Raw genomic sequence first — 71,098 nt, forward strand, 5'->3', positions numbered from 1 at the left:
AAGTGAGGGGCGAATGGCAGGAAATTAAGCCCAGGGAGTTTCGTGGCCGCACCACCATCACCTCCACACTCAGAGCATGACCAGACCCAGGTGTGGGCAGTCACCGTGGGATAACATCACAAGTTACCAGTGATACACAATGGCAGGTAAAAGCAAAACCATACCTGTGACTCATGAGATTAAAAGAGGGCTGGGAGGAAATAGAGATTATTGTGGTTCAGGTGGAAGTATGCTTTGTGGAACTTCAGAAAAGGGGGTCTTTCTGTATAAGGACTGCACTCTGCTCGTCTACTCATTCTCCAGACACATTAACCCATCTTCTTTCCTTATTTTCATTTGCATCTCAAGGCCAGAGCCAGCCTGTTCAAGTCCTCTGCTGCACCACTCACCATATAGCCAATAGGATAATTTTGCAGCCAGCCTTCTGACTGCTTCACAATCTCTAACAAGATTTAGACTGTTCCCTGCTTTACCTCTGTGATGACATGGCAGGCTCTGCCAAGAGGAAATCTTCAAAGGACTTTGCATAATGTCATTACAAAGTTGCAGCAACCAGCCAGATCTGGACTCGGGATCTCCCTTGGTGAGCTCCGCTGTGTGAGCAGCCCCTGGTTATTCCTTCCCTCTGCTGCTGTCCGGGGAAGACCTTGCACTCCTGATACTGTTTTTGCTACAGAAGAGTGCTTGAGAAAACAAGCTGTAGGGTGTCCCAGACCTCCCAGCTCCCAATCCCATGCTTCCACAAAAATCTGGAATTTCCAGATACATTGTGAAGCTGCTGCAACATCCTTTTGCAAGACGAGCGCACAAACTCAAATCTGAGGCAGATCAAGGAATCACCCTACACGGATGCCTCTTTCCAAATACCTAGTGCTATCGTCCAAGTCTTTTAACTGAGTCCAGCGTCCTCTTGGTGATTACCCAAGGCTTTGTTAGACATGCAAATGAGACACTCATCTAGGATCTTCTTAGATGAGGACTTCGTGATGCGCTGCCTGCCTTACAGTGACAATGAAAGATTTTTTTTGGTCATACTGGAGACTTGCTGAGTGTGCATAGGAGAGCAGGCACTCAGAAACCAAGGTTTTGAGGAGCTGACAGCATTCCCAACTGACAGCACACCAGTTCGCCTGTTCAGCGAAACCACCGTGAACAGTAGTGAGGAGTAGGCAGGCAGCCAACGGAGATTGCTGCCTCCTGTGCTCATCTTCACCTTCCTTTCATCCTGCAACCTCACTTACCCTTCTAACCAAAGCTGTAGGCTTCAGGCTGAGGCTGGCTACCTGTTTATACATTATTACTCTGGCCTCCTGAAAGTTTGGACACTGGTATAGCGCAGAGTAAGAAAGAAAGAAAGTGCAGTCATCATTTCAGAATCAGCATCTAACACACCCAGTAGTATCTGAAACACCGGATTATCCCAACACTCATGCTAAGAACTAGTTTTCCAGCTAACTAACTGCTGAGAAATGTTGACGTTTTGAAACATGTTCCCTGATGGATTACTGCAATCAAATTATGGGCATGGCACTATTTAGTAGCATTTATTAGGTGCTGCAATTTCAAATAGTTTAAACATTATCAGTGAATGAAGCAGGCAGTTATTAGGTAATAACCTGGACCCACTAAGTACTCACTCTCTCCCTGCATTATTCATTCCCCTGTACCAACATTTTTTGATTCTAAAACATTTTGTTAGGATGAAGGTATTCTGCAGCTGTAGGAATGGGAAAAGCAGGGATCAAGAGATGGGAGGGGGTTAGTAAGGGAGGAGCAGGAGCTCAGAGTAACTCATGGGCAACTGGCAGCTTGAAGGCTAAAACTGCCAGATCCATCCTGGAAGTGAACTTTTGCAAAACAGCTTCCTGGAATAGGGCCTTTGAAAGGTCAAACAGCACTGGAGAATCCACTGACCTGCCAGCAGCCAAGGAGATGCAGCTCTGGCCCAAGGTGATGAGAGAGCCTGAAATCCCAGTTGCGCTGCATGGGCAGCAAGAGCCACACACCCAGCATTACGCAGAGCAGCTTGTTTCAGCCCGAAAGTGGCACAGCCTGGCCAGCACGGTGCTATACCCGCACTAATAAACCTTGCTCGATGCAGCTATATTCTGCTCGTTCCAGAGACAACTTCAGCTTTCCACTGCACAGCATCAGCTTGCTCCAAAAGACCAAGACTTAAATGCCAATACTTATACTTTCAGAGTCCAGTATGGGCTCCCCCATACTGCATTTGAGCATTATTTCCACATACTGCTGCGTTTTGCTAAGCCATTCTGCTCATTTCCAGGAGGATCCCACGGGGTTAAGGAATTAGCCTGGGGCATGGGAAAGTTGAGCTTCATTCCTTGATCTGCCACAGAAACCCCAAGTGCCACTGGGCATATCACTCAGCGCCTGCACTTGGGTCTCCTAACTGTAAAATAGGGATAGGAACCCTGTGAGGGTGTTGGCAAGAAGATAAAAGGTATTACCATCAGGGAGGTGCTTCGATGCTGTGATAAGAGGGGCCATGCAAAAAACTTAGATAAACAGTTTCAAAACTCTCAGCTTTTTGGTGCTTTCTCTTCTACACTTGATGTACTCTGATTTCACACAGCCAGCTTCAGTCTTGTTTGCTCACAGCTTCCTAAGCTTTAGAGGTTTCCAGCCCAAATAACAGGTCTTCCCTCAAACTGCAGAAGGTCGTGATCTTTACAATGGCAGTTTGCACCCTACGTTTTAAAGGGAGTAAGCAGAAATCTCCATAACGCTTCAAGGCCAGCGGAGCTAAGGCTTTACACTTGAGCACGAGAACATCTGTGTCATTTCCCAATTCTATCCCATTGACCACAACATTCACCCTCAGACCACACCACCAAGTGAAGCCTTTTCCAGAAATGCTACATCTCTAATGATTGCAAGCTCAGTTTTGCCCGTTAGCACTTCAGCAGACGTTTTAGGAGCAAGAGGGAGAATTATAGATAAATCATTCCCCAAAAACCCTAGAAAAAGAAACCAAATCCTGCAAATACTTTCTAGGATCAGTGGTTTAAGCTTTCATAGACACTGAAGAACTACAAGAGGACATGAAGTCACTGCAGGAAGATGTAAACAACCCATGAAAAAAACATTGCATTTCAAAAGATGAGGTACTTCTAAGGCCATGGCATTCTAAACAGAATTATCTGATGCCAGCACTGTTTATTTGGTGTCTGAGGTCTCACATGCAGGGCAGCCACAGCTTATCAGAGAAGAGTTGTCACCCATTTAGAGAGAAGCTTTAAGCTAACAAATTCCTGCACTGTGGAGATACCAACCATATGGGAGAAGAGGGCTGATCGTACTCATTTTCCACTAGGGAAAGCAGTTGCCAGCACCACTACCTCCTTCCTCAGGATTAACGCCAATCAAACAGCATAAGGAACAAATAGGTGAGCCAAGTAGGAGTCCTAACATCAGTATTCCAGTTACCCAATGTGCATATATATACAGCTAAACACTTAATAGATTCAGTTACTTCAAAGCACCACATTACTTGGCTGAATTGACCCCCACTTCCACCCTATTAGAGGGTGCTTAAGAGAATAAGAAGCTTTCAGTCATGTTCAGCAATATGGTTGTCATGCACACTGGGGTAGACTGCACAGAAATCCAGCAAAAAAATGGTGTGAATTATTTTTTCAGTTTCTGAAATTACTTTGCTGATGGGCCAGTGTCATTCTGCAGGTTCATATAACATCAAATAACCTTCTGGTCCTTTGACAACCTGTGAATTACAGTTAAATAAGCCCTAGTAGCTTGTTCCTTGACGTTAACTATGGAATTATGTTGACATATGAAGAGTCGACTCATGTTGTGTTGCTCAGCATTTACCCTGTGCCAGCCAGGAGCATGCTTGGATAATTCTGCCTAAGTAGTTACAAAAACAGCAGAACTCAGGAGAAAAGGCTCCTGCAAAATTTGGCACCATTCCAGTTCGCCAGCTAAATGATTCCATCTGATATTCAAAACAGGCAGGTGGAAAATTATCCAGAGACACACCATCATGTTCTGCCTGAACAAATATAAGAGGGACTAAAATACCACTTTGGACAGTAAGTCAATTTAAATCTAAGTGCTTTCCCATCGATCCTCCAGTTTTTCTGGAAGATGCACAGGCTGTTTTGCTGTGGAAGAGAACTATGTGTCTGAGGGTTTGGAGGGGGGATGTTAATTTATGTTTTCCTCCTCACTGGGTAGGATTCAAAGGGAGTCCAGCTTGTTTCGCCATGCCAGCCTGTCGTTTTATTCCACCAGGCCTCCTATGCAAATAAAATCACCCAGTGGGTTTGTAAGGTCTGCTCACAACAGTGTTATAACTAATTACCTGCAAAAGCCACGATGATGCTAAGCAGAGCATGCTCGGAACTGCATCTCACCTGACATCCAAAAAATTAACACGCATTACAAACACTGATCCCCAAGGTCAACTCCTCTCATGACAAGATGGGTTTTGCTCTCACGTAACAGGAGACACATCAGATGTAGTTCTTACATGGTATGATCTCCACGCTCAACACACTACCAACCTCACAGGTTGCAAAGTCAGCAATCGTGTCAGTGCTTCTGACATTGCAATGTCCGCTAGAAAGACGTATTAGGCTTTATTATAAACAAACAGGCTTTGGTACAAGGAGCCATATTTCAACTACTTAAGCCCTAATGCCAAACTTGGTCTGTTTCAGAAGCAAGATAATACAGCACTCTCATAGTATATTATCCTTGCTTTTCAGTAGCCATAGATAAGTATCATTATGTCACTGTGAAAAAATGCACTCAATTATCCTACGTTGTTATTACTTAATCTGCGTTTCAAAAAAAGCTTTAGACTGAAAAGATGTTAGATAAAGGCTAAGTATTGAAGATAAAGGCATTGCTTCACTGAATATATGCTGTAAAAGCATGAGCTGTGGTTGCACACATTTAAATGAACCAGGCTCCTCTCAGCGCGTTCCCATATTGGCAGAATCACAGCCACAACAGGCTGCTTGCACAAGAAGGTTGTTGGAGCGCTAAAAGCAAAATGCAGAGGTAGGCTGGGGAAGGAGCCTGGTCCGTGTAGGAGGGAGGCTTTGCAAAGACTTCTGTAACGCTTAGCATGAATCTCCTGCCCGATGCACGGAGACTGGGTCCCTGCTAAGGTCTGTCCAGGCACCACACACATGGCCAAGCTGCGTATGGCACGACTGAAGGTGATGGTCCAGCCTGAGGCTTTCTCAAATGGGAAAAGGAGTTGTATTCAGAAGAGCACAGCTGCCAGTTTCTCATTCTCTACACACTCACCGGCGAGAAGTAGCAGGACTCTTACTTTGGATACCCATGTTTGGATTACAGCTGCAACCCCGTGTCAGTGCTATGTACTTTAATGGTCCCCGAAAATGGGTCTGGCAGTCGGAATTGACAGCAAATTGATTGAAACCAGATGTCGTGAAAAACGCCTTTTCCAAGTTCAATGGCACATGAATGGTCTTAGCATGCCCCCAGATAATCTGACTTCTGTGCCCCAGTCTGCTGCAATAAACTAATTAGGAGGATAATATTTTGTCTCTGCATTGTGAACTCCTTGGGGAAAGGAGCTTTTTGATTGCATACACAGCCCATGACCTGGTAGGGTCTAAATCTCACTGGATGATGTGCATAGTTATAGTGGGACCTCAGCTGAACACCCTGAGCTCATGTTACTGTCTGGATTAGCAAAACTTCAGACTATTAAATTGTCTGTGTTCTTCAGGCATTGCTGAAAGTTTGGTTTCCCCACTGAGCTAAGCTCTTTCTTGGCATAGTCAAAAGAAGACAAACAATACACCATAGGTACAAAACCACAGAAGTAAAAGCAGCATCGAGCTGTTGTTTGGCCAAGCCAGCAGATGCACTATGGCAATATTGGCTTTGTAGGAGAGCAGAGATGGCCAGAGCCTGCATGCTCAGGCCTCGTCACTTTGTAGACCTCATCATAACAGCTATATTCACACTGGCTCCACTAATTAACACACCCTGCCAGACCCAGCCTTGCGCTCTTCAGCCTGTACATGCAGAGCAAGACCCCAGTTTGGTCAGCTTGTACTCCCCAAGGCAGATAAAAATGACCTCGAAAGCCAAGCTTGATTCATGGACTGCCATTAGACGGTCCCTGGGAAGATGACTGATTGATCCTGTTTACCTTCAGCACTGCAAGGCGTTTAACACCAGGTTGGGAGAAGCACAGCTTTGTAGTTGTCATTCTAATGGGCTTCAAGACAGCTATTTGTTTAGGAGCATGGTAAGACTTTTCAGACTACTGGTTCCCAGGGCAAGGCTCTGAAAGTGTATCACAGCACATGCAAAGTCACAGCGCTAAAAACGCTCTGCAAAGTATTACCAAGAAAACCTGTCCCTGCTCTATTTCCCTGCCAAAATTACAAAAAACCCAACGAATCCTACAGCGTTCAGCTCACATCTTTTCCAAAAACTGGGGGAAGAAGCCTGCAGCTAAGGTACGGAAGAGAAAAGGTTGAGAGCAGACTCTCCTGGTGACTAATGCAGCCAAGATAAACATCTAGATGCTCGCTAAAACATACAGTATCACACGCAGATTAAAGGCTCCTTCCGAGATTTTGCAAGCAGCCAGTAACTCCTACCCAGCCATCTGCCCAGAAAGGGCCTCCGACTTGTCAACCAATCCATTTCCCGCCAGTGCCACAGGCTGGGTGATACTGATCTCTGCTGTGTTTTGTTATGAGAGCTTTGATGTAAGAGTCTCTGCCGAAGCGGCAGCCCCCTTTAGGGAACAAAGCCGCGGTCTAGGCAGGCTCTTCACCAGTTGTCCAAGTATTAGGTTCTTTTTCCCAGCTTCGGGCAACCCTATCGCTAACCTTTTCCTGTGACCTTTTGCAGGGAACCTTCTGCTCGTGGCCATCTGCGTCCTCCCCCTTTTCTTTTAAAGCATTCACCTGAGCGTTTGCAGCAAGCAATTACACACACACCGGTTTGCATCAGTCACAAAAGCTGTAAGCCTCCAATTAACCACCTCATGCCTTTTAATGATACAACGCTAAACAAGGAAGAGAATTAGAGGGAACATCCTCAGAAGTGCTTTGCAGCAGGACAGAGCAGTCTTTATTATTGTTTATATTAGGGTAGCACCTAGGAAACTCAGCTAGAGGCTGTGAAAACAAATAGAGAACTTGGGGAATTAATTTAATATGGAGAATTTATAGTCTATAGGACAAGACAGAGTAGGTGGATGAGGTGTAGTGTAATGAGGAGAATACAATGATTTTCTAAGGATCAGAATAACCTGCCAGCATCCTTCATTCGTCACTGCCAAGTTCCTGTATCCTCCCTCCTCGACACCACTTCAAGAGTGTGAATGCTGACAGAGGGCTCAATAGCAAAGATGAGTGCTTCTTTGACTCCCAGAAGACCCATGCTGCAAAGCGCAGGGGAACGCGTTGTCTCTGTCTTCAAAAGATAGCTGAAGATACTGCACCTGCTCAGAAGGTTTCAGGCAAAACAGCATTTCAGAGGAATTCACCAATTCAGCAAAATCTCAACAAGGTGAGTCAATTTTGCCCAGGTTCCCATGAAACTCGCACAGGGCTCCAAACATCAGAAACCTGCTGAGTTTCCTGCCTGGTCACCCATCTGGTTCCTCCACCGTTCAGGTTTCCAGGGCCCTGGGGCAGCCTGCTGCCAAATAGGCTGCTTCGCAAGAGGGGATTTTGCTGCTCCCACACTTCTCAGTTTGGGGTGTCCCAGGTATTAGACCATCTCAGGGAGGAAACACAAGAGCATCCGTAGATGGAGAGCCCATGAAACCCAGTAGAGAGGCTCAGCGCTCCAGAGATCGGCCCTTGAGACAGCCCACGGTGCAAGCTGGTGCACTATTCTCTTTTGCAGAATTTCTACTTGGTCGTGTTTTGTTCCACTTTGGAGGGAATTCAGCCTAATTTAATCAAAACTAAACTTCTTCCCAGAACAGTATCATGTTTTTAAACCCATTCCTTGCAGACACCCTCACAGGACAGCTGCAGCCACTTATGTACCTCTCAACAGCAGCCTTTGCACATCAGTCCTGTTTCAGCTGCTCTCGGGTCAGAGGCAGAGAACTGTGTATCGTGTACAGCCCACCAGGAACACTGCAGGGATATACAAATCAAGTCAAATCTAAATTGTCTGGTCTGGAAGGCAGATGATACAAACTATCTTACAGTCCTACGAGCTCCCCAGGGGAGGAGAATGAGGTAAAATCTCTGCAATTTATCCATGAGCTTCTAATGGAAATACTTGATCTGCCTGAGGACTACATGCCTGATACTGCAAGTGACTACAGCATAATGGGCTGACCCCAGGGCTCAGACCAGTTCATCAGACTCACAGACAAAGGAAATGAGGGAAAAGGAAGAGATTTACTTGGAAAAATCACTGCCTAAATGACATTTTTTTCCTATGATTTGCTAGAAAATAGGGGGAACAGATTTTGGAAACATTGAGATGAGGCAATACCAAAACAAAAGAGACTGAAGGATATTAAAGTATATGAGAGGGTTCTTGTTCTGCTTCATATAACACTGGACATTTCTCACTGCTCATGGACCAAGAGATAGCAGCAGCAGCTGCTGCGCACAGACACCTTTGCTCACCGTGTTCAGTCACCAACAGGCTCCACTGGGAGCCTAATTTTATCTATGCTATGAGAAACATGTTTCCAGAAGTCTGTGTTGTCCCCAAAGACATACCTGCAACGTGTCGAGCAAGCGCCGAGGCTCCTCCTTGGGATGCAGCCGGGCGTGCTGTGAAAGCTGAGAGCTCCTGAGCACGCTGTGGGGAAGTTCTCCTGGGGAACATCTGTGGGAGATACTGACACCAGCTGTAGGGTTATGTGGGGCTTGAGCAACAAACCATCTGTCAAGACCTGCTTATTAGGATGTTTACTCATAAAATTGGCCTTTTCATCAGTGCACCATAAGTGGTTTCTGGAAGTAGCCCTGACCACCAAGAAAACGGTCTCAGAATCAATCAACAGGAACAAGAGTGGATCCAGCAGCCAGAGGAATCAGTTTCTAGCACAAGAACCAGCAACATTTTGCCCAGCTTCACAGCTCCCATTTGTCCATTTTGCTACCCTTCCTAATTGTAGGTCAGTAAATTATTTGGGTTTTTAGATTAATATCAGTGAGGATCCTTTGGCAGGACAAAGAGCCTTTTGTTTCCTTCCTCCATGCAAAAGCATTGACTCTCTGCTATACAGTAGGAATGGTGATTTATTATTTTCACTTCTTTTGCTGTGTTTCCTGTCCATATCATGACGCTTGTGTTGAGAAGTTAATGAATGGGGGAAGCATGACAGAAAGAAAACCCACTCACCACTCACCTTTTTTTTCGAATATGAAATTCATTGCTTATTTCATATTTTTGTAATGGATTCACAAAGTTTACTTAGACCAAAGACGTAAGTGCTGTGCTCTGAAGTCATGAGGACCACCCCCACAGCTGGATGACTTCAGATGAGAGTCAAGAGGACAGAGGATGAAAGTTAAACAATCCCACTGTAGTGGCAAAGAAAAGGGAAGGGAGGAAGGCTCAGAGCACCCACATTACCATGTACATGAGGCCATGCAGCCTACCCAGGGTGACGGTGGGCATCTGCAATAGGCCCGGGGAAGACACATGCTCTGAATCAAAAGTCAATGGCTCAGCAATAAAAGCCTCTCTCAGGGCTAAGACCATCCTTCAAGGGCAGCAAGTCTTACCCTAGATCAACACAGGAAAAAGAAAGCAGCAGGGACCACAGCAGAGATCACTATCTCCATGGCAGGGAAAGGGAGGGGAAAGAAAGGGAACTTGTCATTTAACAGTAATAATAAACATTTCTGAGCATGCTTCCTCCTCGCCCTGCAGGAGCATCTTCACCCTCAGCGCTGATGGGCTTCAGGTGGGATGAGTCAGATCCAAACTGCCCAGTCACGATGTCCCTGTCAGAAAAATATCTTGTGGTAGCTGTGGATTGTGCAGATACAGGGTTGCTTCAGGGTGTCCTGCACAGTGTTGAAGAGAGCGGTGTGTTGTTCCATACAAGCCACTCGGAAGACACCTGTAAAAAATGGATATGTTGCAGATGAGAAGGGAATAGTTTCTCTACCTTCCAAGCAACTGAACATTAAGGAAAACACTATCATGAGGTGTTTGACGGGAGAAACAAGCCAGAACTTCAGTTTCTTTCAGCACTTGTGCTTTAATGCCAAGCCACAATTTATTTCATGAGGAAGAAGAAAAAAGCAGTAAAGGAAACACTTACCAGGATGAACATGCTTGCTGTGGCCTGGAGGCATGAAGGTGGCTTAAGCAATAGCAGAGATCAGGATATCCAAGTCAACGGCCAACACTGCCCTTGATCTCATCGGCCACCGCGTGAGATGGCTGCTCGCATGACGCAGTCAGGCGCTGCTCCTGTGGTTGGTACTATGGCCTTTGCAAGCTGCTCCAACAGGATTTACAGACTGTTCTCTTATCAAACCTGATGGATTTCCTCTCCCACTCCTTTCCCAGCCTTTGCCCTGCACTGGGAGATACAGAGCATGACGCAGCATTGAGGACTGGCCTTACGTCTAGAAAGAAAAGGCCATCAGCATGATTTTGCCTTCCAAGGCTCTGGATTTTTAGCAAACTCCTACTCTTTCCTGAGTTCACCTTCCCAAGAGAAGAACAACTTCAGGAAATCGTGTCAGTCAAGAGTCCAGGAAAGAAAACTGTAATGCGATATAGGTCTAACCTGCAGAAACGCTGTGAAAGTCTCCTTTTACAGTGGGCCCTTCCAAAAGGAAACTAACCCACTGTAAATAATGTGTCTAGGAAGAGAAGACAAACTTTTAACCCTTCCCTTGCCTCTACTGTTCGCTCAGTCAAACTGCAGCTTTCCTTGAAGCCAGGCAAAGTCACCCTCTCTATGCTTCCTAGCTCTGTTCTCCAGCTCTGGGTAGGCCAGAGATCCCACTGTTTTGCTAATCCCACTGCCTGAAACTGGGATTCAAGTAAGATTAGTCAGGCACATGAATGGGTGGTGCTCCAGACTCTACAGGTTTGGTGTTTGCACCTGGCCTTCCCTGCCTGCATCATTCCCCCAGCTCCACCTGGACATCCAAGGGAAGGGAGCAAATGTAGAAAGGGTCATTCTGTCTCTTCCAGAGTGCCATTCCCAGGGCTTACACAAAGTCCTGCTATTGATACAGAGCACAAGCACGTTCGCTGTTATGTATCTCAAAGTGTTTTTAGCTCAGTGTCCTCAAATACAACAAATAACAAATGCATCTCTTCCTTTATAAGCACTTCAATTACTGCTTAAAGCACGGACTTAAGATAGATACTGCTTCTCCCAAGTTCAGATTAACAGTTTGAATCAAATTTCACCATACGGGGTCTGGCTCTTAAGGGAGAGCAGGGAGTCCTTCCAACATTAACCAAGAGAAGTCACTGGGACAGCTTGTACAAACAGACATAGGACACTTGCAAACACAAGCTTAAAGACCTTGATCCACCAGCATTCCTGAGCATGTGCTTAATTCACTCCAGCCACGAAGTACCCAAAGCATGCGCCGAAATGCTTCACTGAGTAAGAATGGGCTTTAATCACATGCTTAAACACTTACTGCATGAGTACTTCAGAGATTAAGATTGATTAGGTCCTTCTCCTCCCTGTACCTCATGCTTCCTCCTCCTCCTCATGAAAATCTCGTTTCTGAAGACACGAGGCTCACAGAGTGCAAGGAGACACAGGGAACATATTTTTCAACAGGTTGCAAATTTTCCAGCTTCCTGTCCTTGACCACAGAAGACCTGAACCCTTTCTAGGAGAAAACACTTTATTTGCTTACAAAGCCATTACATCATGAGTCCAAATCATATAGATTTTCCTTCGGTATTGTCATGAAAATCTTAGTTCCCAGGACTTCCAACTCTTTTAAAAAGAACAAAAGACAGATTTTTCAGAGCTTGGCTCAGTGAAATCAAGTTATTAATGTTAATATACTTTATTGATCTTAAAGGAATACAGCATGGAAACAAAGGCCATTAACTGAGAGAAAGACTCTGTTTACATCAACAAGTCATTCAGCACAGAAGGAGCAGATCCAAACTAAGGTCCCCCCAAGTACAATATATGCAGTTCAAGTGTTTACTTCAGCCTAGATTTAGTCTGGTCCCCAAAGTCATTTGGACCAAACTTGTCCACATTTTTTGACTGGAAGCTATTCTAGGGAGCCATCACTGGTTCAGACCCCCATGTCCCTGTCCAGGTAGAAGCACATCTGCTGTGCCCCTGGAGTGGACCATCTGGATTAGCGTTCCAAAGGCGTCTAGTTAGCATGCACCAAAACTGCTCTGCTGTCCAAACCAATACACAGTAAGTGGAGACGACCACGGGATTCTCTTCCAGACTGCTCTGTTGCTCCGAACAAAAGCCTGAATGTAGCCACAGTCAGAGGGAGAGAAAAACTCTCCAAGGACAGCAAAGTCCCAAGGCAGGGTGCAGTAGATGCGCTCTGTCACTAGGATGGTTCGTTTGGTTTGGAGGTCATCTACTTTTCCTACAATTTAGAAGCAACTGTAGGATGTAAAATTGTTGCCCAACAGTGGCTTCCACGGTAGGCTAGTATATGGACTATGTCCATAACAGTGTTTGCAATACAGGGGGACGATGCTCACCATAACAGAGGAGTCTGGCACAGACTGCCCGTGTGAAAGGGTGGATGAAATTATTCTGCCATAGGACAAGAGTGACCAGAAACACATGTCCATAGTTTGAATAAATGCTTGCCACCATCAGCCAAGCATGCAAAGTGAAGTTCTTTGCAAAGCAATGCAAAACTTGTCTTCAGCAGCAGTTGGGAGGACAAAAGACTAATAAATAGTGAGGAAATCCAATTGCATAGACAATTCCCATCAGCTACACCAAGATCACAGGACTACAGGAAACGGTCTGCTGGGTCAGCAGGACGGTGCATCTCCTCCAGCTAATGGTGCTTCAGCAGTTGCAGGAAAAGACAATCTTTAGTGGGAGCACGCAAGCCTGGCCACTATTTGCAATCCATTCACCTCACACTCCTCCTAGCATCCACAGTCATTGACTGGGGAGGGTAGAGCACACATCCTTCCCTACCTTCTCTGACCCCTTTGAACTTGCTGATATTGTATCTGCCTCACTATTTCCTGTGGCAGCAAATTCCCTGCTATGTAAAAAAAGCACCTTCTATTATCCCTTTTAAATGGATCTCCCACTCATTTCCATATGTCTCCCCTCATTTCAGCATTGTGGACTTTTTTAAACCCCAGAGCAATTGTTTCTCACCACAGTGCTCCATCTATAATGTTTAGTTAGAGAAAGAAACATCATGCCATGCAAGAAGCCTCAACACAATTCCTTGGAGGTTCAGAGAAAAGCAAGTTTGAAACGTAGACCTGGAGCTCATGAATTGTCTCCATTGGTTTGCAGTCTCTGTATCCTCTCTGCACTGTGCACAGGACACTGCAAAGAATTGAGAATGGTTCAGTTTTTTGTACTAGCAGCTCAGTTGTATGTATTATTGTTGGCTACTCCAAAGGTACATACTAGATGCTGAAGTTAGCTATTAAAAATGTCTTTAGCTGTTTCTGCTTCCTCAAAATGTTCATGTCCTTGTTCTCTCCTGTGAGAAAAATCACAGGCTGAGGGAGAGCCCTGCCCGGCATGGTGAGTCATCTGCCGAGTGGTGACCATGGCTAATAAAAGCCTTTGCTGCCCTTTGTGGCAGAAAGGGATGGAGGTCCCTCAGGGATGGCTTTGCTGGTTGCCACCTGAGGAGCGCCTGACCTTTCTCTGAGCCAACAAACAGATTTGGGATTAGTGAAGGCACAGGAGAATCTGTTGTCAGTCCTTATCCAAGATGAACCCCATGCCAGAAGAAAACTAGAAAACTTTTAAGGGATGGACAGATTCCCTCTGAAGCCCCAGGACAGGGAAAGCTGCAAGGGGCTGGGACCTACAGGCTCTCTGCAAGCAGGAGTTGTGCTATGGAAGGTCAAAAACAGACCTGGGTGACTGGAGCTTATCACTTGTCCCAGTAAAGGGACAAGTCCCTCTTCCAGGACTTGGCCAGATGGTTAAAGCACCTTGGCAACCGGCAGTGCTGATAGTGGCCTTGATCATTTAAAGAGTACTGGAAGAAATGAGGCAGAGTCCCTTGGAGGACTCCGTTTAGCCCAGTCCAACTTACTGAGCTAGGCATTAGACTGGAACACCTCCTCTTTCAGCCTCTCCTGGAAATAGAGACGAAACAGGATCAGACCACTCCATTTATGGGACTCTCCATTCCCACCTTCCTTCAGACCCAGCTGTCCAAACCGGCACATCGCGTTTCTCACGACAAGCGTGAGGTCCACAACAGAGGCCCCCCATGCAGTTGGGAAGTCTAGGCACAACGCCAGGGCCTCTCTCCGACCCCGCACACACCAGACACAGCTTGCTTTGTGATCCGCTGACCCACAGCTGGTGGCTGGGGTTAGGAAGCAGAAGAGAGACCCAAAAAGCCTGCTGGAAGGCAGACAGCCCGGTGACGCTCTCATGACTTTCAGACGACAGCACTTCAGAGCGTGCATGACGCCGATTCCTGCACTGGAAGAGATGGTACCTGGGAGGTGTGCAGCGACACTATATAACCTGAATCGCAAGAAATCCAGCTAAAGGGGTCTGCTCTTGTTCTTTACGTTAAGCATATGCTTCTGTACTTCCCTGCACTCAGTTATATATGGAGCACAGGGGTAGCTAATCCCAAACCTCCCTGCCACAGCCTGCCCCCACCTTGAAATAGGCCCCAGTGTAATGAAGAGAAACGTTCCCGCTTCAAGCTTCCAAAGACTACCATAAACACTGGGGATAATTAAAATGTGAACATTATGAAAAATACACTGGCAAGGACTCAAGGCTGTGGAGCTGGAAAGCCAGGTAGCTTAAACAAGTGCCAGATATTTAACTGGTCTCCAAGATTAGCAGATGTTTTTCAACCTAACGTTGCAAAAACTTACTAACTTAGATGTGTTTCCTAAATCAGAACCAGAGAACAGGATGTGTGCTGTGTATTGGGACCATATCAAGTACTTTTCCAGCACTATAAGATCTTTCATTTAGAGAAAAAAGGGGGGGGGAGGGGGATAGAGAGAAAAAAACTAGTCCTGTTTAAAGGATTCTGAATGCTTACCTAAATCGTATATGAAAAGGAAAATTCATTCCCCAAACTGAGAAGACTCAGATGCAATTAAGATGGAGATAGCATCAGCCCATTTCCCCGTCTGGTATTGAGCTATTCAGCAAGAGTACTGCAGAATACAGTGGTTGCAGCTGATACAGTCTTAGCGATACTTAGGTGGTTATTTTCTTTTTTTTTTACTCAATTATCTAAAAAGAAACTATTCAGCAGCTCAGTTTTGAAAACCAGTCTCTCTCACCTGGTACGAGATGATCTGCTATGGCACTGCAATTAAAAACTCATCATCCCAAAGCCACTGGTTTGTCTTCTCACCAGCGGCTCCTTTACAGCCAGAGAGACATAGAGTGCACATCTGAAGATCCTCTCTCCTACTCTGCTACACCTTTGAGATTTGCAGGAATTTGCACAGGTTTTTCTCGCTCAAAGAGAGATTATGTGGCATGATTAAGAGGTACTCTAGGAAAGAAGCTACTAGCTTTGACAAGCTTCTTGACATTCCCTTTGTTTGATATAACACCCATCGGTTATTAATGGGAATGCATTAAGCTGCTGCTTAGCCTTAGTAATGCCATGTTTAATAACAAACATTACTTCTCTTCCCCTCTCTGCAGTGGCAGCCATTGTCCAGTAATTTCTGGATGAATTATTCTGTATCAATATATAAAATTTTTATACATACATACATATATATATATATATATATATACACACAAGCTGCTCTTCCATGTGTAAAGCAATGGGAGAGTTATGACCAGATAAGGTGAGTTACAGCTTTTCATGTATCATGAGAGATGGAAATGCAAAGACTTTCTGGGTCACTGAATCCAGAACCTTGTGACCATACTGCAAGACCCCTTACAGAAACTGACATTCCTCTATTAAAAAAAGGAAAAAAAAAATACAAGAGACATTTTATAGGTAGGGATTTACTACACTGCAGATTAAAAAATAAAATCTGCCGCTTAGAAAAAGCGTTACCACTGTCTCAGAAGCTGCTCCCGGAGGCATTTAATTCTGGGTGGATCTCTCCTTCCTACATTTGCAATGCAAGGAAACCTGAGAAAAAAACTGCTCTGCCTTTCAGGTAGGTGACAGCAGGAAGGACACAGAGCAACCACAAAGGAAGATGTCTGCTCAGCAGATCTTGCTATGGAACGGGCAGGCTGCACACACATCCCTGAAATTCATACCAGTCACAGCATCCACACCGCTTGTATGTCCACTGTTTCACGGATGCCAGAGCAGAAGATGAACCTGCAGAAACCAGCCCAACCCCTGGGCCTGCTCCATCAGACATGCCTGCCATAAACCTCCAGCCTTCCCACCAGGCAGCTTCAAAACTGTTGCTGCAAAGGGAAGCAGTGCTGTCTACGGTTAGCTCCTTTCTCCTTTGCTGGCAGACTCACCTCCAGTCCTATGGGAAGAAAGAAACTGAGACAGAGACCGGTGGGTGCCACAATTGTCACTTCTTTCCATAACCTTGTCAGGGTTGCGATACAGTCAGCCACCATACCTAAAGAGGGCACCAGGGACCACAAGCCTATCCTCTCCTCCACCCAGCCCAGCTCCCAGGGCGCACAGCTCTTGGGGATTCATTTACTGGACGTTTCAGAGGGACACCTGTTGCGTTACACAGATCTATTCGGTTACAGAAACCTACCATCTGCCCCTGTGTTGTACCAACCAAAGTCTGCAAGCTCCCTGACAGAGAGAAGGATTAATATCACATGTCCACCTGCTCCGCAACATGAGCTGCCCATAAGCAACAACCTGAAGATGTCTCTGAGCTCCTAAATCCCACCTTGCCCTTAAAAAATGCAAGTTACGGGAAGATCAAGAGGAGCCATGACCATCCAGTTCCCTCAAAGCACAAGTCACATCCACAGCAACATTTTAAACATTTTAGGCATGCTCCGTTTCCTGCATGGCTAAATGCAGAGTATGTTAACAGGTCACATCAGAGACATGGAAGTGGTGACACCAATATAAAACCATTGACTGGGTCTGCACCAATGTAACAAACTTTAAAAAAGTATTAAAACAGACTGTTTATTACAGCATATGATGTGTTATATTAATTTACACAATGATATATATATAAAAACAGCCATTGATGATGTACAGTAAATTGGACATCAACAGGAATATTAAAACTACTGATACTCATGCACGTGACATGCATATGTTTTTTTTTTTTTTTAAAAAGCAGTTTTACACAATATACTGAAGTTACTAAGCCTTGGTCAGCTGCTCCAACAGTTTACTCTCAACATCACCGCTATCCGCAGCGGGACTCCCAGGAGATCGGAGCAGAGTGCACTCCAGAGAAGGCGACTTAACCTCGGAGACAGATTGAACAGGAGCCCTTTCCTGGTGGGGGAAGGCTGGGGGAGGACAGGGGTGAGTTTCAAGAAGAGAATCAACAAGAAAAGAAAAAAAAACAGGCCAGACTACCAGGAGGAAGAAGTTCAAGATGTGGCAACAGGAGCAGCAGAAGGGGACAAGCAAAAACATGAAGACCACCCACACTCCCTCCCCCTTATCCCCTAAAAACTTATGACCTTAAGCTGTCGATATCCTCTATAAGACCCAGAACTGGAAAAACTAGGCAAGGAAGATCCATTCCCAGAAACATTAGCCTTTTTTCAAAGCCTTCTGACACCATGCACTAGAGGCTGTTCACCACTGAAATGGCAGTGTTATGGGTTTTTTTTTTTAAAAATGAGTATAATGGTCTTTTATTTCCACGTAAAAGGCACTAGTATCCACCCAAGTTCTGAAGACAAGTGACATAATTTACCTTAAGTTTTAAATATTTGTATAAAAAAAAAAAAAATCTGTGGAAATATGTACACAAAAGCACCTTGCTTCCGAAAGCAGAAGCAGATACATTCCACCGAGTCACCTCACTAGACGGTTGTCATGAGCTTCAGGGAGCCCGACCGAAAGCGGAGAATTTTCTTCTTGAGATTATGGGAGGCTTTGATTTTGACAAAGGCCTTTGCCGCATTTTCATGCAGCTCCGGCGCCGCGACCGTTTGGATGGGGAGCGTCTGGACAAACTGGGACCAAATAAGGCCCCCGCTCTCATCAGAGTCGCTGGTGGTTGTGCTCTCCCCTACGAACTCCACCTCGCTCAGGCTCGACTCGCTGTCTCCAAAGCAGTTCGTCGTGTAGTTGCTCTGCTCGTCCTCGCTCGTGTCCACCACGGTGGAGTGGAACAAGGACTCGCACTCCGCCGAGTACTCCGAGTCGCTGGCCACGTAGGCGTACGGGCTGACGTAGGGCAGGGGGACTTGCGAGTAGACCCCCACGCCTTCCCGCCGGTTCCTCCTCGCCCTCCGTAGGGCCTCCTCGTAGGAAATCTCCGCCGAGGACTTCCACCGGCGGTAGTCGGCCCGCTTGTGTTTAGGCTTGGCCACCACAACCTCTCGGCCATGCCCGTGGGATCGGATGGCGGATCTGTGGAGGCCAGCCTGCCGACTCTGGAGGCCCGACTCTGGCTGCAAGCCGCTGCCTCTCTTCCCCCGCGAGGAGGGTTTTTTCAGTTTCTTATTTGTATCCAACTCATCAGGAAAGCGGCACTTCTTGCCGACTGGCTTGGTTTTCTCCCGCAAGGTCTGCGAACCGTTTTCCAGCCCGTTGGCAAGGTGGGGCCTGTGTTTCAGCACGGAGCTTTTCAAAATCTTGACATTTCGGGTGCCTTTGTGAAGCTTCACGCTTTGCTGCTGGGCCGGTATGTACTGGGCGTTCACCAGCAACCCATCATCCAGGCTCTGGGAGGAGGAGCCCTCGCTTTTGAAATCCAGCGCGGGCCTCTCCTCGACGGCGGGCGACGAGGAGCGAGCCGGCTGCAAGCCGCTCTTCAGCAGGATTTTTTTGGGAGGCTGGCTGACCCTGTTCTCCGGCTGCAGCACCACGGGCTTCCCTGGGCTCTCTTTGGGAGACGCGGCAAAAAGCTGGCCGTTCTCCTTGGGGACGTCCCCTGCCGCGGCCACTGCATTGCGGTTGAGCTCCGGAGGTGCCGGTTTGACGCCCCGTTGCAGGTGCTTGCTCTGAAGTTCGCTTGAAGCGCCGGCCGGGAAAGCCGCCGGCAAAGGTGCCTTCCTACTCTCCAGCTGCTCACCAGCCGGCTCCCTCGGCCTCTGCTTTAACGGGGAGGGTGCTGTGTGGTCCAGAGCGGTGGTCCCACCAGAAGGCAAGGACGCTTGCTTGGAACTCTTCAGGTTCACGACATTACCGTGAGCCACCACCCCTGCAGGCTGCCTGACGCACATGCTTCCATGCCTCAAGATCCCTTTGGTGGGATCGGCGTTGAGACTCGTCCTGGGTTTGTTAGTCCTTACCGCGTGAGTCTTTTTCTGAACCAGGCTTAAGATGTAACCGTCTATCCTCTTGCTGGTGGAAGGGCACGGCGCCGGCCAGGAGCCTTGCGGCAGAAAGGCGTTGGCGGATTTTCCCGAGTCCGTTTCCGATCCGGCACAAACGTCGCTAATATCGCAAGCGAGCCTCTCCTCTTCTCGCTGGGGGTTTTCAGTCACGGGGAGAAGAAACATGGGACTCTGCACAGCTACCGCATGGAGTGGGCTGGGGTACCGGTAGACGTCATTCCCGTTTTTAGACACCAGATCGCACTGGTACTTTGGATGTACATCTGCAACGACATCGAGGGAATTTGAGTGCGGTGTGGACAAAGAGCGACAGACAGAGCCTGCGGTCTGGTCCTCATGCTGGCCTTCCTTATTATAGTCCATCCAGCCTATGAGATCTGAAAGGCATTTTACAAGAGTTTAGAGAGCCTGCCAGGGACAGTTCTGCTACGTTTTTCATGTGCCATCAAGGACTCCGGTCCCATCTACACATACGACGCAATGTTTATACTATAGCAGCACTGTTCAAACAGTAGAAACCTTGCAACCAGGGATGCCATTCAAGCGATACAAAAGCAGCACTATCCTTCTGTGGGTCTCTTTGTAACTGCATTTATGTAGGATTTCCCCCAATATGACTACACGGTTAGAAAAATAAAAATCACAGCCCTAATGAGAACATTTACATTGGTTTCAAACCTGTGCCTAGATTGCTAAGAGCTTCCTAATTTACATCCAAGCCACCCAGAAGTCTGTAAGGGTCTGTAACGTTTATATGTTACACAGTCACCTGTAAAACTCACTGCAGGCCTCAGCATGTATGAATTTTATATTTTGCTTTGCTAAATCCAAAGAGAAACATAAAAAATCTAGACGAGAGACCAATTAATTCTTTTAGCTTATTGACAAATTTCAATGACAGATTTTTTCAAGCCTATCTTGGGTCAGAAAAAATCCAGATTCAATTTTATTCTTGTTATTATTATTATAATTACTACTATTATTATCACCATAATTATTTTATAATAATGCTAATAATAATAACAGATGCTCCTTTTGAGCAATAAAGGGTTAAAGAATGGGACACGGGCTCATCTTTCCACACAAGTACAAGGAGTGCAGGTCAATCCAGCTGACATCCTAGCCTTGGCTCTGCAAAGAGAGTTCTGTAAGAGAAATCCAGTGCGTTTCAAGATGCATGAGTCAGATTTAATAGCTAAGGCACTTATTTAGGAGGTAAGCGACCTTAGGAGCAGGTCTTCAATCCAAGCACCTAAGATTACTATTATTTTCTTAAGCTTATGTTGCCCTTGTCTTCTTGAGTAGAGGTACAATCTAAATGATCCTTCCAGGTCACTGTCAGTCCAGTTTTCTACCCTTGGGCTAGAAACTTCAACCAGGGTACTCAAATTTGAGTGCTCAGTGCTCATCACTTATCTAAGGCTTATTTCAAAAGAGGTCTCACAGACTTTGATAAAATTCGCTGATAGAGATGATGTTCCTGTGTGGGCAGGAGAGGAAGCATTGGGAAGTTAGGGGCAGGAACTTCCTCCAGATCACCTCACAGTTTTCCCACATTTCCTAAATTCTCTGTCAGAGTCAGGAAATGTTGCCAAAGAGACTTCCTTGAAACATGCCAGTTTGTGAAATTTCACCTCTAAAAGTGAGACGGTATGATTAATGAGAGTTTTAGGGTTTTGTGATGTATACAGAAAAAACTAGCAATGCAATCTGCTGGAAATCCTTGTGTATACTTTTCTGTTTATGTATGGCCGATGAAGATCACATATACCTTACAGCAGGGAGCACTAAATTACCTCAAGCTGCTCGAAGGATAACTTAGTGGACTTCTCAGCATCTCAGAATGAATGTATCCCAGGCTGTCTTTTCCCACTTTAGAGTTAGAAGAACTTGAATTATTTTGTCCTCGATTCACAAAAAAATCACTGTAAATTAACCTTAAAGAGCAGAATGGAAACTGGAAATACTATGGTTAGAAGCATCCTCCACAACCCAGAATGAACTAAGGCTTCTGAATGAGTATATATTGAATGAGCAATAACACTTGATCACAAAAGTCCTACTGAAGTGTCCTTTCTGGACAACAAAGGAGGCCTTCCTATTTAACCATCCCACACGTTAAGGCTTGCATCTTCAGCCTAATGTCCAAGGAAAGTCAACAGCTCTCTGCCAAAGAGACAAAATACTTTCTCCCTGTTCATGATGTCTATTTGTCTATACTATATAAACGCAGGACACACCTCAGCATGGTCACCCGGGGGTTAAGGACCATCGGAACTGACAAAATGACTGGTACAAATAGACTCCTGTGCACCCTGACCTCCTAAAACCTGTAGCTAGCTCCTTGCTCTGTCACTTTAACAAGGACGTGGCTGCTGAGGTATCTTTCATTATTACTACTTACTAAAAATGCTTTTCTAAAGGAAAGCATGAGAAATTAGGCGACTAATGTGTTTTATGTGTATAGGTACCACTGCCCTCTACTGGGTAGAGCAGCTGTCATATTTTCACATGTTATTTTCATGTGTTTAGAGTGACAAATTCACATGTAAGGCTGGACTAGTGGAGGGCAAACGGTCCTGCCTCATGACCCATGTACGTGACAGGCACTGGAATCTTTTCAGAGCACAATACATCAAATGAAAGGAAGAAGGGTTAATCCAACCCAGATACTCCTGAGGCAGTATTTCCAAAGCCAAAGCCACCTCCTGGAGTATGATGTATTCGACCTGCTTTTACTATACCTGCAGATTTAGGGCGTCCATCTGAGATATTCAGTGTTGCCTCCAAAGGGCTGCAAAAGCAAGTGCTAGAATGGCAACTGGATAAACACTCACTGAAGACAGAGTTAGATGAATTGGAGAGCGATCCAGAAGCTCCATCACTCAGCTCATAAAACCCTATAAAAATAAGAGTTTGGATTTATATTAGTTATGTCTACACAAAGTTACCATTTGTGTCCCTAGAAAGGCAGTCAAGCTCATGTTTATGTTGGCTTACTCTATTGCAATTAGTTATGGGACTTCATTCAGTCACCCAAAAAACAGTGCACAATTTAGTAATATCCTCATTGCTATGAAGGATTCCGTTTAAAAGTAAAGCACTTAAAAGTAAAAAAGCAGAACTTTACTTAGCATATGGAAATTTGAACTTTTTTTTAACCTTTACAGGGGTTTCCACATTTTAGCGAGAAAGATCCAGGCTGTGTTTGACACCCCATTCACTTAATAGTGTGTTATACTTCCAAGACAAGCTCTCCAGCTACTACTGGACTACAAAATTTTTACCAAGTGCTGAGCCCAATGCTATCCATTATTTTCATCAAAGTTCTGCAGATAAACAGTGGATGACATGAAAGAAGGAAAATGGTAAATAACGTGCAGACACAGAAAATTTTATTTCTCGGTAAACTGGGTCTACTCAAGAAAAATATGACATACCATAATCAAGATTTAAATTTAGGAAAAAGGAATGCAGGGCATGTCTACAGAATGGGGATGTACCCTGGAAAACAATAATCCTGAAAAGGACTTAGTCAGCATGGAAAAGCAGCTCAATCAAGCTTAATGATATGGCAAAAAAAGCTAATGAGATTGTTGGATGTACAATGAGACTAATGAATAGCAGTAGGGAAATGACTTCAGCAGTCTATACAGCACTGGTGAGAAAGACCTTGGAACGGTAAGCCTAGTCCTCGACTCCAGCACGCTTAAAACAAAGCTAAAAAATTGGAAAGAGGCCACAAAGCTATTTAAGAGCTTGGAAAAATGCCTTAAAACAAATGACTTAATGAACTTGACCTGTTTAGCTCATCAAAAAGAGTCAGGAATTATACTCTATAGCACCTCCAAGAGGAGAGAAAGCTGGGTACTAGAAAAGACCTTAGTCTATGGGAGAAAAGCGTATAAAAAAATCAGTGATGGAACACGTCAAATTCAGATTAGAAATTAGCAATAGTTTTAACAATTGCAAGTTGGTGGATTCTTCACTTTTTAGTGTCTTCAGAACAAGTCAAGATGCCTCTAGGAAAGGTTCCCCATAGTTAAATACCACTTACTGGCTTCAACACAGTTAGAATGGGATGAAATTCAATATATGGGGGATCAAACTGTTTGATTCAGTGTTCCCTTCTGGCTCTAAGATCAATTTTGACATGTTCCTCCTGCTGGTAGTGCTTCCTTTCACCATTTTTCCTGCAGCCTCCTTCCTAATATGCAGCAGAATTAGAACTTTTTCAACTAATTGGTGGGTGGCCTTGGAAAAAAAATAAAATGCCCCAAACACTAAAAATCTAATTAAGCTTGAAATGCTTCTCTGAATATGTTGTCTATAAACAGCGACGTTTCCAGTGGTAGGTGAACTTTGCTAGTAGGCATCGAGTTTAATTCCAGGTACCAAGGGAGGCTCCATTTTGCTGAGTATTGGCCTTACCTGAACTTGGACGACTGTCTGTCTCAAGGTGTTCATCTGTCGTTTTTTCCACGTCCAGGCGGAGATCACTTATTTGCTTATCTAGCTCTTGTAACTGATTTAGTAGGCCGGCGTCCCTCCTCCTCAAGCAGTTCTGGAAAACAAGAAGACAAACATCAGCTCCTTCAGTGAGGCAGACATGAAGGGGCTCCAAAGACAATCAGTCTTCTCCATCTGAGCATCGTGGGAAGACCTTGTCGATACTCTTTTATAAAAAAACCAAAACAGAACGAAGCCCTGAAATACTAGATAGACGCTCTGGATAAATACTTAACTGAAGGATTATGCAGGCACTTCATTCCAGCCCCTTCCAGCCAGTTCTACATAAAAAGCACGCTCCACAATTTAGGAAGACCAACACGGTATGTTGGCAAAGTGCTCCTTTGCAGGACCAGAGCTGTAACAACAAAGCTGTACTGTATGATATGGTCAAACCAGACCTGTGCACATGAAACAGGCTACTTCAGTGAAAGCACAGCTTTGCCGGTGTAATAGGGGACATTCACCACCACAGTGACGTTAGTCAGAGACCAAATCTCTTCACACAATGGGAAGAAACAGCTCTGCCAACAAGTGCCTGCAGTATGGCAACCACCTTGTTCTGCTGCACGTTATGAGCTTATAGTCTACCACATAGACAGCAAGATTCCCAGGGCTGGGATCACAGCCCTTTTATTAGTTTTGCAGTGCAGCAGGAAGGAAGAGTAATTCTTCCTCTTCTCCCATTATAATTGTATAAAATTGCTGTGAGATGAATTTTAAGGCTATTTATGAAGGTAATTTGATGGCATAAAATAAGCAATAAGAAATGATTTTGTAAGGCACTCATTAACCCACGGTCAACGCAATCAGTTTCCCTGTGTGTATTATAATGTTGCTTATCCATCAACTGTTCAGCTGCACACCCTTTAATTGTTCTGGCTACGGGGAAGGCAGGGGGTGGGGGGGCAGGAGGAAGGTTTATCTCTTTTTTTTTTTTTTTAAGTGCACCATTTGATCCGTGCCCAGCAGTGCTCTGATACGCTTATCGCAAAGAGTTTTGATGCTCATAACTGGACTAGTTCTAAGCCCGTTAAATCCAGGACAACCTTTCCCCTGGGGTGGGCCAGCCCTCAGGCAAAGGGAAACCAAACGCTAACAGTATTAGCGAGGCTGTTTGAAGACGCTGGGCTGGCATTGAACACCATCCTTGGAGAAGCAAAGGGACGATCCCAGGTCTTCTCCTACGTTTCTGACGGGGAGCCGGGAGCTGGCTGGAAGGAAGGAAGCCCGGCTGGCAGAGGTGATGGGTTCCAGGGGTAACTCACTGCGCCACCTAATGCCACCAGCGTCCCCCTCCCCCAGCGAGCACCGCATCTGGCTCCAATCTGCAATGTCAAGTGCACAAATTAAAGTGCTACCACAAATCCCCCTGGTTTTGGGGTTGGGGTTTGGTTTTTTGGGTTTTTTTTTGAGTAATGATTCCCTGGTCCTTCACTACGGCTCTTTGGCAGCCAGCCCCTTCTCGGCAGAAAAATGATTTATTTCTATCTTTTAAAGGAGGAAATAAGCCTAAATGAACTAAGGCAAAAGGCTAACAAGAAAAAAAGGGGGGGAAAAAAGCGGGGGGTTGGGGAAAAGAAGAAATCAGGCAAATAAATCACGCAATCCAACTTCTCCCTGGGTGAAAGCAAATGCTGAGCCGTGCACAAAGACCGCCAGGCACAGCTGTACGCTATTTTCATTGAAAAATGATCTGCCGCTTCATGCCGCCCTCCGTCTCTTCCCACACCAGCGCCAAAGCGCGTCCTTCAACAAAAGCATCCCTTCTTTTAAGGGGCCCGATCCCGCCCGTTACCTCCTCTCGGGGTTGCGACCCGGGAGCTCGCTCCCAACTTCCATTCAAGGCAACGGCAGCGCCTCTCTTGCCTTGAATGGAAGTCGGCCGGCCGGCCCGGCTCTGGAAACCGAAGGGAAACTCTGCAGCCACCAGCTAAAACCCGGCCGTCACCGATTTGCCACCTCTTCGTGCTTTAAACCCCCGGAGGCTGCTCCCCGCCGCCTATCACCTGCACGCCCGGTCGGCTGGGACGCTGCGCCGGCGGTGACAGCGGCGCGGGCATGCCTCCCCTTCGGGGCACCGCCGTCGTCCCCAGCCCCTTCCTCGCCCCGTCCCGCGGGGACCGCCACGGGAGAGCATCTTCCCCCCCCCCCCCCCGCTGCCCCCCGCTCACCAGCTGCCTCCGCAGGAGGAGGATGTTCTCCTCCAGGAACTTCTCCTCCAGGCTGCGAGGCGACGGCCCCTCGCCCGGCGGCTCCCCGCGGCCGCCCTGCGCCCCGGGCACGGCCCCCGCCGGCCGCCTCAGCAGGAGGCTCTTCACCAGCAATTCCTGCCGCTGCCTCAGGTACTCCAGCTCGCCCAGCCCGGCTAACGTGGCCTCCAGCCGCTCCCGGGTACGCTGCCGCTCCGCCTCCGCTTCGCCCTTCTCCCGCCAGCGCGCATCGGGCTCCCGCGGCCCTCCCGCCTGCCCCGGCCCCGCCACGGCGGCGGCGGCGGCGGCTGCCGCGGGGCTCGCCTTCATCGCAGGGGAGGGGGCGGCCGCCGCTGACAGGCCCCTGCCCGCGGGGGGCCAAGCGCCGCCGAGCGCCGCGCTGCCGCCGCCGCCGCCGCCGCCGGTCGCGAATGGGCCGCGGGGCGCCCGGCTCCCTCCCCGGCTGCCGCCGCCCCGCGCCCGCCCACCGCCGCGCCTCCCCTCCCTCCTTCCCTCCCTCCCTCCCCGCCCGGCGGCGGCGGTTCCACGCCCGAGGTCGCCTTCTTCTTCCTCCTCCTCCTCCTCCTCCCGCCCCGCGCCTCCATCGTCCGTTCCCCCCCCCCCCCCAACCCCGCGGCGGGGTGTGGGAAGGTGGGGTACGCGCTGACTTCTCCAAAAAGTCCAGCGGTGACCTCCGGAGCCTTGCACGGTATAGTGACGGGCCATCGGCAGCGCTTTGGGGTGCCGTGGTGCTTATACGGCCCGACACGTCCGAGAGCAGGAGCGTAAATGGTGCATCTGGGGAAAAAAAAAAAAAAAAAAAAATAATCCTGGCCTGAAGAAGCGAGGGGGTAAGGAGAGGGTAGGGAAAAGTGGAAAGCAGGGGAGAACATGGCAGTCTTCGCTGGTCCGCGGCGTAGGTACGAGGACCAAAGCACCAGCGAGGTGTTGCTTCAAAGCCTGTTCGAGCCGACTAGCCAAAAAAAGCCATAATGAAGTGGACTTCCTAACAGCATCTAGACTAATTGCAGCAAGGGATCTGCAATTAGGTTTTCAATGGGCACGCGGTGGAATGGGGGGGGCGGGGGAAATGCAGATGCCGAAGAAAAAAAGAAAAATGTTAGTATCAAAATAGAGCAAAAACTGAGTTGCAGACATGTTCTGAGGGAGGAGAATGGAAGAGGAAGAAGAAAGCATTGAGGGAGCCCTTTACAATATGGGGTTTGTTTGGAAAGATGTGAGCCTGCCGTACAGCAGCTCTCACAGACGTTATGAGCATAATGAAATGTTCTTTCCTGCTCTCCCTCTGTTCCTCAGAAGATTATGATTGTTTGTGGTACTGAGAGGTCTCAGATGAAATTCCTCTCCCTACTCCCATGCTTTTTGCAGTAGACAATACATTGCAGTGTGCCATACACCTACTTGATCCGTTGTAGGTGTTGGTTCGTGTTCCAAGAGCCTGCAGCTGACACAGATCATTATTTCACCATCTTCTTAAACCAGTGTAAAGTGCTTTCTAAAAAGGATATCCATTTTCCTCCTGCAGCTTATAACCAGCCCCTCGGTCCCTCCCAAATGTTGGCCCAAATGTACGTGAGGCCACACGCATCAGCTCAGAGATGGTCGAAGCTAAAGCTAGCTCCATTTCTTTTTGCTTTTGATCTCTTCCCAGAGCTGGTTCACCACACAGCCGTGTCAGCAGAGTGCATCTATGTTAATGTTTTAGTGTCAGCAGAGTGCATCTATGTTAATGTTTTAGTTTGGATTACGAGTGCCTTTTTGAACCAAGTCTCTAGGTCGTTCCGGCTTACCATGCTGTGATTCATATCGCAGAGGGATTTTAGAACAAATGATCTGAGCTGATTTGGGGTAAGACAAAAGCAGAAGAAGGGAGCACACCTAAAGCACTCCAACCGCTAATGGTTGTCCATTAATGGACATTCGGTCTGCGGGACGAGAATACAACTAGCCCAAAGTAACACCCTTGAAATAATTACAGCGTGGATGGCAGGTCCTCAGTCCAGCCCTACTGCTCGGTAAATCCATGCCTGCTGTGCTGTCCTAGCTGCTGATGTAGACGTGGATGTATGTGCCAGCAAAAGGGGGGAAGTGAGGCGGCACGGGAATAAGCAGCCAGAGAAGGTAGGGCGAGACCTTTGGGGAGCAATGTCACTGCCAGATTCAAGAGACCATGAAACTGCAGCCACAGAGAGAACTGACAAACGCTGAAAGGACAAGGGATGCCCCAAGGGCAAAGGATTGACTGAGGTTGCTAAGCAAAACTGGAAATAAAACCCAAGTCCCATACTGGACCACAGCCTCTCTACTCATTTTATATATCTGGGCCCATAAAAGGCCCAGAATTAGGTTCAGCCCCTGCCCCACAACTTATAGGCCACTGCTGCTGACCTAAAAACCTGCTCCATGGCTTTCTCTCCTGCGTGCAGCTTGGCACACAGCACCCTCTGAGCATGTTTATGCTGAAAGCTGTGTTGCAATGCAGAGTTATTTTCCCAAGCGGGTACCAGAAGCTCTCCAGATATGGAAGCAGAGAGCTCCCACATTTTCCTTCACCCTTTTTAGCCAGATTTTGCATGTAGCTCGGTGCCTTCTATGCGTTTGTACACAAAAGCTTCATGCAATATTTACGCAAAGCTATTTCAACTATTTCTGTGCTGTTGTTCACTGTGCAATGTAGACGTTGCTTCAAAAACAAATTGCAGCGCTAAATGAAATCTGTCTTAATGTTCAGATTTATTTATCTTGCCACTTAGCATTTGGTAGATTTCGGTCCGATTCCTCCCTCCCAAGTCACCTCTTCCGCTCTGAGGAGTATAAGATACTGCTTGTCTCCTGTACTCCCTGCTGACATTTCTGTGTTCATCCTTCGCAGTGCATCGGTTCCAGGAAGGAAAAGAAACACAAGAACTGCCAAAACAGTCAACTGCCTACATCACACGGAGAGCAGAATGCAGCTTCGACTGAACCAGTCTCACTGTGCGGCTAGGATCAGCGAAGAGGAAGGGAAGGGGAATCTGAAGAAGAGGAACTCGGGTTTCTCCCCATAGATGAAGGAATAATAGGGTGCCAGAGAAGCAGTGGGAATTAGGAGGCTGGACAGCATGGGAGAAGGAGATGTGCAAGTGAGCAGCCAGCAAGACATGCCAAATTACGTGAATAATAGAAGGAAAACAAGATGTGACCAAAGACACCACGAGTGAGGGGAGGGCCACAGAAGACTATTCAAGAACTAGGATGCAGCTCAGCAGAGTGTAGGTCCTGGAGACAAGGGGAGGGAGAGCCCTGAAAGGCAGGGTTTGAGGGCAGCAGAAAGACTAAAGAGAATGAGCATAAAATACAGTCCTTTTAATTTAGTCAGGAAGGCACCGTTCAGAAAACAACAAAATAAAAGAGTCCATAAGCAGTAAGAGAAAAAATCTGGCAATAGGTGGTGGAATATAGATGAAAGACAGAACCAGAAAAGGACAGTAAGGTGAGAAGATGGAGAAAAGGGTGCCTTTGCTAGGTATCGTCCTCACGTAAAACAGATATTTTAAGCACAGAAGGAACAAGAGACTAAGACTGGTTTCTCCCCTCTCGGTTACACTGCAGTTGATCATCCCAGTGAAAAACTAGTCTGAGATAAGAGGGAGGCCCCAATCCCCAGATTAGCTCTGACTAGACAGCCCTTGGAGGCCTCTATCTCAGCAAACCAAACATCTCAAAACTCTTAGCAAGGGCTAAGTAATAGGACTCTCACATGAAAAAAAATCCCTGAGTCCAAAACTGTCTTCCATTCCTCTCCTGGCTTGTGGCAACAGCTGAAGGACTTGGTCTTACACTCCTTTGTAAAGTTGCTGTTCCTTCACTGGGGTAATCAGCTGAAATCCTCCAAAAACAAATAATCCCAGGTTCCTCATCCTAAACTCGAACATAGAAACTGCAAGGAGGGAGGCAGTGAGTTATCTGCAGGGAAGGAGAAGAGATGATGATTGAGGAGCTCTGTTGCTAGGATGTTATGAGAAGTGTAATTCTGTCTGGTACAGAGGCAGTTATGAAATGGCTCATCTTTTATGATTATCCTGGTTCATCTCTTATGATTATACTATTAGGGGAAGGAAATGCTGCGTTCCCTTTGCATTTCATATATAGGGAATAAAGAGATGGTCTCTGCTCCATGTTGCTTACAAGACAAGAAAAAGCAGGTGGCTGCCACCCGTAGTATAAAAGGAGCCCTGAGAAAGCAGTGGTTGGCACAATGGGCAGTGAATCCAAAACACAGAGCAAGGGGCAAGACTTTCTGATCCCCATCTCACCATTAATTTCCTTCCCACTGGGAGCGAACCCCTACATCCCAATGCATACATTTGTCTTTCCCTCTTCCACCCCTGCTGATCATTAAATTCAGTTTAGATTAAATGAGGCCAATTAACACTTGTTACTTTTCCTAGGTTCATTTCTGACCAGTCACACTAAAATGAGTGCAGGAAATTGCAGAAATTAAGAGGCACATTGCAATTCCCTGTTTGTAAAATGAAAGCAATTGCTTTCCTTGCTTATTGTAACACAGCCCGTCGGAGCCAGGGTGATACGTTATCCGGAAACATCCACGTGGGGACTATGCTTGAGACCCACAGCTGTCACGACGCCTCTGACACTTTATTTTAATCTATTCTAATGTTAATTTTCTAAGCATTTCTTAATTGCATTGGATAATATAATAGGGTATAAATCTTATCAGCAAATCAGACTGACATCAGTTTGTGTTATCATATTACCATGGTTACATTATTATTACAAGTGAACCTTGCACTCATTACTAACCACAAACAATTCTAGCAAATAACCTAAACTGAAGCAAAATATCTTGGCAGTGTTTCCATTTTTTTGTCAAACAAAACCAATTTCTCTGGGTGATGGGTAACTGCGGCATACCTATGATGCATTTTACTCTTCTCAGACTTCTGCAGCCTATATTTATTTCCTTGCATTTGTACAGCATCGAAACATTTCCATGCTGTCAACAAGACGCAGAGGCCAAATTCCTTAAACGCAGAACACGGAGTAGGATCTTTAACACAAACTCACGATATTCAGATGACAAGCACTACCCCAGCCTGTCAAAACATTACTACATTTAGTAGTTATGGCAAAACCTGCTAGTGACTGCTACATTAGGAACCATTGACAACTTGACTAGGTCCCTCAAGGGTCCAGTTTCCCCTCACTCTAATCTGATCTGACTGTGGTCTCCCACCAAAAGACACAGTCCCACCTTCCCTCACCCCCAGTGCCACTGCCCATGTGCCAGGTGAAGGGACAGACATGTCCCATGGGGTCACTGCGATGATCTGACTCCCCTGATCTGATGTACAGGAGGGGAACACGCGCTGGAACCGGGCAGAATGGCGATGCTGTTCCTTTCCCAGCTCCTGACTGTTAGTTTGGGCATTTCCTACATTTGGCTATTCCTCTGCTGCAGATCATCGTCCCACCAGCTGTGCAGGGACCGTGGCTGGAAAACAGATCGCTATCCTGATCTGAGTTAAAAAACCCTCTTCTTTCCTTTTCGTTAACCCAGATATTTCAACAATCCACTTTTAAGCATGAGCAGTTGTACTGGCACGACTGAGAAGGCAGAGTTGTACAGGAATGAAGAGACAAGAGCAGGAAACCCTCCAGCAAAAACCTCCATCCAGAGGGAATGTGGAAGGAAGGATGGACTGTATGCAAAACAAGAAGTCACCCAGGAGGCCATGGAAGAGGATGCAGACAACAGCTGCTTGTGGGAAAGTGACTTTAGAGCTTCTCCAGACATTCCTGTCAGACTATGAGCCATGCGAAGACATTCGTTTCTTTTTTGCAGGCAGCAGCCCATCTGTTGAGTCAGGAAGAGGACTGATTTTGAATCACCCATTGCTGCCTTCAAATGGTGTGGTGCTCTCTAAGGCCATGAAAGACCCACTTCTGCTTAGCAAAGGAGCCAGAGCAGTGCAGAACCTCTGGAGGGCTGGTGAGCCCCGAGGCCAGCGAGGGATCGCAGTGCGGCTCCAGCAATGCCTACTGCCCGCGTCAGGTGTCAAACTGACAAGGAAGATGGAAAACTTGCTTCTAGTCCCTAGATTAGGGAAGGCGTGGGAGAGAATTGGATGGAAAGGGTGGAAAGCCAGGCAAGATCAGCTCCATTTTTACCTCTGTTTTAAGGATAAGAGAGGGTCTGATAAGGACAACATGGGGAGGGGGAACATGGAGTTAAACAAACCAGTGTCACTCATGATGTTCACAGCTGACAAGAAGCAGAGCTTGAAGCTATCCCCCTCATTGTTCACTGTAAAGAAACTTTACCGGCATTTTAGCAAATCACCTAATACATCATGTCCTAATGCTAACTGATGGGGACTGCATTCCCTCCCCAGGCTCATGGACACGGTTCAAATGAAGTCAGAGCTGGACTGCTCCAAGTGACACTTTCTTTCTCACTTTTTTTTTTCTTTCTCCCTCATCACCAAGCAGATGATGTCAGTTGAGTTCTGCTGCAATTACTTTTGATTTATCCTTACAATATCATGTCTGATGTCCTTGTACTTTGACTCCTTTTCTTCTCTTGGCCTGGATTTCATCTTTACATTTAAAAAAGCCTAACCTTTGGTGACATGGACTTCTGCTTAGTTTAATGCCTTCTGGCACCCATGCTGCCAGTGTTCATCTCAGCACATCAGGCTGGGAAGAGCCCTCACCAGCATGGCCTTTGCAGAGGAATATCTATTTAACTGTGAATAATCAGCCACTGGGAGTGGAAGAATAGAAATGATGGGCTTAAATTACAGCTTGAGATTTAGACAGCCTGGGAAAAATTCCCAACAGAAGGAAGCAGAAGGAGAAAGGAGGAGGAGAAAGCTTCTCCATCGTAAGATGTCTTTGACAAAAGGTTAGGCATGAATATGTCAGGATCGATAAGGACTCTTCAAGGGACAACAAGACACTGAGCATGAGCTCATGCTCTTCAGGTCCCACATTAACGTAGGCTCCAAAGGCAGCCAGTCCAGTAAAGCAAGTCCATGCAAAGGCCAGACCCAGTCCTACCACTGGCTGCCTTCCCTTCTCCTCTCCCTCTGCCTTCAGTACTCAATCTTCCCTAGAGAACCACGCATCCTTGCTTACCGGGAAAGGGAGTCCCACCGTACCTGCGCTTGGCTACACAGAGATCCCTCCCTCTTGCCATCACCAATACCCCTGATCTAGCCTTCAGAGACCTACCCATGGCAGCCTGCACAGAGAACCACTCATGCTGCTGAGCCCTCCCTTGCTCCTTCACGTTGCTAAGACCCTCTGCTCCTCCAGCAAAACCCATCTGTGTTCCCCTCTCAGCTCCACATGCCCAGCAGCCCCACTCCGCTCCAGCTCTCTGCCGAGAGCAAGGAGGGCAGAACGGGTCTCACCTCCAGCCTTCCTTTTTCCCTGTGCTGCAGCAGAAGGACATCCACGTAGGGGTAGGGAGGAGGGAGGCAAAGCGCAGCAGGGCAAGAGAGGCAATGCTCTGGCAGGCTCTGCTTTGGGGACACTGCAAAACCACGGTAACATTGCTACTATAATTCAGTAAAGCAACAGCTCTCTTGTTATGCAGTGGTGTAGCACCGTTTCAGCCTGTGTGAACACTTACCCCATACAGGGCTAACCTAGCCAGCTAATGTACAGTCGGTAGTGAAGGTATAGCAATAGTGACACCTGCGTGGCCCAAATATTTTGTCCCAAACAGGCTTATATATTTCATGCTCTCCTTGCTAGCTAAATCATTGCGCCTACCTCACCACACATCCATAAACAGCTCAGCTTTCAACCCAGGACCAGAGAGGTTCATGCTCAAAGTAGTAAGTCCTTCCCAGAAGAAAGGACATAATTTGCAGCACAATTTGCATTCAAACTGCCTGCGACGAAGGCAGAGCTGGCTGCAGTTGTGCTCTTTGGATGGCCTTGGGACCCCTCAGCTGAAGCAAGCCACGTGATGGGAGGCTGGAGCTGGGCAGAAATGCTCACGGGGAGGCTTTCCGATCAAGCCTTCCTGCACGCTGTGGGAAGCTGGGCAAGATCAAACTGTGTGCACAACAGGTTTTAGTTCATACAAACCTGACAGTAACAGCAAGGACCTGTGGGGTTTTTTTTCCTCAGCAAATTCTAACCCTACAGCCTTTAAAGGAGTTCATTTAGTCTCAGCTGATGCTCCCTTGGACAAAGGCCCCTTTACATCAGCTCCACTGCCATTGAAAAATAGCCCTTGAATATGAATCAGAGGCAACCTGCATGTATCTTATTTGCACCAAACAGCACATTTTATGAAGTGGCTTTTAACTTCTTTTGGATACGGGCAAGCTGAGGTGGGCTAAATAACTCAACCAAGGTCACAAGACTTCAGTGGCAGAGGCAGAAGAGATTAGGTGTACCGTGCCCTGTCATTTGGGCTCTCCCTTTAAACCAGAAGTCGTCACACCTGTAAAGGAAGAAGGCTCAAAAGATCTTGTGGTAGTATCTGTCTGCTAGGCGGTCCTCAGTGCATCACTTCACTCATCGCTATCTCACCCTCACATTCTTTGCATCTAAGAACTTAATTTTGCAATTAAGAACTTAACCTAAAATTTTAAGCTTCATCTCCACCCATTGTCTCTCCCGGTTTTCTATACTCAGAGGGTTAACAGGAGTGAGTCTCATTTAGTGTATAACAACAAGTCAAGGAACCACTAAAAAAACCCCCGGCGTAAATCTCTTTGCCTGAAAGAATTCCCTTTCCACTGTGCTGCAGAGAACAAACACAGACCTCTTGCTGTTGCTTAAGGCACGTGCCTGGAGGAAGGCGAGTTGTCACTGGCTCCAGGCTTTGCATCAGTGAGTCCCATAAAACTTGGAAGGTCAGGTGTGCAGTCATGGAGCCTGTGACACATAAACAGCAGGATCTGAATCAGAACAGATAGGGCTCTGGAGAGACTTGCTGTCAGTCTCTAAGCCTTATCTTAAAACCTGAGCTGAGAAACTGCCGCACACAAAAGGCTGGCTTTGAATTCAGGTGCAAACTGACCTGCAATGGTACCTGAATCTCTGTTGTTCTCATTGTTCCACCATTTTTTGAGTATTGAGGCTCTTACCAATGTTGGCTTAAGAGGGAATATCACTTTTTAATCTTTTTTAATGAAGGCTTTGTCCTGGAAGAACACGTTTTCTATCAACCCAGGCATCTGCAAACCTGCAAGAGAAAAGAATGGCATTTCAATTTCCAGAAATTATTGGCCCAAAACTTTAATCTGAATCTCACAGCTGAGCTGTTGATTCAGGGCGTGCTGCATCTTTGCGTTACCATTTGCTGTATTAGCATCAGATGTGCAGACAGGAACACTTTCTTAGAAAAATAGCCTGCAACAGCAAGGCAGCACTGGGGAAGTTAGTTCGTTTCAAAAGATGTTGGCATTGCAAATCAAAGCCTTTCTCTCATATGGCACTGTTAGTCATGGGACAGCACTGCCAGCCCTGTCCCGGGACCGACTCAGCAGCCGGCCTGCCTGTCCCTCCAGACCTGGGAGAGGACACAGAGGAGGGAGGGCTGCATCTGGTTTGTCCGGAGAAAGCCGCTTCAGTCCTGCGATTTTAACTTTGTCTTTCCTTGAAAAGGAAACCTAGTTTCTGGTAACCATTTTGGTGCCTCTGCATTAGGCTGAAATTGTTGCCCAGAACTGTTCCCGCTTTTCAGATGATTACCTCCAAGTGGCTCTCAGATTCCAACTGTTCGTCGCATGCATAATGTATTTCATTTCAAGCCTTTCATCTGTGCATAAGCTTTCCATCTATTTCCATCCTGGTCTCAGACGCCCTTTTACCTGTAAAGCAGGAAAAGTTGCTATTTTCCCCCCTTCTTTCTGGAGTCTCATTTTTCTCAAACACTGCTTGCCAGTTCCAGCTCTTGTGCCACCCAAACGCTATTTCAGGGGATGAGGTTCATATCCATCCTCTTGTTGCAGACTTTTGAGGACACCTCCTTTCCAGCAGTATCTACACTGGCTGAAAAGCTCACTGCCTGTGTCTACTCTCTGTTCCCTGCTGTGGGTGACAGATCAGCCAGCTGTGTTCCTGTGATCACTCCCTAACCCACGGGAAGCCAGCTTAGCTCATCCTCACTCACTCCTTTTAACCAAACCGACTTCAGGGGCTCTCACAACAAGGAGAAGCTGGATACGAGGAGCAGCACAGCAGCCACCAAAAGAGGATATCAGAAGGCCTGCAGTGTGCCTCTCCACTTGGACCAGCAAACCAGCGTCACACTTCGACATCCCGGTATTGCCATGCTGCCTTGAGATCACTGATGGAAACTGCAGAACAGCTGAACTTCTCTAGGAGTTGTGCTGGGGCGTGTGTTAAATGTCCATAACTCCCCGTGCTCTCTTCATAATCACCTGGTGGCCAGGGACAAGTCATTTAGATGATTTGGAATAGCAATGAGAGCACATTTAGAGAAACAAGCCTTCAAAGCAGGAATGCAGAGCTCAGCAGTCAAACATCCAGGAGTATCTGGATGCCACTTCTTTTCCAAATCCTTTCAGATGCAGCCTAAGGGGTTAGTATTGACTTTAAAAGCCAGGGGCCCTGATTCAACAAAAACAGCTAAGCACTTAATAACATTAAGCACATGCTCAAGTCTCTTCCTATTCAACAAAGCACTTAAGCACATACTTCACCCCTCTTAGATGGCCCAGAACCAAAACACTGGGTTCTCAGAATTTCTTCAACCTTTATTTAATTTTGGAGGAGGGACAGGAATTTGAACCTTGATCCATGTTTTGCAAAGGGTCCCTATTTGCAAGTGAGTCAGACTCCAGCTCCAGACCTACACACCCAAATGCTGGCACATTCATGTTTTGGATTGGGATCTGAATTTTTCAGCCTGCGCCTTGCTCTGATCTATGCTTCATTCTATGTTCATTGAAGAGATTGAACTGCAGGCAGGGAGCTGTTAAACCACGTTTCTGTGCAAGGTTTAAACTGATGATACCTTCCCCAACTCCACCTAACTGACATGCAAAACTGAGTCACCACCTCAGTGTATAGCGCGCAGATGCTCAGCCTAGGAGTGTGCAGGATTTGCACAGCTCCTCCAATTTAGCTGCTCTTCCAAAAACTTAAACCCACCACAGCCCAGCTCCATAGCCCAACTCCCAGAGTCACGTGAAATCCGCAGCCTTTGGTTATTATTAAAATGTCATATAACGTTCACTTAGTGGTTGCAGAGGGAAAGTGCAAAGGGAGCGAGCCCGGCGTGCTGTGAGCCCGCCGGGGGATGCAGCCGAGGAAGGGGACTGACAGCCAAGAGGGAGAGCCTTGATCTGCCTCCGAGCTGTTGTTTCAAGCTGAGGCAAACGTCACCACATTGCTTTGCGCACATTTCCAAATGTCGCTGATTCCTCCAACACCTTCTCCCCGCCCCCCCCCTTTTTTTTTTTAAATTTTGATTTGTTTATAAAAAAAGCTGAGATCCTCCAGAGGGAAGCAGCAGGCATCAGGGAAAGTAGCAAACAAATAAAGAAATCAAAACAAAAACAGCTGGGCCACGTGGCTAAATCCGAGCCCACTTCACATCTCGCACCAGTGCCAGTCGCATCTCAGTGCGTGGAGCTCAACTCTTCTCCTCTCTTGCTTTGGCAAGGGAGCTCCAGGGCTGCTGGCAGGGCAGAATAAAGCTACAAAATAAAAAGCCAGGCTTGTTCCAGGGAGATTGAAAACAAATAGACTGCCAGTTGTCTGAGCGAGCAGGGCAAATGGTACTCAGACACCCAAGGCAGCAGGAGGAGGTGAGAGCCCTCCCATAAGCATTACCAGTTACCTGGAGGCGGAAGAAAATAAACCTGGTTAAAAAGAAAAGGCAGAATTCAAATAGCCGCATCATGGGCCTGCCGGGAAGAGCATCACTGGAGGGTTTGTTTATTAAATGGTTGCCAGAGGGACAAGAGCAGGAAGGAGCATCCAGCCAAGGGCTATAGGGCCCATAAGGAGGCTGTCACTTTGAAGCAACAAAAGGCCCAGGGAACCAGTTGGCCCTTCCTTGCTGGTCACGGCACTGAGAACACCAGGAAAGTCAGAGCAGCTGGAGGGACTGGTTCACTCAGGCTTCCCTCCATGGCTGCTGGGGACCGATAGACATCCAAACAGCTCTTGTCCTTCCCAGGCAGCTAGACTCAAGGGGAGACAGGCACAAAGACTAAACATGAGACCACTAATGAGGAGAGGTAGGCATGACAACTGCCTTGCGGGCAATAACTGCCTTAAACCTGCCCTGTTAATTGGCTTTCCACTATACCTGCTCTGAACAAAGGCACATGGGCTGGAGACACCGAGCGTCCTTCAGTTGGGCGGCAGATAAAGAGGCTGCAGTAAATGCCCCGTCTTACCGAGCGGGAAGCGGAGATGGGGAGATCTGCCTGAGCTAAGACACGGAGATGAGAACAGAGCTGGCACAGGCACACGAATCTTACTAGTCACCATCTGGCGCTACTGCCGCAAGATCAGGCTCCTTCACACCACTGGATGACACACTTGAACAGGGATTCCTCCAGGGGAAGATCAGACTTGGAAAACTTGAAGAAAAAAAAAAATAAGAAAATTAACAACTCCTTGCAGCCCAGCAGCACTTTGAGAACTTGTCATGCTCAGCTGGGCTCAGCCGTGTTGCTGGGAAGCGGTGCTGTCAGCCACCTCTCTGCATCGGCGGTGGCGATGCCGAGGTGCACTGGTTCGGCAGATCATTTCCCAGCCTTTGGAAATGGATGACATCCTGGTGCAACGAGCTCTCAGAATTACCCCCCTGCATTGCAAGAGACAAACACAGCACCTTGCATCGTTGTGATGAGGCAAGAATTTTATCTTTCATGGACATGAAGGCACTAACCACAGCATATTTGAGAGGGCCACGGTGTTGGGAAGGACTGGATGGCAAGTGTTGGTACAATAACAAGGGTTTGGCTCCTGGGTGTCACTCCCTGCTCTAGATGCCATTCCCTGTCCTCTCCCATCCTGCTCTGAAGCCAAAGCAAGATAAAAGGTGGGGAGAGGATGGACCCAGCCCAAGAACCACATCCAGTCTGTAGGGTGCTGGCTGGATTGTGCTAGTCTGCTCAGACCTTCCCCACCACTCCCCAGATCACAGGTCATTTCCGATTAGGGGCACCAACCCTAAATGTGGGTGCAACCCCGGGTTTACCACAGCAGGGGTGTTGCCAGCACTTCCAGCTTAATGCACAAAGCCCTGATGATCAACACTGGCTTAGCCGAGAAGCAGAGGAAAAGCTCCAAAGGATGTTACACTCTCTTGTCTTTCCCAACCTCTCCCAGCAGCTTATCCAGGCAACCTTTTAACTAAAGTGACCACAAAACATCTTTCATTCTTGTCCCCTAGTACGTACACTGGCTTATTTTCTATCCTACAATTGCCGAGACCATCGGAAACCTGCAGCCCTTGGAGAGCACGCGATGGCTGCAGCAGCCACCCTGAGAGATTTATGAGGGCAGCAAGCTCTTGGTTTCCCTGGTCACCCTCAGAGGATTTACAGCCCCATGCATTGAGAATGAACAAAGACCTGCTGTTCCTCATCAGAGACCTTATGATTCTGTCTGTGGGGAGGAGGCTTCAAACATAGATAACCTTTGCAAGGAGAAATAGCCATTCCTGGATGTAACATGAGAGACAGGCAGAAAGAAAAGCATCCGCAGTGCTCTGGGGAATCTCAGAAAATGAAGCTGGGAGTTTGCGTTGTTTGTAAGGGTGGAGAAGAAAGGTTAGTCGTGGGGCAGCGGGAGGAGGAAAGGAGGTCGGTAGCAGGGTTTGTTCATGTAAATTTGGCTTCTGGGCCGATTTTTCTCTTGGATGTGACACAATTAAAAGTTGCTTCTGCACGGGACTCAAGTTCCAGCTTCTTCTTCTATCTACAGAGCACACGGTATCTTGAGGTCTGCACCGGTAGTCTTGGACTCCCGTTTTCAGCGGGCTATGCTCTTTGACATACAGATACGATGCACCTATGGGCAGTTTTTGGAGTACAAGGGCTGATAAACTTTCAAAGGCTTCACTGGAGTCTGTGCACTTTGCCCCTCTATCTGTGCCGGGGCTCTGATCTTCCTGTAATCAAGAAGAGCGCTTCCAGCAATACTTTCTAAAAGACCATGCTACACAGCCGTGACCTGTATGGTTTTCCTCTCAGCTTGTTATCCAGTCTTAAACGACTGGCATGAGACTTGCACTCAGCCGAAATACTTGATTCCGCTAATGGATCTGACCATGAATCCCACACAGCTGTTTACTGTACCCTTTGTATTGGAGTCATCAATGGAGGAAGGACGGTAAACAGTAATTACTATGCAGATTTCAAAGAGAAGTGCATCTGTGCCTTTGGTTTCTGCTTTGTTTGGTGACATCTTCACAGGACAAAGTGGAGGTTTTTTCCTTAACCCTTAGATGAACAGGGGAAGTATGAATTTGTTGTGATACTAGTTGTCATATACATTTAAAAAAAAAAAAACCTAACAACAAACAGTAACACCATTCCCTGGGACTGAAGATGCTGCATCTCAGTAAGTGACTTCCTGGAGGAATATATCCACAAAGGAGCAAATTCCCATTCTAATTAGAAGGGAATCTCTGAGACAAGCTTTTCCATGAAGGAAACAAAAAGGCAGAGCTGACACATCTAATGCATATATTAACACTAAAGACATGGAAATTAATTGGATTTATTACTAGTCACAGCTGCAAAGACGGCTCATTTCTAAGTTTATTTTACAGAAAGTGGCGGGAGGAGTGGGATTTAATAGTCATCTCAGTTAAGGTAATGAGCCAAAACTAATGGTCTCTTCTTGTTTAGAGAGGCCCCAGTTCAGTGGAGCACCCAAGCATGTGTGCAGCTCTCACCGTGGTTTCCAGGGGATGCTTTGCATCTGCTGGAGTGTTTGTTGATGAGTAGGATGCTTACAGACGCTTACGGTCTGGGAGGGAGAGGAAGCATTTTTCTGAATGGCAGTCAAAATCAATGGGATGATCAGTTAGGATCATCCCATGTTACCATTTCTGTCCAGAAGAGAGGAAATGACTTTCCAGAGAAAAAAAAGACAATGAGAAACTCAGCGTCATGAGGAGTTCCCTGCTGTCTTTAAGTTCTTAGTGTGAAAACAACAAAATCTGTCCCTGCACTTGCAGGTGATGAAGTGCAACAGAGAGTCCGGCAGGACTCACACCCTATGCACAGGGCACAGCTGGGACAGAGGTGATGGCACAAGTACAGTGAAATTAATTGCATTTCAATTATAAATCAAAACTAAGTAAATCCAGCCTGCCTACAAAGAGTTTTTCAGCCGTTCCAGAAAGATGGCTGGATCCTGCAAGAAGGCTAGTTGCTGGAAGGACTGGGGCTGGGCTTTCTGCCGTGACCAAGCTGCAGAAGGAACATAATTCCTTTTTTTCCTTTTTTCCTCTCTCCCTCTCCTGACTGCAGGGTCTCATGCCCTCCCTAGCCCAGCAGAGCACAGTCTTTTTCTTTTTTTTCCCCAGGTTAGTTTTCTGCTATTTTAACAAGCCGAACCAGCTTTCCAAGGGGTTGGGTCCATTCCAAAAGAAAGCCATAGCTACCTTGTGATGGCTCCAGCAGGTACACCACTGAGATGGGAAGCCAGGAGCCCAGCTGCAGCTCAATACCGGCACCAATGTCCCTAAATAACAGCCTCTCTCATGTTTTCTGGGCCACATCACTTGAAAGGATGCTGAAAAGGTGCCCAAAGGAGATTTCAGAGATCCCTCCTCTCCTGTGGATGAAGAAAAACAGAAGGTGTTCGATGGGAAAACTGACCATGGAAGTGGCAAGATGGGTGTCATTTGCAAAGTACTTATCTCGCCTCTCCATAAGACGGTTTGAAGGATTTTGGTAGCTTCCTTCCCAAATTGGAAACCAATTTTTTGAGGCAAAGACAGGCTGCCTTAGGAAGGGAGGTGTTAGACTAACAACAAAAGGGAAAGGTGCAAATAGGGGACAAATGGAAACTCATTTAGCACATAATGAAGGTGCTGAGAACAAAATTAATCAAAGCAAAGAAGGAAGTGGAGAGAAATTCTTTCATCACGTATCCACCAAAGGTAGGTCCTGGCTAATAAATGGGAATCATTGTTGTACAGGCAAAAATTTGGCCCAGCTGGAAAGATGGAAACCTGGTGGGAAGCTGATTGGAGTGTTAAAATCATGGCTTTTAGGAAGGCTGAAGTAGGGACAAGATGGAGAACTGTTAGAAATAGGATCACGAGCATCCAGGTCATTGGACTCAGTAGTAAATTAATCTGAAAATTGACGGCTCAATCATCTAAAATAGAAAGCACAAAATAGACCAACCAGTATCTGCAGTGGAGCACAAAATCAAACCTGGGAACCATCTGAACATCTCCCTGAGCAGCTGCCAAAGGCAAGGAGGGGAAAAGGGCCAGATTGTCACGGGGAAACTTCAAATGGAGCAAATTCTGCAGGAAAGCTGCCTGCAGCACTGAAACAGCCTCCGTATTTGTAAAGATGATGGTGATTATTTCCTATCTCAAAAGAACTCATACATCCAACAGGGGAGAATTGTATATTAGACCTTTTTTCTTGGCAGATACAGAGAATTTGATCACAGGACTAAAAACGCACAGTAGCTTAGGTAGGAAGTGATTGCCACCTGAAAACATATGTTATGTGCAGACAGGATAAAATCAAACCCAGTAAGATATTGTCTTGCTGCTCTCCCAGGCTGCTGTTACAAACCTGAAAACAACCATGAGCCAAATCAGTTCAGAGAAAGAATTTAAACAGAAAAAAAAAAAACAAAAACAAAAACAAAAAAACCCCCCAAAACCCAAAACAAACCCAAAGAATGATAATTGGGGAATATTGAAGAATATTTCTCTATACTGACCAAAAGGCAAAATCCAACAACCAAGAGACTATTACAGTGGTTAAAACAACCCCTTCTTCACCAAGAGGAGAATAGAAGTACCCTTTATGAAACAAATGGGGAACAGGGAAGCCGAAGGCAGTGAATTCAAATCAGAAGGTAGGATCTATAGATCATCCATATGGGAAACAAAAGGGCACAAGAAGCAGGAGACAGACAAGAGAATTAGGGCAACTGCAGCATTTTTTTTTTAAAGTACAGGGAAACTTCTTGTTTTCCATGCGGGGAGAAATAACCCTGCAGAAAAGGCAGCAATGTAAAAGCAATATTTTTGGTGTGTGTCCCTTGAAAACAGCCAGATGGTAAGGTTAGATCATATGGGGCTGATGACATACTTTTCACTCCAGTGGTAACTAGGGTGATCATTAGACAGAGCCTAGATATTTTTAAATAAACAGGTTTGTACAACATGCAGCTAGGCAGAACTGTCTATGCTGGGCTTTTACCTTGAAATTTCCTGTTGCTGCTTTGTTGACACGAGCAACGCTGGGAGTTTCTGCGCAGAGGCATGGCCAAAAAGTATGTTAGGTAAGTATGGGTAATGCAACACCTAAAACACTGGGAGTAGCCTTACGGTAAATCTCTCCCATATCTTCACTGGTAGATACAAGTCAGTTCTACCATTGGCAAACAGATCTTTCCCGTTCTCATAAAGAGCGGTGGAGTTTGCCTCCCGGATCCCAGAGATTAAATCTCACAAGGAGTCCATGCTGTTGTTGCTGGACACTGCCCTCGGAGCAGCGAGGAGGACCAGGGCATTGGGTGGGACAGGATCTTGCTGACACTCCCTTACAGCTCCTGGGCTTGGGATTCGCTGTGGGATCAGTGTTTGCCTTTCCAGCTGGACACTCCCAAACCCACTTCATCTGGGTTTGTTAGCAAAGATCGTTTATTGCAAAGCTGGTTTAGAAACTCCATGTAAATAATCGTCAGCCTCTTCCCTGTTATTTAGCAGAGCTGCAGCCCTCCAGGGAGCTCCCAAAACATCCTCAGAGTTGCCGGAAAGGCAGAGTTAGTCACTGAAACCTCTCACTGATGGAGACAGATCCAGGCAAAGGGTGAGCCCAGGGCAGCTCAATGAGCACATGGCCAGGCTCACTCCCAGAACAAGGCACCGCTCTGCTCTCCACCTCCCTGACCAAGCCCATGCAGACCACCTTCCCATGCACGCAGGCAGATCCTCTTTTCAAGATGGGGGGGCTGATGCTTCACGGCACTGCTGCGTGATGGTGGCCATCCTGCTATTGTCCCACAAAGCCGTCCCCATTTCCACTGCAGCTGCATGGAAATCAGCCTGTGTAAACGTATCCCATGGGCCACTGTTGGCTCCACAGTCAATAGCTGAGCCGCCCCACTCATGGGACACGTGCAGAGGCATGTACCAGTTGGTATCTTCAACTTCCAGTGTCTTAAGAAAGAAGCAAATCTATGGAGAGCGGCACAGGTCTTCTGTATTTGTGCAGCCGTGGTGAGACAAGTCTCTAAACGATGTCCATACACACCCACCTCCACTTTCCCAGAAAACGCCTGTTACACCACTACAAAAAAACCCCCCTCGTTTATTAACTATTAATGAAAGCATTCTCCCAAGAGGTGGGAAGGAACAGGAAAGCCTATGAGCCCAACCCAGCTTACCAGAGCCAGAGATGTGGGGTGTGCAGTGCCAAGCAGCGATTGATGCAACATGAGCGGTCCTGAGCCAGTAAACAGAAAAGACCTGGCCTGGCGAAAGACAAGCCTAAATCCCATGGGTGTACAGCTAGGGGCTGGCTGAAAACTTTTGGACAAAAAGCAAAGAGCAAAGCTACATACCTTGAGTCCACCATGAACCGCACCATGCTCCTGCGTGCTGCTGGCTACAGTATATCAGTTCTTATTAATATGGACTGTTACTTAGCAAGGGAACAAGTCAATGGAATAATATACTTCAGATTCATTACTGTCATCTCACTCAGAATTATGTGTATTAATGACCAGATTATATCTGTTTATATAATACAAATTACCATAGAGTGACTGCAGGCATTGAAACGCTCCTTGTCTGTTTGACACACATAAATAATGGAGGAGCTCACGCTGCATTTGGTACACATGACTAACCTTTTATCCCTGGCACCCCGGTGCAGGCTGGAGAAATGACTCGGGTTTCAAATTCCTCGCTCCAGCTGTCATTAGCCTCGCAAAGTGTTAGCGAATCGGCGGCTAATTGATGTCCTTGTTGGACATTATTTTATTAGTCAGGCCTGGTGAGCATCAAGTGGAATTTTAATGCTCTTCTATCCTTGGGCCCGCGTGGCCGTAAGTATTAAGGCTTGTAAATAATTAACTGCACTCTAAGAGTTCTAGGAAGGGGCAAATAAGTTATTCTGTGGGTTCGGGCTGCTCCAGCTGGCCCTGGTGTTGCGACCAACATAGGGTCCTGGCAGAGATGAGTTGAGCTCTCCGCGGGGTGGAAAAAACAGCCCAGACCTCGGTCGCCCAGCGATGGTGGTTTATCAACCAGTTCTGGGGTTCACATCGTCCTTGGGTGTGGATGGTCCTCAGGGAAGCTGCCGTGGTGAAAAAGGAGAACCAGGAGTTTGCAAATAGCCTTGAGAGAAGGTTCAAATGAAGGCTCAAGGGATAAAGCTGCCCGGTGCTTGTTGCTGCACCAAAAATACATCATTGCGTCAAGCTGTCCCCAACATGTGGTGAGGAATAAAGGATTTTCACAACCCGCTGTGAGCTTCTGGCTTGTCTGAAAACCCACGTGCCGGGTCACGGAGGGGTTGGGGCTTAATGGCTGTGTCGCTCATCAGTCGGGGCACCGAGCGGCAAACCCATGCTGGTCCTGAGCGCCTTTCAGCAGCAAGACCGCAGCTGGGGCACCCAGGGTGAAATCGAACCCCTCCGCGAGTGTGGGGAGGAAGGTTTCACTTTGACAGTCTGCATGCAGAGCATGTTGCTTTGAAAATACTAGCCTTTTTGCTTCTACTTTTTGCTTTAAAACTGGGTAAATAACCTGAAAATGAGCACAGATTTATAAATCAAGGACAAAAAATATTTTTGCTTGGGTTGAAATGAAATTTTGAGAATATTTTCCTTTTTAAAATTTCATCCAATTTTTTTTCCTTTTCGTTTTTTAACAGCACTGGGAAGTCCACCATAAACCCAGACCTCCCAAGCTCACAGCCAGCGGATGTCCTCAGTACCATCCCCTGCTCATCTCTTGGGAATTCTCCCCTTCCTTTCCCTCCTCTAGCCATCTCTCTGTAACCTCTCTGGGGCAGGAATCGTCTCTTCCTACATGAGTATTCTGCATTTGTTCTCAAAGAGACCCTCTGAGGCAACAGCGCAATGCGAAAAATAAATAATTTAAAATAAAACCTTCCTCAGTCTCAAAAGATCCTTACTCCAGCCCTGCTTACGTACTGCACGGGCTTTCCAGGAGCTGAGTAAAAATGAACAGAGAACTTGAGCACACCAGGCTATTCATACATTAGGCAATAATTATAATGTATATTAACTGCCTGGGTGTTGAAAGAGTCCCAGCATGAGATTGCTTCTCTAATAGGAGACAGACGTGATAAAAGACAGTAATAGATTGCCTTTCAGATGTGGAATTAAAAGCAGCAACTCATCAGATTATTTTTTTTTCACAGCCTCTAATCACAAGTAGTTTCTTTTCAAGTCAGATTTCCATTTCCAAGGCTAAGCTCGGCAACACAAACAGAAATTAAAGGGGGGGCGGGGGGGGGGGGGTCCTATTCTGACCTCTCCGGCATCACAGGAACGGGGAGTAACTGCGTTCAGCTCAGCAGTGCTGCCCAGCCGGAGCGGGAGCCCAGGAGCCAGCCCACCTAGGCAGCCTTCTGAAGAGACTATCATCAAAAGATCAGGCTTTGGCAGCTTTTTTTTTTTTTTTTTTTTTTCCAAATGCTAGCTGCAGCCACTGAATTTCCTTTTTTAAGAGATAGCCTAGAAGATAAAGCTTTTGAATTAGAGCAATCAAACAAAAAAATGAAGTTACTTCAAAGCAGTGGCAGAGATTCTTAAAAACTGACATTTCCACTTACTGATCTAGTTTGTCTCTAGCAAGGAATGCTTTCCAGACAATTTTGGCTGCTGTTTTTAGAAGAAAAGTATAGAAAGCAGGAGAAGAAAAAGCTGGATTTTAGCTGAGCTGGGAAGCACAGTAAATAACATTCATTAGGTACTCCTGGACATTTTTAATGACTCAGAGTTTTAAATCGTTCATTCAACATCTTTACGGGCCAAAATATAGTATGGTTTCAAACTCAAATCCTTTGGCAGGAGCTGCATAATCCATAAAACATTTGAAGGGGGAATACAGGGGGAGAGGAAAGGAGGTATAAACTCAGGCTGAGAATGGTGTTGCTGGTCAAATTTCACCTAAATCAGCCACAAAGTCCACTTTTCTCTGTATTGATGGCACCTAAAAATGAAGGAGTCCAGAGCACCTCCGTCTTCCCACCCCCAAAGCCTGGACCAGCACAACCACGTGCACATTTTGGCTCCCAGTGCTCCCAGAGACCCCAAGCACGGGTTAACCAGGTTTCACCGCCCGCGTTTATAGTAGCTGAGCTCTTAAACACAGATGGCGATTTGGATCCGGCAGCACAAAAGCTGCATTTTTTTTTTTTCCACTGCGCTGTCCGTTTACCTTGGATGGGAAATAAGCTCTTCAGCAGCTGGGACTTGTTTGTGCCCCAATGCTGCTCCTGGGGAGCTGGGGCAATTGAAGGCAAAGCCTCGCAGCTTGGTCACGGCTCTCCTTGAGTAACGTGGGGATGCAGGGAGCACCCAGGAGCTTTTCTGGAGCCCAGGGGCTGGTTTTGGGTGCACCCCTATGGGGTATAGTCACAGCCACCTACTGGGAAGTTCATCCCCTTGCCCAGCCTCACCAGGTTGAGGCTGGTTATGGTGGTTTATCCCACCCGTAGCAATCTCTGATGCCAGTTAAAGGGAGTTTTCAGGGTGCTGGAATGGGCAGAAGTGTGAAGCCCATACCCAGAGCCCAGCACAGCCGTCGTTGGCAGGAGGCATGGTTGGTGGGCACGGTTGGTGGTTGGACTCGATGATCTTGAAGGTCTTTTCCAACCTAAACGATTCCATGATTTTATGATTCTATGAGGCCTTCTGGCTGACGGGAGACGTGAGCTCACGTGGCACAGACCTTGCAGCAGCAGCAAGCGGTGACATGGACCAAGTGACACCAGCTCCGCCACAACCCAGAGCCCCCCCCCAGACCGAGCTACAGCTGACCTGCAGCAACCCCCAGACCCCAGCTGTGCCGGCACGGGGAGGGGGGCCAAAGGGTCGGTGTCCTGGGGGAGAGAGACCTGATGCAACTGGGCTGCCCTGTTCCCCGAAAAGGGCTTGCTCCCGCAAACCCCGTTGCACCACCTGGCAGGGAGGGAGCGGGGAGAGGGCGGCATCTGGCAGCTGGGAAGGATGGAGAAATCGTGACGGAGCATTAAAGGCAGCGCCCGTTGGCCCGGGGGCTGTTTACAGGCATCTCACTGCTGGCCCTGTCCCCAGGGACACACACCTGGGCAGGGCTCCTTGAGGAAAACACCCCGTGGAGGAGATTTTAAGGAAAGTCTTCAGCATTTTGGGAACGGGAGCAGGCTGGGGGTGCTGCAAAAGCACCAGCTCACCCCGGGGCGGGAGCCTGGAGCTGAGATGACTTTTGTCGTTTTGGTATGAAAGCGCTTGGGATAAGCGTGGTCGGGGCCCAGATCTCACCTCCAGCGGTGTAAATCAGGAACGCATCCGCTGCCGTCCGCAGGGGCACGGCAGCAGAGCAAGGCCGTGACATTTGTCCAGAGGTGATGAGAAGCAGGGAAGATGCTTTTCTGTACATCGGTTTGACGAACATTGTGTTGTGGTTAAGAGATGTCTGGAAGAGCCCTGCGAGGGGAAAGGAAGAGAACACGCAGGATTTCCCGTTTATCAGCTGTAACCACCTCTTCCATCTCCGCTGTCAGACAAGAAAGAGTTTGCAGGAAGGCGCTGTGGTCTGGGCAGGAAAGGGATTTCGTCCCTATCACACCACACTGCGGCACATCAGGCCCCGCTGATGGTTTGCCTGGCTCAGACATGCTTTGCCTGGATCAGGCTTGCAGCCATGTGCGTTTAATTGCAGCGGCATCGCAGCCGTGCGGATTACCCAACACGTTCACCAGCTGGATATCGAACCTGTAGTCAAAACCAAAAGCCCACAAGTACAGAGCGTCTCACCACACTCCAGCTTGGCTCTGCTCCCCAACTCGGCTCATTCCTCCAGAGACAAAAGGCTCAAGCCCTGTGGCCGTTTACTTCACAGAAATAGGATCAGGACCTAAAAGTAGCCATTAACCCCCCTCCAAAAAGTCCCCATGGATTAATTTTTGTTGCTAAACGCTCTCCTCCTGCTCCCCCTTCCTCCCAGTATCCTGTTGCATGGAGAGCTCTAGCACAAAAAAATGCACAGCTGAAAATGAAGCATCCCCCCGAGAAAACAAGGAAACCAACTCAGTAGTGAGCCCTTCCCTTTACTGCCCCATGTGCTAAACCCATTGGAGATGAGCAGCGCAGACCAAGAAACCCCAGGACTTCCCATTTTCTTGCTCTTTTATGATTACATGTCCCCGCTACAAGCAGGCAATAAAATCCTGCAGCCGCATCAACAAAATTAGATCAATTCCACGGTTACATATCTGCCTTTAAACCTGACCAAATAACTCCTCATCCTAAGGAACCTGGGGAATAGCTCTTTATAGGGAGAGCACGAAAGGAGACAGAATCGAATTAAAGATTCATTCAAATTAAAAGGTTCAATTTTAAAAGAGGCAGGGCCAAGCGACAAGGAGCTGGGGAACGTATTTCTTAATGAGCTCAGTGGCAGGAGTATCTTTAATAATAGATCTGATGGGGGAACCATGTAACCCAGCAGTGCACGAGGCATTTCCCTCCGCGCCGCAATAAAATGAACGGCATGTGTCCCCCGCGCACAGGTGGTTGTTAATGCTCCGTCTGAGCCCGAGATTAACTTTCGGTGACCAGAAGAAAAATGTGGCATTGGTCTTATGGACAGGCCTGATGATGCTGAGCCAATAGCACAGGAGAGAAAGTGCCCTAACAAAAGGGAAAATAATGAATAGTTATGAAGGAAAAAAAAATAATTCTACGGTAAGATGAGATCCCCAGTAACTCGGTGGTGTCACTGCCTGGTCCTGATTTGAAAACAAACTCAGGAGGAGAAATGCTGCCTTCTTCAAAGTATGGATGAGGATTAAAAAAAGGGAAGGTTTTTCCCCAGGCTCTGGCCTTAACTGCTGGGGCAACCTCAAGGCAGCCACTTACAACATGGACAGGACTTCTCCTTATAAATAGATCACGATACATAAGGTGCTTGTTTTGATGAACCCTCAGAGCATTAAAAACATGCATGTATCGCTTAGACACATCATTTCCCCACATTTTCATTTTCAAAATGAGATTTCTCTAACTTTTTCTAGCTGAGGGAGCTGAAAATAAAAGGTACTTTACAGCTATTATCCCTTTTTTAAAGCAAAAATGCTTCCATTGCAAGGAAAACACAAGTTTTGTATAAAAAATTTAGTTTAAGCCCCCGGTGAGGGAGCTCTGAGCTGACAGCCTGGGCTTGGGGGGTGATAAGTCTCCCTGCCCCATTTCAGGAGCGAGCATCCCAGCAGCCTGGCAGCCCCTCTTTGGCTTCGAGCCCTCGCACTGATCAATAACCCTCCTTGTCACACGCCGCATCACACAGAAAGGCAAGGCAGGGAAATAGCCCCCCCGAGAAAAAAAAATTACCAAACCACTTGTGTCTAACCCGTGCAGGAAGCAGGGTCCAGTTTTAAAGAGCTTCGGAGCATTTCTCCATGGCCCCAAGCCTGCCCAGAGGATGCTTCCCAGCATCACCCAGCATCTCTGGTGGGACCAGCATCACCGGGGGTCCAAAGGCAGTTCCTGCTGGGGACAGGGCGGGGGGGTTTGCAGATGCTCACAGCTTTATTATCATTATTGCAGGCAACTTCAGCTCCATCATTGCAGCTCGGTTCTGCAGCTCTCCAGGCTTTTTTCAGTCAATTGAATCAAAACTTACTGTTCGATATTGCATCCTGAAACAGCGAGAGCTGCAGCCCGGCTGATTGCCGTCTCCCTTTCCGGGCCGGCGGGGGAATGCAGGAGGGGGGCAGCAAGAGGAGACAGGCACTTTCTGTGAGCGGGAGGTGAGATTTATGTGAACAGTTGTGGGAGGGAGGAAAGGGAGGGCTTTGGGGCTCAAGAAAAATCTGCAACTGTTTTTTTTCCATGGCCGGCTCCCTCGCCGGCGGCTTTGCTTTGCAGGCAGCCGGCTGCCAGCAGTACTGTCAAACTCATCACTCTCCTGCTGTGGCCACACAGAGGCTTTGCAGGAGGTTCCCGGGCACCGGAGAAGTGCAACAGGCTGCACGAAAGCAAGCTGGCAGCAAGAATGGGCAAGAGCTTGGCCAGGAAGACAGGCAGGTGGGGAAACAGGAAAAAAACAAAGAGAAAAACAGTTTGTGCCCCAACATCTCCAGCTGCAGATCAGTCTTTTTTTTCCCCCTTTATTTTCTTAGTTGACTTCAGTATGCTTCTCTCTCTTCTCAGCAGAGTCTGGCTCATTTTTCCCTCCCAGGGGAAAGACAGACTGCCCATGTCTGCAGCTGCCTCCAGGCAGACTGATTGCAATATATAACACATATATATATATGCATTTATATGCATATCTATATATAGGTGGTGCCCTGAGACTCCCTAAGACACAGGTATCCAAGGGCACAGTCCCATATCACCCCCTCACCTCAAACTTCTCCCTCCCTTGCCCCAAATTGGGAGGCATTTCAAAGTCAGGTTTAAGGTCTTTAATTTCTCCGCTGCCTCAGAAGACTTCCCTGCTTGCTAGAAGCGGGGTCTCCGCTGCGGCACCGCAGCCCCGGCTTTCGCAAGCCCCGCTCACCCCAACGCAGGATCTTGGTACAAACTTTTTACAGCAAACCATGTGGCAACCCATTTATGAATGGGCAGGGTTTGGGAAGAGGCCCAACCTGGAGCACTGGGGTTTTGATGTTATTTTATGAATAGTAGCAAAATTGGAGCCCAGCATCTCTGTCCTGGGAATGGGGAAGTTCTGCCATGGATGTGGATGCGTGACTTAAGCTAAGAAAAAGCTCAGAGAGACACTGCACCACGCTAAAACCCATCATTTTAAAATCTTAAAACGTGGCATAGCATTGGAGTAAAGGGCTCAGGACATTCACAAAACCCTTCACAACTAAGTGGCTCAGGTGCCACCATGCCCTTAATGAAGTGCCTTGACCCAGGACCATATTGTCACCGCATCCCACCCGCCGCTGGCCACAACGTACATCCTGAGTCACTCGGTGCCATCAAAAATGTCACGGTACTTAGTCACTGTATTTAGCACAGCTCTAAAGCATTGCCTGCCCGTCTTGGATCACATCACACCAGCTCCCGTTAACAAAACAGAGCAAGTCTTTGGCTCTCATGATTGTGGGGTGAAAACACTGGAAGCACTTTCGCCTCTAGACCTGCAATGCCAGAAACAAATGAGAAGCACAAGCAATCCTGTCCTTACACAGGGATTTTCTTATCCTGGCCTTACGCATTTTTTTTTTCAGTTGTTATTTCTGGGGTGTTACCCTATTTCTTGCTAGTTTTATGATATATAAAACCTGGAAGGTCAGCAAGGAGCAAGTGTTGTAATGTCTTTAGGATCTGCCAGGATGGGGACTGAGCGCATGGGATGAATCCTGCAGGATGGCTGGGCCTCCAAAATGCCAACATCTGACCAGAGCATCAAGGAGCAACTTTCCGCGCTGGTGCTTCACTTTCCCAGCATGACAATCCACCAAGTCCTTGAACTAAAGGGGATTTTTGTACTTGTTTAAGATGTTTTTGTACTCAGCGAAGCACTGTTCAGCGCTCCCCGGTGAGGAATAGCCCATTCCCGTGAGCTGGAATAGCCCATTCCCATGTGTTGACATTGCTGCACTCCAAAACAAACATTTTTAAAAGTTTTGGCTGCTGTACGGCAAATGCCCTCAATCCTCACTTGGGGTAGGTCCCTTGGAAAGCAATTTCTGACGAGTTTTGTTTTTTTAATTAGAATGTGGCTGCATAAAAAGTTATAAAGAGGTTGCTGTTAAACTATACTTTTTACAGCTGCGCTGTGGGGAAAAAAGCCTTTGCTTTAAAGCACGAGGAGGAATCAAGCAGGTAAGAAAGGCATAGCTTCCCCCGCACTCTCCTGATGAACTCAGGGCAGCTGAGCCTGGGAGAAATGCCAAAACAGGTAGCTCAGCTCCATCGCTTTTGCCTTCACCCACCCAAAAACACCACCATGCCCTTGCCACGGCCATGCAGCCCCCACCTTCCCTCCTGCAAAGGATCTGTTGCATGTTGACTTCCACTCAAGGATAGCTTCAAAAGGCTTGATTTAGCAACAGATGCAGGCACACGATCAATTGTGCCGTTACCTCCGGTTGTGCACCCAACGGTTTCCCTCTCTCTTGCTGTCGCACGTTTGCCAAAAGCAAATTGAAGAGTTACAAAGAAAATAACAGAAATTGTTTGTTCCCCTTCTGCAAAGGATCTGGGGGGGGTTCAGGGACCTCTGTGCAGGTATAGCTGCACTGCCACAGATACCAGCCTGATTGAAGGTAGACTTTGCCAGAAGTTAACTGCTGGCAAAAGCTTCAGAAGAGCAGCCCAAGTGCATTTTTCCATCGCCGGTCACAGATGCGTCATTGGAGGTTCTGCGAAATTTCTCCCAGCATTTTTCTTTTCTTTTTTATAGCCTCATAACCACTTGAAAACACTTCTTTTGGAGGAGAAGGGGTCTCTCTCTTTGTTCAGAAGCGAGGAGTGGATTGGTAGAGGACAAGGACAACCCCTTTCAAATGACTCCCTGTGAACCAAGCAAAGCGCCTGGATCTACAGCAAGATTGAGGCAGAAATCTTACTTTGCTGGCTCTCTTTGGAGAAAGAAACACAATAAATATGATTTATACAGCACCTCACATGCTTGACAAAAGGCAGGCAACAGTTCAGCAGTTTCCCTGCTCCTGAAGGTGGGAAATCTGTTTGGTTACAGTCGCCCCCTTCCCGAGTTGTTGGCGTATCCCAAGGAAAGCGTGATATTCCCGTGTTTCATTGGAGCAGCATATGACAGAGAGACCTAGAAATCAAGGACCAGCACAAAAGCAATAAATACCAACCACAGCGCTGAGCCAATTAGCAAAACAAGAGAAAACCAATTCAGCCTTTGGTTTTCACTTAAAGGTAGCAACACCTCTACTGCAGCCTGGGAAGCTCATAGGCATTGGCAGCTCTCTAAATTCACCTCGTGTAAACTCAGCAGGAAGATGAAAAATACATTCCTGCTCCAAGCAAAGCTGCTGAGAAGCTGCAAAGTGGCTGAAAGAGGAGTCTGCAGGCAGATTAATGTGGGGATCGATGAAATAGCCAGAGCAGCCAAATGAACTCAGCTGGACATGTGAGCGGATCGATCGGGATACGCGAGCGGCCCCCAGCCCGGCCAGTTAGTGAGCGCATTGGAAACGACGGACCGCCTGGGTCAAAAGCAGTACTTGGAAAACATGCCCAGAAAATGGGGCTGGAATCAAGGCTGATCTTCTCTCCTCACTGTGTGAGGAGGAACCCAACACAAAAATCAAAGCACCCAAATCACCATGGTACTTTGAGAGCGCTTGCATGGCGGAGAGCAGAGCACCGCAATATCCTACAAAAGATGTATGCGAAAGCATGAACAGAGGTTTTTGTGTCAGTAGCTCTCACCCCTGATGGAGGGATGTCTTCCAAGTTGGGACTTTTTAGTTCAATTCCTGAGTTTCTACACAGGGAAATCAATGTCTGACGTGCCAAGCAGCAGCTCTGTTTTGCCTTTATTAACCTGTAACCAAATAAAAGGTTTTAAATAAGCTTTTTTTTTTTTTTTTTTTTTGTTGCAGGAGCCATAGCTCTTCTAAAATCCTCTTTGCAAAAAGAAGGCACCAGGAACAGGCTCTGCTGCTGCATGAAGCTCCCCTACTCCAGAAGCTTGTGAGAAATCTCTCTTCTCAGTGGGAGCATCAAGCCCAGCTAGCAAAAAATAAATTATTTTAATTCATATAGACATTTCAGCATTGCAGCCAGTCTTCATCAGTAAGAGCAAACATAATACTGGTGACTTCAATGCACCTTGCTGAAGAAAAGGCTTTGAAACTCCTCCTGATGCTGCTGTCCTTACGCCCATCACCCTTGAAAATGGGGATATTTGAGATTTAAAGGAGGCTGTGCTGCACCAGCTAACAGCAGCCCCGGTCTGCAGAGGACAGAGCAGCCCCACCTGACCTGAGGGGATGCAGGAGCATGAAACCCTGAGCCAGCGAAGGCTGGGGGCCGGTCTGAGCACCCCAACGCTGGGCAAAGTGCCCAGGGAGCACCAGCACGGGAGGGCAGAGGTGACGGCGAGCGGCAGTAAAACGGGCTGAGCTGGTCACCTAACCACGGCCTTACGAGAGCCGGTATTTATCACTCCACAGGTATCCGGGCTGGCAGGTAATGGCTACACAGCACTGGCATCAGCTCTCCATAAAGCACAGTCTGCAGGACATCCCCAATTCTCCGGCCAGCGGGAAAGTTTTTATATCTGAGGACCTGTTCTGTTTAAAGGTCTCCTAATGGTCCTCTCTGACTGTTTTCACAGTCCGTTGCCCTCTCATCTGCAGCAGGGAAAGGAGCAGGGCCTCGTGGCTACCTCGCCTTTCCCACGCTGGCTCTGCCAGGCTGCGAGCGTCAGCAGCCGCCTGCCTTTCCTCGGCCTCTCCCAGCTGAAATCAATAGAGCGGCTTCGCTTTTCAACCCCCCCGTCTTACTTTCGGAAACTCTGGGCCCCACCCAGCCGAAAGCTGCCGTCATCCCCAGATAGCCATCAGCTCCCGGAGCCGCGGTACCTCTTGCTGGGATGCCGGCAGCTCATCCGGGAGCCGCTCTGCCGACTCGATCCATCACGTCTCCAATATCTTTGATCGGGAGTTCTGAAATTTAAAATACTATTTTAAAAAGTTGTTTTCAAATGCAGAAGGATATTCCCACTGGGGCTCGGAGCCAGGCTGGCCGCCAGCCCTGCCTTGCAGGGCGATATGCAGCAGCACGGACCCGCGCGGTCTGGGCAGCAACGAGGGTGCATTGGGCAGGAAATCGGATGCTTTGCTCCATCTTCTGACAAAGCACAAACCCAGGGATTCCCAGTTATTCCCCATTACCTCCCATGATGCCTGAAGGATGCAGGGAAGGACCAGACGATGCCGGCAGGGAGACGAGAGCGGGAGATCCTTTCTCAGCTCAGCTGGAACGGATGGTGCTGGGGCTTTGGCACATTCATCCTCCGGACATCGCCCGCGCAGGGAATGGAGCACACATCCCTGCTCACCCCCCAGCACAGAGCACTCCCACCTGCCCCCACCATCTGCAGCAAATCCCTCGGCTGGGACAGCAGCGGAGGACAGGGAGCGGCAGGAGAAATTATTTTATTTCATCTCCGCTGCAAGGATCAGGAATCTGTGTGTAAACTGGCTTTGCAGCAGCAGCACCTCTAAAGAAGCATTTGCTGGCTGAGCGAGAAAGCTCTCTGTTAACTAATAGACTTAATGGAAGACAGCTTAAAAACTGTCTATTTCTAATTGAACAACCCAAATTCCTAATTTCTGCATACGCTCGCTGCCCTGAGACACAGCACATAATACATCTACACATACCGGCATGCGGTCTGAGAGCTGAAATACTATACCCATCAGTTTGTCTGAGGGAGGAAGAGTTATCAGATTAAAGATCAGCAAGATTTAAGAACTGGTAGAGGATTTATCACAGTGTCTTTTGCACCCATCTGCCTTATGTACTCAACTGGGATTTACTCAGAGTTGTCACTATTTGGGCTCTGAGGAAGAAGCACGCAGAGTCTTTCTATGTTTCTCATTCAGAGATATCTGAGCCTGTGCCTAAATTCACCCAAGTGAAGGGTCTCACTGAAGCCGGTACAAGTATTCATATACTTAAATGTAGGCATGTGTTTTAAATATCTTGTGAAATTGAGGCTTGGGTGCAGTAATCCAAAATACTTTCACGTTTTTCTAAGCTTGTCCCTGGCCCTTCTCCTTTCAGAGCTTCTTTCAAGTTGATCAAAACCCTTGCACATTAAAATTTTCCATTTTGTGTGGATACTGTGTCAGTTTTACTAGCAGCAGCCGCAGCCCAAACAATTCAAATACTTCCAGGGACAAAATCACAGAAAACCAGCATTCAATCGGGTACTTGGGCTGCATCAGAAATGTATGCATTGTCTTTATTCTTATTTATTCCTTGCTGTAAGAGTTCAGCTTTTCACCCCTTAAACCATCCAATTTCTGAGCACTGTTTTCTTCAGATGTTTCACTTGCCATGCAAAAGTTAAGTATCACAGATAAAAATTCCCATTACATCAAACACCTTTTGAAAAAAACCACAACAAAACAACCTTTTCCCTAACAAAGATACCTAGCAAGATACAGATATAGCTGTAAAAATAACAGACGAAGCATAATGGCTGTCCTGCATCCCCCTAATTTTGTGTTGTGTCTCTGGTGGTGGCCACCAGCAGATGCCCACAGCACAGGAAAAGTAAAAGCTGTGACAACTGTCTCACATTTGCTGAAAAGGATCTGAATTTCCAGCTAATTACCTTGCGTGAGAACGGGCCTTCTAAGCCATCTCATAGCCTACGAAATGCTCTTGCAGACAGGAACCGGGAAGGAACATTTTAACACCAGTGAAGGCTTTGCAAGAGGACCGTGCTTCCCCGCCACGCAGCGCCCTGCCTAGAAACTCAGATCAATTTTTCTCTGCTTCTGTTTAAGAGCAGCATTCCCAGGCTGCCTTTCCAAGAGGTTTTTGGTTTTACAGCTGTCATGACAATAATTTTCTCAGCTTTGCGAAGTTCCCTCATATCCTGTTCGAACCGGCTTATCTCTGTTTAGAAGTGATGTTCCTACACGGCATTCTTCAGGAACAGATGTTCCAGCTGATCCCGCATTGCAGCACTCAACGTATTACACGGCCCCATTTTGAAACAATTATCCTGTCACCATTGAAAGAAACCTAATGGTTGGCTACTTTTTCACTTTTGAAACAAACAAACAAAAAAGAAATCAGAAGTAACCTACGGTTTATACTTTTTCCAAGTATGCTAAGATGCTCTAAATTTACAGTTCATTAAAATGGCAGCATGTCCTGGTTCAGCTGCTTGTCCCAAGATTTGTTATCTGGAGAAACAAATCTCTGGGCAAAGCTGCTAGCAAAGAGCTTCCCCAGCCCCACAAGTGACTGAAGAAAAGTAATGAGAATCTTTATTTACACAAATTAAAAGGTAATGAATTAGCAAGGAGGGTTTAGAGCAGTGGTGCCCATAGCTTTTGGACCACAGACTGCTGTCAACACACGGACATTACTGTGGAATACAAGGCAGTCTAATGACTAAGTCTTTAACAGAAGATGCTCTGGAGAAGATTGCAAACACCCAGCTGAGGGCCACTTAACCATGGTTGTGACTCCAGTCGTCTGCAGCCAACAGCTCAGGAACCATCCGTGCAGGGCACTAGCACAGACCCAGTAAATCACAAGATGTGGTAAATGGCTGTAGTGCCATAAAAGTCAATGGAGCTACATGCAGAATTAGATCAGCCAAGAATTTGATCCCCTACATTAAGCGGCAACAATACCCACGAAAAGGGAACTTGCAGGCCGCTGTAATAAAATTATCTCCCTTTGATCTCGTCGAGATTCCTCCAGCCTAGTCTCACTCGGAGAAATCAATCTCACGGTCATAGAGATCCAGAGCAAAACGAGTAAGCACCCAGTACAGAGCCCGTCTGCTGCCAACACACATCCCCTACTTGTCCCTATCTGCTTTGCACCTTCCTTGGTATGATTTTCTTGTCCTCTCCCTTTCTCCCTGTATCTCCCTTTCTCTTCAGGGCGCACGCATACAGCAATGCGGGTGGTTGAGCAAAGCCGGAGCTGGCAGCCCCACGGCTGACGTTTCCTGGCCAGCACTGGGTGCAGTAACAAGGAAGACGGCAACAACCGAGTTGACGGCAACAACCGAGTTTCCAACATGGAGCAGCTGCCAGGCCACGTGTCCCTGCTGACACCCAGCCTGGCAAGGCCAGGTCCAGGCTGCCAGGACCAGGCTGAGCAGGAACAGCGTCTCCAGGAGCAGGCTGAGAGCCCAGGCAGGAACAGCATCTCCGGTGACAGCTCAATAGCAGCAGACGGAGATAGGAGACGAGCTGAGGGTCAGGAGAGGGCTTGCGGTAACCACGAGCTTCAATTAACTGAAAACAGCAGAGGCTGCCTGAAATAAAGCTCCTTCTCATATCAGCCGACACTCAAGGCAACTGCATTTTTGACTATCAAAGCAAAACCAAAAAGCTTTGCTCTCTGCAATTGCTCACAGACCTTAGCTGGGAAGTAATCCTGCCACTCAAAATTTTAGTGAGAGAAATGCTTTCTCAGGCTCCTGGAAGGACCACACAGCACAGACGTGCCAGAGACATTCCCAGGTATTATACATGCGTATCAGATGTGAAACTCTTTTCATGAGTACATTTTACTCTCAAGCAGACAGCCCTTAAAATAGGAGCAGCTGAACTGAAGGGCGGGAATGGAACAGTGGAACATTTGCAGGGACCCATCCAGGTCACTGCTAACTCCAAGTACGCATTTAGCAGCCAAAACTCCTCAAAGAAAGGTTAGAAGATGAGGTCTGCTCACTTGGAGGCTTTCAGGCCAACGGTGCTATTGGAAAATGACCCTTGGGGTGGGTTCATTTCTACCACCCCCTCATCCCTGCCATCCGGGGATGCTGAAGGGAAAGACACCAAAGGAGGTGACTCCAAGAGCAGAGGTGACTGGCATCCTAGAGGACCTGTTCCAAAAACTATAAGGAGGTGCAGAGGGCTAGCAGAGATATGGACACCTTCATTGCCCAGCAAACTGAATCCCACCCTCAACAGGGACACGGCAATAGGACCTCTGTATAGGCTTCCTTTTGCATACACAGAAATAGTTGGTTTGTAATGAAAGGCAAAGCACAGACACTGCATTTACCCCCTGGAATATTCCTACAAGGTTCATCACTGATTAAAGTGATTTTGGCTCCCCATTCCCCCCCCTCCCCCCAGATTGGCCTTTCTGCCTCTGGGTTCTTGCACATACCCAGGAGCGCAGCAGTCGGGGACCGAATTACCAGGGTTATAATTCTTGGCTGTGTACTTTTAACTACAGTGAGGCATTGGCAGAGCTCAGCGCACTAATTCACCTCCATGTAAACATGATTATTTTAAATGAACTCCAGACGAGGTTTAACTGTAAAAACATCTCCAGTTTTTGTAGCATTTTTAAGTGTTCAGCTCGGAGTTGTTTTCGTTATGGCAAGAACTTGCCCTTTCTTTGGTTAACAAAGAATATTTTCAGAATTAATGATGTCCCAACACCCCCCCAACTATAACATGACACTTGAACGAAAGTCACAAGTCTGAAAATTAAGCTGCAGCGGGATTTCATGGTCAGGATTTTCCCTTTCTTAGGCGGCCGTTCCTTTCCTTACAAGCAAGAATGCTTCGCTACAAAGCAAAGTTGAAGAAGAGAAGTGAAAACAGTAAGAGGTATTCACTTGGCCACGTTTCTTTCAATGTTTCTGGCATAGGGTTCCCACTATAGCTTGCAAGGAGAAGTGGCAGAAGAACATTGTGTATACATTGTAATGGTTGTACTTTCTCTGAACAGACATGCTTCCAGGAGGCGGCAGATTAAAGAACTGGTGTTACTTCAGACAGAGAGAAATAACATCTTGCCAGTTGTGTTTATTTGTAGGAACCCATGATTTATGCTTTCCCATTTGTAGAGGGGTTGAGAGAAATGGATCACGTGGGCTCTGTTTAGATAATCCCTGAGGAAGTTCAGACTACATCAGGCAGGGAGAGAGAGGGTTTGTTCTCGTAGATGAGAGACGCTGGGAAATGGTAGGGAGACACGAGATTTCCTCGAGATCCTGGAATGAAGTTCAAGGCTCCGATTTTCTGAAAAGGTTGAGTGTGGGTTGTGAGAATGAAGCAATTAAGATAACAACAAAAATAGTCCAGGTAGGCAGGGATGAGCAGTTCTTTGCTGTTATTTATTGGGCCAGTGCAGAGAAATAAAATGTTCCTCCCTAAAGCATTTTTACCTGTCAAACAGTACAACAAGAAGATGCAAAACTGTTCCTACAAGCACGAAAGAGAGATCTGTCACCCACTGACCCACACTCCTGCTCTTTGTTTTCCATAAGGATGCCTCTTTGTGGTGTGGTCCCCATCTCATCTCTCCGCACCCTCCTGGTTTCAGCAGGACTTGCAGAAACCAGCCACTATTGTCCCTATAAAGGTCTATAAGAACCTAAACAAAACCACTGGCATCCCCTGCCCTGAACAACCTCCTTGTTGAAATTAGAGGAGGCAAGAGTGCGACTGCTTTTAAAAAGAAAATACTTATTGCAAAGATGGCTTTAGTTAATTGATCTGGGGAAACAAAAGAAAGCAAAACAAAATCAGCTCTTCAAAGTTTAGCATCGACAGAGGCAACGGCACAGCAGCCTGTGCACAGAATGGGAAATCCTCCTCAGTCTTGAGCTGCAAAGCTTATGGGCCAGAAGAATCCTTTACTCTACAGCACCTGGCACTGTACTGCCTAGAAAGCTGCATTAAATAATCGGCATTAACAGACATAAGTGCTATTTAAGCAGATGCTGGTTTTCACAGCAAGTACCACGTTTGATTCGTGGCTCGGTGCCCGCTGCTTTGCCATAGGTGCTGATTAAGGAAACGCAGCGGGGAAGGAGACGTGACTCTGTAGCACGGAAAGGGAAGACGGTATTTATGTGACAGATGCAGGATGCTGAATGCCCTTCTCCAAGGGCACATCATGCTGGAAGATCACAATTTCCAAGACTGTCAGAATAAAAAGAAGGGGGAAAAAAATGACAGGATGCCACTCACATAGCAAAATCCCCAGTCGCTGCAATGAGCATCACCCAGAACCTATTAAAAATAAGCTCTAAGTCATCATTTTGGCGGCAAGATTTTCACATGGTGATCAAACAGTCAGCTATCCAGGTGATAACAGGCTGCGGGCTAAGTACAACTGTACATACATTAAGCAACAGGCACCAACCGGGGGAGGATTTTTCAGCTGACAGTAAGAAATCGGTGCGCCGAGATGGTAGAGCAGGGAACGACCCCACCGATACAACCTCAGCGTGTCCCTGCTCAGGGGGGTCTGCCTGCAGCCAGTTCAAGTCAAAATGAAGTGTTAGCAACCCTAAATTGCAGGGCTGGGCGCTCCTGCCAAGCAAAGACAAGAGCCGAGAGAGGGTCTGAAGCGTCAGAGCCGCTGCCTTGCCTGCCTGGGACAGGCAGGACAAAGACCGGCACGGCTGGGAGTGCCCTGCCTGCTGCCTGCAGTGGTCACTGCCTTCCTCCCCGTCCCTCCGGGCAGCTGCCCATCGGCAAAGCAGGCGGCAGTAGCAGGATTGCGACTTTCCAGTTGGTTTTAGTTTTTTGAGTTTTAGCAAAGTTCTTTGCTCAGCACCCACTCAACTCTTCAGATGACTGATTTTCACATCTCTCTTTTTCCCAACTATTTTTCTGAGAACTGCCCTAGACCTGCAATGGCAACTACACGGGCAAGAACCCCACTGGCTTTTAGTTCAAGCCATTTCACGGTCTTCACGTATCCCATCAAGGTACTCAACAGCTTGAGTGCAAGACCCATCATCCTGGAAGACCTACGGGCCTTTGGAGTGAAGTCTGATCAGAACAACGATGCTTCTCTGGCCCAAGCAAGCTCTACAGAGGGGTGAAAAAGCACCTCTTCCCAAAATGGCCCTTTCTTGGACTGGAAATATTGGGGAATGACCTCCCCATGAACATGGTACCTCACAGGCTTCTGATTCCACTTTTGATTTGACTTTTCTCTTACCTTCTTGTTTCTAACCCAAATATGAAGCAATGTATAAGAAAGAAAAATAATCCCTAAACTATAAGTCTACTTTCTGCACTCCCTTCTGAAGGCAGAGGATGAGAGCAAAAGGGGTTTCACCTTCTACCCAAAATACAACAAAAGCTCTAGACTTGGACACAGGATTGTGGATTTGTATTATTGCCATCACATCATTGCAGGGCCCAGGGCATTATTATGGCCGTGTCACCGTAGTGAGATTTCAAATTTTTTTTTAGATTTCTGTCAAAAAGCTTCTGTTGCAGTTCCCTCACCTGTTTCTGTAAAGAGATGTCAAAAGGATGACCCTGGAGAGGCAGAGAAGAGCCCCGTCTGGCTGAAGAAGCCAGAAAGAAGTGGCCAGAATTATCTCAACATTTTATAAATAACTGTACCACCGTCTTGACAGAAATAAGAAAATGCTAAAACACACAATGGTTTGGCTCAAGGAGACTACAACATCAAGATTTGGATAAATGATATGGCCACATTTGCAGGACCAAAGCAGCAAAATCACATCCAACGCCTGGAAGGTTGGGGGAGGCATCAACACACAATCACAATAATGAATATTTTAGAGACAACTTTTAAAGGCGTGTATCTAAATCAGGAGTGCAGCAGAAGAAGGGGAGGAAAAAAAAGAGAGCTCCATAGGAACACGCCTGCCAGCCAGTACAAATATCACAATGCTTATACAATAGCTTTCAGTCCCACACACAAAACACTGTTGGACACCTATAGAAAGGATGAACTTCTCATGTAGTACAAATTCCGTAGGATGCAATCTTCTTGTCTTTCTGTCTTAAACTCTTGTGTCGAGTGTTAACAGCAAGCTGTTAAACAGCCGCAGGGTTCCAGCTCTTAAATGGCTACATTTCAGACCGAGATCCAGCAAATTTTTGCACACGTGTAATTTTAAACATCTGAGCACTTAATTCACAGGGAGAAGGTTGGCACATACATCTTTACCCAGTCAGGACAGAAACATTATCCTGTAGTGATTTGTAAAGCACCTTGGAAGGTTAGCACCTGCTTTTAGCAGCTAATTTTGACAACTTCCATCTCTGAGCTAGGAATGTGGACAGGAATAACAAAAAACTCACTTTATCCGATTTCCCACAATTCAGATAAGATTAAGCATGCACGTGAAATTTTCCGCTTCCTATACTGAAAACCAAGGTAAGTCAGCTGAACAGGGGAAGGGTGACACTGGCATCAGACAAACTACCTACCAGCTTACGGCTGGGATCCTGCCCCAAGAGCCTGGGCTGGCCTGGGAGCGGGGATCTCCGCCTGTGCCAGGAACTGCATGATGTCCCAGTAGATCCACCCATTCTCTTTATTGCTGCCACCCTCACCATCCAGCATCTCTTTTTTTCTTCAGGGAGGGGGAGAGCAAGAAAAAAAAAACCTCTGGATTTTGAGCACCTCACTTCTAAACTGCCAGGTTTTACTTATCAAAGTCAGAAAAAGATGCTCTGCAAATGTAAACACTTCTGATGCTGCAGTTTTGCACTTTCCTATACTGCAAGTCCAATCCATGAACAAATACCCTCCTTCTAGTGCTTTCCTCATGTAAGACACGAGCAAGCTTCACCAGGAATTCAGTCAAACCAAAAAATAAAGCCAGGGTTTTGGTTTCCACACTACAATCCTGAAATCCAATAACAGCCCTCTCGCCCCCACCTCTCTGCTGCTGAGAATTAACTGAAAAATATAGCTGTATAGAGGTGGTTTTTTAATACTTTTCCTGGATGGAATTCTATTTGATGCTGTTAAGCTTTGATGACATACCCCAATGACTTGCTTGGAAGAAATCCATTTAGCAAGCTTGCAAATCATGCTGTTTCAGTTCTGTGAGTGCCCATGAGAAATGTGCATTTTCAATCATAAAAGCCATAGAAACAAAATGGAACTTGGAGATGCAGACAGATGAATTCCTTATCACGGCTTGGCTGTGTTCACAGAACATGTGCTTACCATTTCAAACTCCGGAAAACTATTTACAGGAATCTGAAATACAAGGCTGAATCCAAAAGTAAGAAATAGATAAATTTCTAGAAGATACTTTTTTTTTTTTCCATTTCAAAGGAAAAATGGAGACTGATTAAAACCAAAGGACCCCCACCCCCTGTCCCTGCAGCCTTTAGCTTTTCCGAGGAATATAAATACTTGTAATACAATCTATGCCCAGGGTGCCAGATTTACAGAGGTCCCCTTATGTTTATGTGGCAGGATACTTCATTTTGGGGAAGCTTTGGGAAAGGAAAAGCAAATAGTTTGCACTTCTTCACCTCTCCAAAATTCTCTTTGAACAGGAACCGTGGAGGTTGCAGTGGGGATAAACAATTGGCAAGATCCCACTGCCACAGTGTAATCCCCACCAGCAGCAAATCTTTGAAGCACAGTGCCAGGAACCCAGAAGCTTCTAAAAAGATCAGTCACGTCGAGTTGGGAGAGAACATAACTCTACGGGGAGTTTTCAAAACTGACTGAAAATGGTCTTCACTGGCCATTTTCTGACATACGTTCCTAAAAACTCAGCTCATTTCTACAGGATTCAGTCAATGACAATACCTTTGATTTAAATGCAGTTGTTCCCAAGAAGAGAAAAAGAAGACAATTAGAGAAAAATGCGAGATGTTCAGCACCGCAGACAGTAAGCCCTGACACAGTTATTTTCCCAGTATGATCAGACGACTGCCTCATCCTTTCTTGTGCACTCTCCTTGCCTGTGTATCCATCTGCTGCCTCCTGTCTCATCCCTTAATCTGTCAGCTGCCTGCATGTTCTCCATTTGATTACTGTACTTTGTTTAGCAAAGCTCAGTCCTGATCCAGGCCTACAGCTCTGGGCGCAAGAACAGTACAGCTCCTTTGCTTTTTACACTGCAACAAAGGGGACCTCGATAATATATTATCATCCTGAAAAAAACTAGCAGATTGACAGAGCGCTGGAACATAGTTTCATGAAGGTTTTCTTTTGCAGGAAAGCTGGTTTAAGAAGCTCTTGCCCTCCCCACTGCATTTTGTTATCCTCTCACAGTTGTTCTAGTGCAAACACTTGATGCACTGCTGTAGCAACCTCCTGCAGGGTAATAGAACATCTCCACCTTCCTAAAAAAGGCTGCCGTTTTTAAAGCACTGATCATATCAATAGTCTGATTCCTAGCACAGTTCCACAGACAGCAGCATCAGCACAACCTCGCAAATACTCTCCTCTGCTCCTGGGTGTTTGTCACAGCGTAAGAACGTCTAGAAGCAGCTTTACCACTGGAGACAACGTTCGTGGCACCAAATGCTGAAAACCAGCTCCCAGTAATGCTGTCTTATTTGTACCTTTTCTTTTTTTAAAGTGATGTCGCATTTTGCATGAAGCCTGCCACGCTTCTACCCCTCACCCAAATCTTCTATTTACATGTCCATCGAGACAGACAAGAAATCAACTCTATAACATGCTAAAGAGATTCCCTTTAAAGTTGAATCCTCTGGATATTACTGACCTTGAACAGTTGAAGCTCTTTCTTTTTCCATTTACCTTTGCAGACTCTGCAGCAAATCAACTGAACCTTGTGGTCAATGAGATCAAAATAAAACCAAGAGGAACTTCTAATCTTTCTCTGTTATGGAGAGGTGAAATCAGTGCAGGCTCCATAAAATAAGAGTAATGGGAACTGTTGACAGTTATGAGTATCTGCAACAACAAAATGCCTCTCATTAAGTGATGCAGTGAAGCTGTGCAGATGAAGTTATATGCTCCGGTCACAAGGTACAAGTCAACCAAAAAGGAGTTATTTTTTCCTAGCTTTTGAGAGATGCCTTCATGCCCCATGTCTTTGTAAGTGCCACAGTATCTCCTCTTTTCCACAGACATCCCCTGAAAAGACTGGATGAGCAACAGAGCAAAGCAGTGTTTGCCCTGCTTGGAAAAGAGCTCCTTTCTTAGTTTTCCTACTGGAACATGTCTGAATTCCTCTTTTTTTGTTTCACTTTGATGCTGCTTGGGGCAGACAATCCTACCTTCCTCCCCAGCCACTGCTGGATCGACCATGTTGTCCTGATTGAGGCAATAAAATCTGAGCAGTCCCTGCAAGGGTGACTAGACATTATCACGCTTCTGAAGGGTTGAGACTGCAGCAACTAGCTCTGTCTCATGAGAAGGAGAAATTTACATTAAAAATATAAACAAATAACCTTACCCACACAATCTCTCATTCAGACATGTTTCAAGATGGGAAAAAGTCTTTAGGGAAACAAACATCAAAATGCTGAAAAATTCTTGTAGTTCTAAAAGAAGAAATTCGTCATCACAACAATACAAAGTCTAATGGTCTCTTTTACATACAATTTTGAATTACTGTCTTGTGATAGCAGTCTTTTAAGAATGAACAAGCTCTGAAGATACCTAGAAACACAATTTTCTTGCAGACTTTAGTTTCAAATGTATTTCCCTTTGGCTCAACATTTTGACGTTATATTGACCCAAACATTTTTTTCCATGAGCGAGACAAACTTTTGCCATGGATTTTAATATTAATCACCTCCACGTTCAGAGAATCACAGAACGGTTTGGGTTGGAAGGCACCTTAAAGACCATCTAGTTCCAACCCCCTGCCATGGGCAGGGACACCTTCCACTAGACCAGGTTGCTCAAAGCCCCATCCAGCCTGGCCTTGAACACTTCCAGGGATGGGGCATCCACAACTTCTCTGGACAACCTGTTCCAGTGCCTCAACAGCCTCATTCTGACAGAAACACACAAATGAGAGTACGTACAATAAATATTTAAATTGCCTTTATTGACTTAAGCTCACAAAATGCAATTCTTTCAGAATCATTATTTGCTTAAAAATACCTGATATAGTCACAAACAGAATCATTGCCTAAATTTATAATCATAACAAAATTATAAGAAAAGTAGTAGAAAATAAACAGTAGTGAAAGACTGGTATTTGGATGAAACACCCAGACTATCACACTAGGCAAACAAATGTACCAATGACAAAAATCTTCAGACAGCGACTGTCATAAAAAGCCACAAGCTTTAAAATGTATCTGTCCCTGAAGAATCTGAATCGCCATGTATACTACTCATACTCTGTTCTTGGTTATCTATGTTCATGGAAGGCAGCTTCACTGACACCTTTGCCGCAGAAACATGTGAATTTAAACGTGGGGCAGCATCCTCTCCTAAAAAAAAAATAAAATAAAAAAAGCAGAACAAAACACATTATTTGCTGTCTATGACAAACAACTAAACTGTACTGAAGTAATCTCCATATTGCATCACTCCATGGAAATACAAAGACACAGACATCCTTACTGTCGACAGCTTTGAGGCATTTCAAAGAGTGCTGTTTTAGCCATCACGGTTCTCTTTATCAGGTAACAAAGGGATTAATTTATTTGCATATATAGACTGGGTTGTATATACATACAGATACACACACACGCACACATACATATATAAACTTCAAATATGTATACTGGCGTTTTCCACATAAATGAAATGAGATCCATAGATACTAACAGTATTTCTAAATTCCATCTATATGTGTATGTCTGTTTGCATCGAACCCTTAGAAAACATTCAGATTGTTCAAGACCACATATCCATGTACAATCATAAAAATCAAAGCAATACAAGTTGAAGCCATTGGCTACAAGTCCTACGGAGAAAAACACCCTATCAATGCTTCAGCTGTCCAAAACACAAGTGAGAAGTTGTTTTAGCTCTTCCCTATCTCCAACCCATTTCCTTAACTCATTAAGGGTCCTTCTTGCTACTCCTTTGTGGTTATCTCCCTTCTTTCATCCTCTAACAGACTCCAGAGAAAATGTGCACAGCCTCCCCCTTGGAGATGTGGCTTGCAGGACTTTACAAGCCACGTTCATCTTCCAGCAAGCCTGAGATGGCTCCTTGCCACTTCCCAGTCTTACGATCTGACCCTGCAAAACATGGGAGAGGGACAAGCCCCCGCACAGCCCAGCCACCGCCGTGCCAGCAGCCCCTGCAAGGAAGAGAGACGCGTCGTGCAGAGCTTCCAGCACCACTGGCTGCTGAGCAGCTGTGAAAGATCACCGCAGTGCTGAAAAGTTCTCCCGTCTGGGAACCACGGGAGGGGTAGAAAACAACCTGCAGCCAGACACCAGAGATGGGAAGGGAGAGGGGTCATGGGCAAAAGTTACTATATTTAGCCAGAGGAAGGAGACAAGATGAATCAATACAGGGAGCAGCGGGAGCAAGACATGAATCAGGCTACAGACACGGAGTGAAGGAGAACAGGAGAAATGGCACCGGATGAATGGTACAACATTCACAAAACTACAGAAAGAGCATTTTGAGATTTCAGCTGCCCTTGGGACATTTATTTTAAGTGCAGCAGCTACAAGCAAAACAAACACATATAAGTCTGTGTACAACAGCAAAGGCTCTCTTGGAGTTTGTTCTTATTCCAATAAGCTATAACAATTCTCCCTTCCTCTGTGATAGACTAGGTAATTAAAACACTATTTTCCCAATAAACCCAAGAAGTTAGGCTTTCTTTCACCCCAGTTAATTATCTACTATGTCACTGTAGTAGTAATCTGCTTTCATCTGACTTGTAGCAAAGCATGCTTCAAAAGGCTAATTAAAACAACAAAACCCCACTGCTAAAATAGAATTTCATCCGGTGTTTTTCATGCTAGAACAGCAGCCAAGAGCCTAGGATGTCAAACACGAACGAGGCCAAAGACAGTAAAGCCAGTACTTGGAGCAACCTGTGCCAGCCAAGCCTCCTGCCCCCCGGGAAGGCAGGGCTCTGGAGAGGTAGCAAGAGCACAAGAGCATTTTTTTGTGCCCCCAGGGAATCAACAGGTCACCTGCTTGCCACAGCTGCTTACGCACTTTGCAAGAAGTGTTGTCCATAGTTTCACTAGACTATCCTCAGTAGTTGGACAGCTTTCATCACCTCCAGCCCAAACTCCTCTACAAAGCACAGCTGCCAACGTTTGGGTTGGCGTGGACCTGAGCAAACCTAACACACGAGCAGTAAGAAGACATGAGAAATCCTACGTGTTCTGAACATGATTTGAAAGCACATTTATGGTAACACCACAAAGACGTGCAAGCAATATATGTGTTTTGTTTTTCCAGAAGTACTTCCATGAGCTTAGTCTGTAGCCATGTTTGTGTGATAAAAATAGGTTATTCAGAAGGGGAACTGAAGAAATGCAAAGTGTTTATTTGGTTAGACGTGAAGCTGACACACAGTAAAGATATGAATGTGTAATGCCCGAGGAAACTTTGTAAGTCATCCTAGACGCTAAAGCAACTCTCCAACACTATATGTAGTTTGATGCTTTCAAAGCTTGACTTTGTTAATAATTTCCACAGTCATGTCACATTCCATGATGTCATTGTTTCAACAGCTGTTTTCAGGTTTGTTAAAAAAAAAAAAAAAAGAAAAGAAAAAAGAAAAAATGGAGGGAAAAAAAAAGAATATTCCCTTATCCCAAGGCTCTATAGTAACTTCCCGAGTATTTGATTCTGGGGTGCTGAAAGAAAGTATCATATTAGTCTACATTCTTCGTAACACATACTCTAATATATTTTACAGACATACTATAGTTCAATTTTATGATAGATATAAAATGCTAAAAGGACAGAAAAATTA

The 71,098-nt window shown here is 46.6% G+C and overlaps 2 protein-coding genes and 2 long non-coding RNA genes across 13 annotated transcripts in view; all 4 read right to left on the reverse strand.

Moving 5' to 3' along the window:
* Positions 1 to 7,102: 7,102 nt before the first annotated feature.
* On the reverse strand, positions 7,103 to 9,070 carry LOC128140252 (uncharacterized). Its single transcript, XR_008234668.1, has 3 exons — positions 8,736 to 9,070; positions 8,043 to 8,135; positions 7,103 to 7,486 (listed from the first exon to the last, which is right to left on the reverse strand). It is a non-coding gene; the product is annotated as an uncharacterized LOC128140252 (long non-coding RNA).
* A 2,929-nt stretch (positions 9,071 to 11,999) lies between these two features.
* On the reverse strand, positions 12,000 to 26,761 carry DACT1 (dishevelled binding antagonist of beta catenin 1). Of its 2 annotated transcripts, none has more exons than XM_052783496.1 (4): positions 26,308 to 26,761; positions 24,056 to 24,188; positions 22,369 to 22,524; positions 12,000 to 19,887 (listed from the first exon to the last, which is right to left on the reverse strand). In XM_052783496.1, exons 1-4 carry the CDS (start codon positions 26,653 to 26,655, stop codon positions 18,143 to 18,145), a joined length of 2,382 nt encoding a protein of 793 aa, XP_052639456.1. In that variant the 5' UTR covers positions 26,656 to 26,761; the 3' UTR covers positions 12,000 to 18,142. The 2 variants fall into 2 exon arrangements, with proteins under 2 accessions (XP_052639456.1, XP_052639455.1); XM_052783495.1 differs by having other exon boundaries at positions 12,000 to 20,001; positions 26,308 to 26,750.
* Positions 26,762 to 33,544: 6,783 nt separating this feature from the next.
* Positions 33,545 to 38,875, reverse strand: LOC128140088 (uncharacterized). The gene is made up of 4 exons (XR_008234613.1): positions 38,832 to 38,875; positions 36,067 to 36,185; positions 35,460 to 35,557; positions 33,545 to 33,592 (listed from the first exon to the last, which is right to left on the reverse strand). It is a non-coding gene; the product is annotated as an uncharacterized LOC128140088 (long non-coding RNA).
* Positions 38,876 to 68,261: 29,386 nt separating this feature from the next.
* The window catches only part of KIAA0586 (KIAA0586 ortholog), a 73,736-nt gene continuing 70,899 nt past the window's right edge, over positions 68,262 to 71,098 (reverse strand). For all 9 annotated transcript variants that reach the window (XM_052783505.1, XM_052783504.1, XM_052783500.1 and 6 more), the window contains one exon: positions 68,262 to 68,630. In XM_052783505.1, coding sequence (XP_052639465.1) covers positions 68,485 to 68,630 — 146 coding nt within the window. In that variant the 3' untranslated portion in view covers positions 68,262 to 68,484. The remainder of the gene's footprint in view (positions 68,631 to 71,098) is intronic.

This window comes from Harpia harpyja, chromosome 3 (assembly GCF_026419915.1).
Source record: "Harpia harpyja isolate bHarHar1 chromosome 3, bHarHar1 primary haplotype, whole genome shotgun sequence".
Classification (NCBI taxonomy): Eukaryota; Metazoa; Chordata; class Aves; order Accipitriformes; family Accipitridae; genus Harpia; species Harpia harpyja.

Coding starts and splice junctions, on each gene's coding strand:
- DACT1 (XM_052783495.1), bottom strand. CDS start 26,655: ATGAAGGCGAGCCCCGCGGCAGCCGCCGCCGCCGCCGCCGTGGCGGGG. Junction 22,525..24,055: donor AGACAGTCGTCCAAGTTCAG/GTAAGGCCAATA, acceptor TTATTTTTATAG/GGTTTTATGAGCTGAGTGAT. Junction 20,002..22,368: donor TGGACGCCCTAAATCTGCAG/GTATAGTAAAAG, acceptor AATGCCTTTCAG/ATCTCATAGGCTGGATGGAC.